Source organism: Coptis chinensis, chromosome 4 (genome assembly GCF_015680905.1).
Source record: "Coptis chinensis isolate HL-2020 chromosome 4, ASM1568090v1, whole genome shotgun sequence".
Taxonomy (NCBI): Eukaryota; Viridiplantae; Streptophyta; class Magnoliopsida; order Ranunculales; family Ranunculaceae; genus Coptis; species Coptis chinensis.
Genome location: NC_141459.1, coordinates 50,015,490 through 50,087,578, shown reverse-complemented (window position 1 = coordinate 50,087,578; position 72,089 = coordinate 50,015,490).

The following is a 72,089-nucleotide window of genomic DNA, read 5'->3' as shown; positions in this document are numbered from 1 at the left end:
GTAGTCGCGGGTGGTGCATTTGGAACTATCTCGTTGATTATTTATGGGTGGGTTGTGATAGTTAGTATTATTAACAGGAACGATACCTCTATTGGTATTATAATTATTATAATTATTTTGACCTTGTGCTTGACCTTGCCTAGGTTAAGCTTGGTTGTTATAATTATTATAATTCCCTTGACTTTGTCCTTGTCCTTGCCTAAGTGGAGCTTGGTTATAATTGTTTGCTTGCCTAACGTTTTGATTATTGTACCACGGAGGTGTTACTTGTTGATTATTTCTCAACTGAAGTTGGGATGTTGTCTCAAAGGGGCATTAGGAATAGGATAGTTATTAATAGAGTAAACATTATCACATTACGGTGGTTGTTGTTCATAAGCTAGAGGACAATAATTGTAAGGGTGATCCGGGCTCAAACAGAAATTACATGGGTTGGAGTTTACATTCATGCGGGGATAGGCTTTTGTTGAGCGAAATAGCCTCTACTTTTTAGTTAGAGATTCGATTAGATTTTTAAGTTACGGATCGGTTTTATTCTCAAACATACTGGGTGCCTTTATGTTGAAGAAGAACTAGGCGGGGGGGATATCATCACTACCCCCAATTATTATTCCGTTTAGTTTGGTCTTCTAAAAATTTGTAAGCCTCAGAGGCTCCTTTACTTAGGAAACTACCCCCATTCATTATGTCAAGGACTTCTTTATGGTGATGTTGAAGTCCTTTGAAAAAAGGAACTAACGTGTCTTTTGCTAGGTTATGGTGTGGACACTCTATAAGGAGATCGGTGAAGCGATTCCATGCCTCGAGAAAATGATTCATGAGGGTTACGCCGGAAGAAATGAATCTTGGAAAGCATCTCATCCGTCTTTAGGGGTGGTAAAAATGTTCCATAAATAGGTGAACAAGTTTAGCCCACGAGTCCTGAGAATTAAGCAGGCGGTTAACCAAAGCGCCGCCTTATCGGCTAATGTGAAAGGAAATACCCTTAGTTTAATCTGTTCAGGTACCAACCGTAGGGTGGTGGAATGTTATGAGGACTTGTTCAATCCCTACGCGTAATGCTGATAGGGGTTTTTCATGGTCTAACCCATGAAAAACGGGTAAATGCAATTAAATATATTTGGGGGATTGAAAATCCCCGTTGGGTCTGCTAGAACGATGCAAGACTTAGGGCTATCGCTCAAAGCTTTGTAGAAGTCGGAGAGAGGAGTCTCTCTTTCTTCACCCATTATGTATGGGTATGGTGTGTGTGATATTAGCTAGAGGTGTCGTGGGTGGTGTACTAGATAGACTTGTTTGTTGCCGTGTAATTACGTTTTTGTTGTTTTGTTCGACCGGACCTTAATCTCATGCAAGACTAAGTTAAAGCAACTAAACATGCAACACTCCAAACAATTCGATATACTAGTAGAAAACCTCTAACTGGAAAATGCGAGGTATGGAAGAAAGGAATACCGATAAGCGTCCTTGCCCGCTTATGAATAGCGTCTTGTGTATGCGTGTTCGGTGTATATAAGAGATTAGAACACTGAAATGCTTGACAACTCGAAGTTGAATCAAAGCTGTGGAAATCCTGAAATTTTCATTGAATTGAAGGCTTCGATTAGTAATGGCCTTCTAGGCAAAAGTCGACCTCGAGTAAGATAGCGCTGGTCGCTCTCTTTGAAGCGTGGCGCTTCGGTTATGTCGAGAATTCGATTAAGATAGCTGGGGCTCTCTTTGAAGCTGGCCTTCTCGGTGTATTTTCTCGTGAATTTTTCCAAAACTGAAGCGGCAACCACGGTATGAATCAAACAAGGGTGGGTGGGTTTAATGGGACTTAAAAATAACTACTTCTACAAAGAAAACAATGCTAAAGTGCAACTAAGATGGCAGCGGCGCCATTTGATAACTATAATATGAATAGTTTACCTACGAAATGAACTATTAATTCACAACGTAAGTAAACTAAAACTATTCTTTTATACTCAATTATCAATTCTTCTACTCTCAATGCGAATTGCACTAAATGGAGTACGAAGTTCATTCCACTCCTAGTTCCCTAGCATGGATTGTTTTCTAAGTCTAACTAGTCGCTCTTAAGTCAATGAGAGCTTTACGAGAAATATTATACTCACGATACTTAATTAAGATGATTACTAGAAATTAACTACAAATGCTATGGAAATACTATTGTTTGACTCTAGATAAAGGAATTAGAGGGGAATTGAATCCACCTCGAATCCAACTTAATGACCTAGTACAGATTGTGGTATCTCGATTCTTACGTTTTCACGGCAAGAATTCCGAGTCTAATCCCTAGTGTTCATGGCATTTCTACCAAGTACTAACTAGCATGTGAGAATTAAGCCCACCCATTCTCATGGGCGAAAACACGACCTTCTAGAGTGGAATAGATGCTACAACGTTTCTATACTAAACAACTAAGTTTTCATCAAGGCTTCATCAACCCCTCTAATGGAGGTTTAGCCTTGAATCATCAATCTAACATTTCCCATTGAATCTAAACTAAACGTAATAATAATGAAATTTAGATTTACTTAATTTGAACAATAATGAATCTAATTTAATGGCTGGAATGAAACAAGAACAAGAATTGAAATTAGATCTAGAATGGAAATGACAAATTCGAAATTGACAACTATCTATTTTATTTATCTAATCAATCAAGAACAATGATTCAGAGATTTAATCTAAAACAAGAATTTAAATGGACTAAAACTTAATTTAATTAATAAAACTAGATCTATAATTCTATATTTTAATTTAGGTCTAACTAGCTACCATTAACAAAGAGCTAAGCTTTTGTTTTTATACATCCAGATCCAAAATTCGTGCATGGGCTTGGAGCCATGGTTTGGGCGGAGAATCGGGGCCCAAAACCCAATTCTTCGATCCAAAAGGCCTCTTCAGCTGCAGTTGGCTTCCACAGACTTGTCGTCCACTTCTGCTCCTCTGATTGGGTCAAGGCTTGGACCATTGGAAATCTCTTTCCGAGCCGGTCGTTTTGACATAAGGTAGGCCTCAATCCGATGTCTGAGTCCAAAGATATGGCATTCGGAAGTTCTGCTGACTGTTGCTCCTTTATCTCGCTAAAGTGGCACATTTCTGCACATAATGGACTTTGAAGCCTGAAATGCATAGAAACACGTAATCAGTATTAACTCTTACTTATTATTCACATAATTGGTCTAACAGTATGATTATTAAGGGGTTAAAACTACAGTTTTGGGCTCTTATCATCCACCATACATCTATGCTTGTTAATACACGTGTCTTATGGATCCTCATGCTCAACAACTATAAATATGCCCTACATGAACTACGTCGGACCTGATTCAACTCTCCCCCCAGAAGTGAGAGCTTGATACGTAGGCAGTTCGTTCAGAGAGAATTTGGTCTTTCCAAATCTCTAAACCCATTCTCATTCTAATCACATTTGTAAGGTAGAACTAACTCATACATTTACATTGGCGCCGTCTGTGATCTCGATTTCTTGAGAAACCACTTCACATCAGAAAAAACCCTCAAGCCCACGAAGCATTGCAAGCCTCGAAGCTCAAATACATAGTCTAGCAAGTCAACTGGGTACAATAAACGAGCACATCACCCTGCTAAGGCAAGAAAATGTTGTTTTGCGAACACAAGTGGACGCGCAAAACCAACCTGGTGCCATCGCAAAGGACGGTATCAATGAAGTTAATCAGCAGATTAACGAGCTATCGCAAAGAATTGATCAGAGTGCAGTTAAGAAGGACGCCACCCAGATCGTTCAAAAAATGCTCAAGACGTACTGCGCGACCCCTTTCACTACCGAGGTACTCAGTAAACCTTCCCCTCCAGATTTCGTCCAACCAAGCTTTGCAATGTACGATGGTAGCACATGTCCTGGTCAACACATGGCTCGCTACATTCAGAGCCTCGCACTCTATAATGCCTAATAGTTAGATCATCTCCACTGACGTCTGTTTCCTACTAGCCTGAAAAATGGCGCTTTCGATTGGTTATTTTCACTTGAGCCAGACTCGATAAAGAACTTCGAGAATCTCATCGATCTATTCGCTAGCTAGTACGTCCATAACAGGCATAAAAAAGCAGATCTAGATTCACTTTTCCAGCTCTCGCTAGGCGAAGATGAAACCATCCGCGCCTTCTTAGGTCGGTTAAAAACCGAACTACTTTGCATGGAGAGTGGCCTCAAAGAGTCATTTGCCACATTGGCATTCACCAATGCCTTCCGTGTACGCAACACAATGCTCTCCAGATCGCTCTTGAAAGAACGTCCAGAAACTTTATCTGAGCTGTATACTCGAGTAGACAAGTATATCAAGTTGCAAGAAGGCCTGAAATGTCAAGGCTTAATAGAAGAACAAGAAGTGGCAGTGATCTCTATTGATGCCCCACCTTCCAAAAAGCAACCCAAACAACAAGGACAGAAATCTGGAAACAAAATGAACAACAGCCGCGAGTTCGCTATACTCACCCGATCTCCCAGTTATATACATGAAAAGATCAAGAAAGCTGCCAATTACCGACTTGAAGTGCGACAGCCAGAGGATCGACCAGGAAAACCCTACTGTGCCTTCCATCGGACAAAATGTCATGATACCAAGGAGTGCTGGGCGCTCAAGCACTACCTCCAAAACCTCGTCGAGTCGGGTCACATCAAACATTATACCAATATCGCTGATGGCGACCTGCGCCATAAGCTCATGGCTTGCAGAGAACACAATAGATCTCCAGCTTGACACAATTGTCAAGCTCGCTCCCATAGCAGAGGACGCCCCAGCGATCGTTCTCGTCATGACCGTCATCAACACTCATCTGACAGAGATAATGGCAAGACGATCAACATGATCATGTTCCAGGATGATTCTGTTACATCCACTAGAGGAAACAGGAGTCGCGTAGGCATTCTCCAGAAGTCTATCAGTTCTCCTCTCAGGCAGCACCTGCTCCACGCAGCTCAGGTCGCAATTTAGGCGACATAACTTTCACGGAGGCAGACCTCAACAAGGTTTGCCTCTCCCATAATGATGCCCTAGTTGTCCACGTCAAAATCAGTGACTGGATAGTCAAATGTGTCTTGGTCGACCCGGTAGTTCATGTGACATCTTGTTTTATTAGACCATCAAAGAGATGAACCTGCCCAGATCGGTCTTCATAGATCCAATCGCCCCTCTCTATGGATTCAATGGTTCTCGAGCTGACCCAATGGGAGACATCATACTTCCCATCTTTGTTGGATCTAGAGAAGATAAAGTCAGCATCAATACGCGTTTCAACGTTATGGATGTCAGCTCGTCCTATAATGCCATTCTAGGACGTTGCTGGATCCATCAAATGCAAGAAATACCATCAACACTCCACCAAGTACTCCGCTTTCCTAGCCCTAGAGGTATGATGGAGCTTCGCAGCAATCAGCTCGAGGCTTATCACTGCAATTAGATCCTTTCTGCAAGCAAATCCACTGGGCCTTCTATCTGAACCAAGAGCGAGCCCACTAGTTACACGATGGCCAGAGATTTAATTGCTGAAGTCAAGTCCAAAACGCCAAAGGAGAACGTTGGGGCCTTTATCAAAAAAGTTACTCCACCAGTCAGGACCCCAGAGGTCGCCCCAGCCCCTGTTAATCCACCAGTCAGAATCCCAGAGGTCGCATCAGCCCCTGTTGTCATGACCACAGAGGTCACATTAGCCCCTGTTGTCGTAATCACAGAGGTCGCCCCAACCCCTGTTAATCCACCAGTCAGGATCCCATAGGTCGCACTAGCCCCTATTGTCATGACCACAGAGGTCGCATCAGCCCCTGTTGTCATAAGCACAGAGGTCGCCCCAACTCCTGTTACCAAGACCACCATTCCTCATATCGACAAAGCATCACCCATGACCAGCTCCACTGAGGTCGCCTCAGCTTCAAAAGCAGCAGTTCAAACTGAAGAAAAGGAGCAAGTGAACCTAGGAACTGAAGACGATCCCAAGTTTGTCTATGTGGGGGCTAACCTTGACCCTACTCTCAAGGCATAGCTTGTAACTTTTTTATCATTAAATAAAGATGTATTCGCTTAGTTGTACATCGATGTACCTAATATTGCATGTCATAATTTAAATGTCAACCCCAATGTTAGGCCAGTCCGTCAGCGACGTAGAAAACTATCCCTGAGATTTCAAAAAGCAATTAATGATGAGGTCGATAAACTCAAAAAATTAGGCTTCATCAGAAAGGTAGACTATCCAGAATGGATCGCTAACATAGTAGCAGTCCTAAAAAAGAATGGTACAGCTCGTCTTTGCGTAGACTTCACCAATCTCAACCAAGAAACACCTAAGGATAGTTTCCCCTTGCCAAGAATCGACCGACTCATGGACCAGACCTGTGGCCACGAACTCCTGTCATTTATGGAAGCATACAACGGCTACAAACAGATCCCACTCGCAGAAGAAGACCAAGAGAAAACCTCATTCATCACAGAGCAAGGGATCTACTGCTATAACGTCCTCCCGTTCGACCTCAAGAACGCTGCGACCTACCAATGGCTCATTACTGACATGTTCTAGGACATGCTACAAGACACTATAGAAGTCTATATAGACGACATGGTGGTCAAGAGCAAGAAAGCAGTTGATCACCTCACTCACCTCGAATAGGCGTTCTCCTGATTGCGCCGAACTCAGATGAAGCTGAATCCCAAAAAAATGCCTCTTTGGAGCGTCCTCCGAGAAATTTCTTGGTTATTAGGTATCATAATGAGGAATTGAGGCTAATCCAGACCAGATCTGAGCGTTCTTGGAAATGCCTGATCTAAAGACAAAGAAGCAAATACAGAAGCTATCAGGAATGGTGGCCGCTCTCAACCGATTCATATCAAGGGCGTCAGACAAATGCCGACCTTTCCTGCAACTTCTCAAAAAAAGGGAACAATTCTCATGGAGCAACCAATGCCAGCAAGCGTTCTCTACTTTAAAAGAGTACCTGACAACACCACTTGTCCTGGCAACACCAACAGACGGTGAAACATTGGGGCTCTATCTCGTGGTTTCCGACTTTGCTATCAATTCAGTTCTCTTCAAGGAGGACAAAGGATCAGAAAAACCGATCTACTTCACAAGAAAGACGCTAACACCAACTGAAAAGAAATATTCTTACATTGAAAAAGCAGTACTAGCTTTGCTATACTCTGCAAAGAAGTTCAGGCCTTATTTTCAAGCACATCCACTCAAAGTACTCACCGACCTCCCACTGAAGAAGATCCTCCTCAAAGACAACAAGATAACTCGCATGGCGGTCTGGGCAGAGGAACTCGGGGAACATCACATCGAGTTCATTCCGTGAACTTCTCAGAAAGGACAGGTCGTTGCTGACTTCCTAGCAGACTTTCCTGTTGATGACCTAAACTAGGAGCCAGAAATAGAGATCACATCCACCAAACAGCTAGACAAGTCAGCCTGGTCACTCTTTGTGGATGGTTTTAATAATCCCGGAGGGAGCGAGATTGGAGTAGTCCTAGTGTCACCAGATGGCACTATGGTTGAGAAAGCAGTTCGCATTGATTTCTCGACCTCTAACAATGAGGCGGAGTATGAATATCTAATTATGGAACTTAGAATGGCACTACAGCTCGGTGTCCAGGAGCTAAAAGTCTTTAGTGAGTCGCAACTGGTTGTTTCCTAGATTGCTAAAGAGTACACTACCCATGAAGGTAACCTTTATAAATACCTTCAAGTTGTTAATCAGTTACTTCCTTCTTTTAAGGTAGCCACCATACACCATTTCTTGTGTGACAAGAATCGCCATGCAGACAGTTTAGCCTATCTGGCTACTCAAACACAGAATTGCGCCCCTAGACAATTGCTCATAGAAGTAACAGACCGATCTGCTTATCAAGATGAGCACGTCCTGGCAATCAACGACTTGTGCCCACTCTCTGATAGTCAGATGAGTCAAACCTCGATGTAGCCCATCATAGAATACATCCAACACGGCACAACCACAAAAGAACGTACCAAAGCTAGACAAGTTCAATACTAGGCACATCGCTACTGCCTGGTAAACAACAAACTATTTAGAAAATCTGCGGGCGGACCTCACTTGAAGTGCATTATCCCCGAACAAGGTTAGCTGATTTTTGCAGAAATCTATGAGAGAGAATGCAGGAACCATGCTGGAGGTCACTCTTTGGCTCACAAAGCGATCTCCCAAGGTTACTTCTGGACACGAATGCAGATTGACGCCAAGAAATATGTACTAAAATGCGTTAAATGCCAAACATTTGGCCACAATAGCATTCAGCCAGCTCGCGAGTTAATCAACATTGCCAGCCCTTGGCCATTTCACATGTGGGGCATGGATATCATGGGACCATTCATCTTATAGAAAAGCACCGGATTTCATATCGTCCTTGCTGCCACTGACTACTTCATTAAGTGGGTAGAAGCGGTCCCCTTAGCTCAAGTCAAAGAGTCACATGTCAGAAACTTCATTTGGACACACATCATTACCAGATTTGGCCTGCCACACACTGGTGATGGACAATGGTTCCCAGTTCAAGGGAAAAATAGTCAAGGAGTTTCTAGCAAAGTGGAAGATCGTTCATGCATTCTCCATTCCACAGTACGCCCAAAGCAATGGCCAAGCAGAGGCCAGCAACAAAGCAATCTTGGAAATTTTAAAGAAGAAGATTGAAAAGAACAAGAGCTAATGGCCAAATCAGTTAGAGAACATTCTATGGGCTCATAGAACTACAACTCGTTCTAGCACAGGCGAGTCACCGTTCTCACTATGCTATGGCACAGAGGCCGTCATTCCTATATAGCTGACAGTCACCACGACCCAGTCAGAGCTCGTCGAATCTGGGCAGAATGACTCTGTTGTATCTCGAGAGGTCGACTTACTGGAAGAATACCGCAACTTAGCAGCCATCAGAGTGGCAGATTATCGTCAGACTTTAAAGAAGTCATATAATAAGCGAGTTAATCCTCGATCTTTTCAACCTGGTGACCTAGTTCTGAAAAAGACTCAAGATGACTCTAAACTGACACTAACAAGGGAAGCTCCGTACATAGTGGAACGAGTCATCGACAATGAAGTGTACTAGATCAAGAACCAAGAGGGGAAAGCATTACCACGTCCTTGGAACATTTATTTGTTAAAGAAATTCTATAAATAAAAGTGTAATGTGTTGGAACCCATATTTTTATTTCTTGCAAATCTATTTATACTTTACTAATTATAGTTATTATTACAACCTACTCCGTTCAAGTTTACAAACGGACGTGAAACTCGCTCTAAAAGAGCCACCAACATATGTGAACCTCAAACACTCTCATGAGTTCAAACGTTCTGCAACACGCTTTCTTAAGCTAACACGCTTACTCGAGCTCATAGGCTTCGTAGCCTTTACAGTTCTTACTAGCTGATGGACCTACAACTCTAGGATCAACTCAGCGAGAATCCTCTCTACGAGCAACACACTTTCTTAAGCTAACACGCTCACTAGAGCTCATAGGCTTCTTAGCCTCTACAGTTCTTATTAGTTGATGACCTACAACTCTAGGCTCACCTCAGCGAGAACGCTCTCCATGAGCAACACGCTTTCTTAAGCTACCACGCTCACTCGAGCTCATAGGCTTCTTAGCCTCTATAGTTCTTACTAGTTGATGACCTACAACCCTAGGCTCAACTCAGAGAGAACGCTCTCCATGAGCAACATGCTTTCCTAAGCTAACATGCTCACTCGAGCTCCTAGGCTTATTAGCCCCTACATTTCGTATTTGTTGTAGAACTACAACCTTAGGCTGCAGCAACGAAATGACAAAACAATATGTACAAACACTTGGACATAAGCAAAATAAGTGCATTCCATAACATCCACAATTCGAACTGCCTGAATGTACGCTCGCAGTTCTTCGATCTCCAGGGTGCTCACTTTTATACCGTACACTTTCCTCAGATCGGCAAAAGCTTTCATTTATCTACTATCCTAGGTGGTAAACCACTAGAGGTCGATGCTGCCCCACTGTTAGAACTACTTTCTACAGCCACAACAGTATCAGGTCTAACTTCCTCTCAAACCCAACTGATTCTTCTTTTTCTTCCTTAACATCAGCATAACCCAAAGAAACCTCACGAATCTCATCAGATCGCGTGTCGTCAGAATCAGACATCTTCCTTTCACCACTCACAACTACCACAATGCTAAATTTAACGAATGACCTAACGATTCAACAGAAAAGCAAGAATAAAATAGAGAAATGGAAGAGCAACAATGATAGAAAACTAACCTGGGAAGCTCTAAACGTAGTGTTTTATGGGAATGAAGCAGAAAATGACTCTTCAGATTTTCAGGTTTGGTTTTATGTGATCGTCCTTTTAGTTCCCGATGCAAATCATGATTACACCCTAAACCCTAGCCCACACATCTACAAAAGACCTGTCTTTTTAAATCTCGAAAAAAGCAGCGATACATTTTCCCCCTCAACTGCTCAGATTCTCCCACGTGCCAGTCACGTGCCTGCTACAATCAACACCAATTCGTTATACAACACAGAATGATCTCTCCAGCACGGTGGATATTTTTATTCATGTACGTTCACCTCCTCACATATGCTAGACACGTGCCACTGTTCTTTCTCAGCATATCACTTCTCCGTATAAAGTGACCTACTGAGATGGGGCTGTGTGAGGGAGTAATGTTCACATCTAATGAACATCAGGCGCGTGTCCAGCATAAGCAGAAATATCTTACCGACCTCATGTCCTCGTCCTCCGAGATCGCTTCATAAGCAACTTGCCTCTTGTAGGTGGTCTACTTTAGCTCATACTACAAGCACCCGATCTAAGATGTTAGTCCTATTATCTCACTCCAGAAGAACGCATGATGACCTCGTGATGTTCATCCTTGTCCTACTAGCTTGCTCCCAAAGAATGACATCACACGACCTCATGATATCATCTCTTATTCAGATGCAATCATTACCAAGGCCATACTTGCACAACCCTTACCGCAATATATGAACTACTGCAACCACTCCCCATCATTATGGTATCCCTACCAACGTCAGACATACACACCTCTTCAATCTCCACCATACATCTATGCTTGTCAATACACGTGTCTTATGGATCCTCATGCTCAACAACTATAAATACCCCCTATATGAACTACGTCGGACTTGATTCAACTCTCCCCCCAGAAGTGAGAGCTTGATATGTAGGCAGTTCGCTCAGAGCGAACTCGGTCTTTCCAAATCTACAAACCCATTCTTCTTCTAATCACATTTGTGAGGTAGAACTAAATCACACCTTTACATACATACTGTATACTATTTCTTAATAATAAAATTTTAATGATCAAATATATATATGTTGTTTGATAGTTTGCGCTGTTATATGATGTGTTTTTTATATCCAATATTGGAATAGTACTGCAAAAATTGGGCATATGATGCATGCGATCATCAGATGTCTTGTGTCTTCCTCGAGGATGGGGACCCGCAGTGGCATCCCAAATCCTTAATTGTAGGATTAATACTTGAAAATTTTGAACACTCATAGCTCATTGCAAATGCTTTACTGATCCTTGTGGAAAGAAGGGAGGACCTGAATTTGGAAATTAGATTGTAAGTGGTCGCATGAACAAAACTTTAAACTTCCTAAACCAGACCCGATTCCTTAATTGGTATAGAATCAGGTTGTATTTCACTTTAGGACGTCATCTCGAGTTTTGGACCCAATTTCATAACCTACTTTGCCCTTTTCTTCTAGTGTAAAATGTCTGTCTAGTCCTTCATATTAATAACTCTAAAATATTGGTACCTGTAAAAGTAAGGTAGATGCCACATCACCTTCCATACATTTAATAGAAGACATACATACTCGTCATACTCCCAAACAATACCCATACCTTGTTCTGTTGGTTCGCATAGCCTGCCAAATTAATAACTCGTCTTCTCTTCCTAAGAACTATTTCTTCTTCTCTTCCTAAGAACTATTTCTTCCAGAATCCTTAAAGCTAGAAACGATGTTTTTTGTTTTTGTTTTGGCGTGATGAATGCGTCAGTTACTAATGATAGAGAAACCTGGGATTTAAAGAATCGAAAAGGAAGGTATGTATTTAATTTGTGTTATTGTGTTTTGTGTGTGGGGAGTAATCATTAATAAGCTTCATTGATGTTTCTGTTCTGTTCAGTAAATGCATTTGTATTGTAAAAATGGTCTATAAAAACCATTATTGTGACCCCTTACAAGCTAATTTACTTGAATCCAGGAGATTCAAGTAAATTAGCTTATAAGGGGTTGTATGGAAATTAGCTTCATTGATATTTGTGTTCCGTAAATGCATTTGTAACATTGATGTCTTTATTCAATAAATGCATTTGTCAAAATACACAACAAAAACCATTATTGTGAGCTTCATTGATGTCTCTGGTCAGTAAATGCATTTGTCAACTAACCCATCTATTTATGACTGTTTTAACTAGTAAAGTTACAAACTTTAATACTAGATTTTAACAATAACACAGAATAAAAGTAATTGGTTCAACTTTTTGTCTCGGGTTGTAGACAATTTTAATATCGTAAATGCCATTTTTAATGTCTTCATAAAAAGTAGATCGAAACTATCCCTTGTAAGAACTTTCATTACAAGTATGTTTTTCCTGAAGTTTTATAGAGAATTTTTTGAATGGAAGTGTTAGTATTTGATGAAGTAGAAAATAAGATTATCATGCTGATTGGCAATAACAGGCATTAAAATGGGAGCAGACGAGAAAGGGCATTTCATTTGTAAGTTTGGGGGTAGTGTTAGAACTCTTGACATTGGAGTTGTGACATACGTAGGTGGATCAACGAAGCTTAGGTCTTGCAGTATGAACTAATGTTTTGGAGACTTCATAGATTTTATGGAAAAAGTAACGAAGATCAAACCTTTTCGATTTAGCTACCTACTTTTCGGACACTGGCCTGACATCCGAGGCCCAACACAAAGCCCATAATAAAAAGCCTAAACCATATTCTTAAAATTCTAGCACTAATCGGGTTAAACTTTTTACAGAACTTCACAATCAACCCGTGTACTCATATAATTGTTCAAGTAACATAGACGTGCTTCAAGGTTGTTGAAGGCGCTATTTATACACATAGCAAGGACCCTCCAGGTAATACCGTACCTATTTACATCCTCGCATCCACTGTAAGAGGATTCTATTTCTAGTAATAATCAGGCTATTTTTTGCATGCTCATTAGGAATTGCCTATTAGACTTAAAACTTACATGAGATTAAGATCTGGTACGTATAAACCTACCATATTAGTTTCTTGTAGACGCAAAAATAATCACATATTTAGAAATTCACATAAAAACACACACATAACACCTACACCCACTGATAAACATAAAAATGATAGTTTACCTACGAAATGAACGATGAAACTCAAAACGTAAGTAAACTAAAACTTTAATATGAGCTTAATTTATCAAGTTTTCTACTCTCAATTCTATCGAAATAGAGTGGAGTAACAAATTCGTTCCACTCCTAGTTCTCTAGCATGGAATGTTTTCTAGTCAAATTAATCGGTCTTAAGTCTAATGAGAGGTTTACGAGGGGAATTCTATACTACGAGGTGAATTCAATTAACAAGTTACGAATAACGAAATGAGAGAATGCTAAGGGTTTGAATCTAGATAAAGAATTAAAGGGAATTGAATCTACCTTAACTCGACTTAATCCTACTAACAAAGACTTGTCGTGATCCAAATTGAATGCTTCGTGATATCAAAATAGTAATTATAATCCCTAATTATACATGGCATTTCTACCAATTCATAACTAGCATGTGAGCTGCATTAAACCCATTCTCATGGTGAATTAATCGTTTCTAGAGTGGAATAATTATCACGACGATTTCTAAGTTTAACAAAGATCAAGCGTCATCAAGGCTTCTTCAACCCCTCTAATGGAGGTTTAGCCTTGATTCATACTACTATCATTTCCCATTGATTTAAAACTAGATATCATATAAAAATTCTATTCTTATGCAATTTATCTAAACAATGATTGAAATCTCAGGTAATAACTAGGAAATGAATAACAAGTAATAAAGGAATTTAGATATAAACAATTGTAAATGACAAAAATCGAAATTGACAAACTAACTATTTTATTTATCAAACTAATGAAGAACAATGATTCTAAGAGTTTAATCTAAAACAAGAATTGAATTTAAACTAAACTTAATTTTATTTAATGAAAACTAGATCTAGAATTATCTATAGTTTTAGGTCTAACTAGATACCATTAAGAAAGAGCTAAGCTTTGGTTTTTATATGTTCAGATCCAAAAATCATGCATGGGCTTGGATCCATGTTTTGGGCCAGAGAATCAGGCCCAAAACCCAATACTTTCAGTCCAAAAAGGCCTCTTCAACTGTAGTTGGCTTCGACAGACTTTTCGTCCACTTATGCTCCTCTGATTGGGCCAAGGCTTGGACCATTAGAAAGCTCTTTCAGAGCCGGTCGTTTTGACATAAGGTAGACCCACTTCTGAGGTCTGAGTCCAAAGATACGACCTCGAAAAGTTCTCACCGACTTTGTGTGTTTGTTTTACGCCGCGTTGACTTTGACTTTTCAGCTTTGACTGGGCTTTAGAAAGGCTTTGTCTTCTTGAATCTTGGCCTTTAATCACAGAACTCCTTAGCAACCAACCATTGCTCCTTTATCTCATCGAAGTGGCACATTTCTGCACATAATTGACTTTGAAGCCTGAAATGCATAAAAACACGTAATCAGTATTAACTCTTACTTATTATTCACATAATTGGTCTAAAAGTACAATTGTTAAGGGGTTAAAACTACAGTTTTGGGCTCTTATCAAACCACCCCCAAACAGCATTTTGCTTGTCCTCAAGCAAATATGATAAATTAGAATAAGTGACCAAAAATGGAGTTCTAACTATTCTCGTTTTTCAGTGAATTGACATTGATCCATATCATATGCAACAAGGCCTTAAACCACTAGGAATTCCCTAGTGGACGAGTTATAGCCTCGTGAGAGTTTTCCAGTGAAGGTACTCACAAACTTCATCTATACTACAACGACTAAGAAATAAAACTATTGTTTTCTCATTCATGTCTCAACTATCTATACATCTCACTTAGCAAATGAATAAGAATAACCAAGTCAAAAACCTAAGCTAATATATGCATAATAATCTATCATCTATGATACAAATATATATACTATGAGTAATACTATGAAATGCCTAGCAGGTTCGTTTCTGAAAACTCGGAATAGCGTCCTTAAGTAGGTCCTCACATAAATGTCAAGATGAAAACCACTCTGATTTTTCCGCTCAAGTTTCACTACTTCAGTGTACAGTGGGCACACTTTACCTTACCATCTCAATGACAACAAGGAAGCCAGAGTCGATCAAACACATCTGCCACTTACTATCACACTAACCTATTCCTAATTGAGCTAGAGGTCTTTATTAGGTGTTGCGGGGATTAGGAGATGGTTTAAGAAGGAAGGAAATGGATATTCAAAAGGACAAGTCCGAGATAATAGAAGTCTTCATATTATATAACTTAGAGAAAACCTTGTTATTTTCTTTTGCTTCTATACTTTGTTTCCATCCTTAGCCATATTTTTCTTTTTCTTTTTCTCGGCTTTTGACTCCCTTTTATTCTATTTTTGGAGTTTTTATTTATTTCTATTTTTTTTTTCTTTTCCTTGGATGGAAACTTCTTTTCTTTTCTCAAGCAACTAACTAATTTTTGTTTTACACGGGTTTTCTCTTCTTCTTTCTTCACTCATTCTATTCTCGGACTTATTCTAGATTGGGTAAGTTGAATTTTTTATTTTGTTTTGTTTTTGTAATGTGGTAAAGGAATTATGGTTTATGGAAGGCTAAAGAAAGACTCGAGGGGCTTAACTAGCGGGAAAATAATTCATAGGTTTGAATTTCTGGCTATATCGATCCAAAGAGGGCCTAAATTCTCGCTTAGGATATGGCATAGTGATCAAGCAAGTGGACGTGTGATTTCTCTATCCGGATTTTACTTCTTCCTTGTGACATTTCTCAAATATTTCGCTTATATAAGGCTTTAGGCTATATTCTCACAGGATTTGTAGAATAAGTACTCTAGCCTAGATTTCAGAAACTTACTGCTAACAATCATAGATACTCATGTAATATATTTATAGATAGATGTAAAGATTATTACCTATATATTAACATAAGTTTCTAACAATTATTCCGATGCAAAAGCTACGTGAGACTTCTAGATTGTTAAGAGCATAGAGAAAGAAAACAATACCAATATTCCTAAGTGTATAACATAAACTTATTTATTTATATTTTTGAAATTTTTAACTTGAAAACAAATGCATATTATACATATCTATATCCTAACAGATGCCTTAATCACACGCGTGTTTCTATGCCCCCAAACAAGAAGCATGCTTTGTCCTCAAAGCATTTAAATAAAAGAGGGTAGAAAAATACCATGGAAACGCTGCGGAAATTTCGAACATCCGCAAAACAAGGTTAGAACATACTAATATAGGAAATAAAATACCGACGCAACTCTATAAGAGTTCCACCCATTATGGGGTTAACAGAATTAAATTGCTTGGGACATAAGCGCATAATAACAAAACTAAAACTTACCTTATCTCCCCGCTTTTAAGCATCCTCCTCAAAGAAAGAGATGAGGTTCCTTCTGATCCTGCTAGGCCATTATAACTTGCCAAGCTTGCCACCATTTATCATCTACTAATGCTAACCTGTTAAGTGTTATTATGTCTGATGGGATGTACGGGGCGACCAAATGAGGCTGCACCTGCCATCCCGGCCAAGTCATAATTCGCAATGAGCGAACCACCCAATTGGTGGGTCTCATGACTTCAACCCTTTTCCAATCTATGAATTGTGCACAGAATACAGGTAAACAACTATGCATGATACGGCTTACCAAAATAGGCATAAGAAGATACTTACGCCTCATGCTTTGGGCTCTTTTAAGACTAGCGACTAAAACTCGGGGAATGTCATATCAGCGACGCCCCTCACCTAAAGCGAGGAAAATGTCACCAAAGAATATCGCTTTTTAGAAATGAACTCCGCCATTCCCCAAAATATTCATCGATGAATAACATGGTGGTGCCTACGTTTAGGGGCCAGGGCTACCAAGGGCAATGCTATATCGCCCCTGGTCCATTACTCGAAATACCCCTCCCCCATAATACTCATGGAAATATGTATAATCATAAAGGTATGCATTATCGGTCATATATCCCCATGTGTGAACAGGATCAGGTATTGGTAATCCTGAAACTAAAGCGACCACATTTTTATTGAATTCTAGTGTCGTGTCATCGACTACGACGGAGAATTCTTGTTCTCCATCCTGATTACAATAGAATCTAACGTGGTCGTAGAAATAAGCAGTAAGCTGTGCTGAATATGAATCGTCATCACTTACCAGTAGATGGCGCCATCCTAATCAAGGGAGGATCCTGTTTTCGAACCAATGTCCATAGGTCTCGGTTCCCAACACGCCTTCGAAAAGACTGTTCAGGTATGACTATAGGAGATGTCATCTCAACTACTCTTTTGAACAACTCCAAAAATCTGGAACAACCCTCGAAAAATTGGAAATTTTTATGTTTACGGAGGCGGCGCAGTCGCGCTTCCACTTCAGCGCAGTGCTATTATTTTCGGGTGTTTTGAGTTACAGTTGTTTTAGCCGAAGTCGCCAACTTGGCGGGAGTTGCATTTCAGGTGTTTTAGGAGTTACAGGTGTTTGGGCGTGGGTCGCTCCGAGTAAAATTTCGGCGATTGTCTAGGGCGCGAGTGCGCTTCAGAATTCTTTAAAACGAAGTTTACAAGGAAAAAGAAGGAAAAGCTTGGAGTGAGAGTGAGGAGAGATGATGGTGGGGTGTAGTGTGGGTTGTGAGTGTAGAATGAAGGGAGTTTAAATAGGTTTTGAGCTTCCAAAACGAATCGGCAAGTTGCCAAATTGTTTAAGGCAATTTCCGGAAATAGAAAATTTCCAAACCCGAAAACGGAAACAAACCATATTTTTGATTTTATAACAACCCTGATATCTTTTATACTGGATTTAGAATAGTAACTTCTAAACTCTCCTAGGTTTTATGCTACCACCACACATAATCATAGATATGCCGATATAAGCCAAATTCTCAACCTTTACTCCAAGACAACCTTACAGAAGATGATCATATAACGAATTATGCTTGGTATAAATATTACCACCCCCAAACAATTTGGGAAGGTGGGATTAATAATAAAAACACGTACAATTCGAAAATAACCAATTATATTAAAAATTTAAATCCAAACAACATAAAACAAACACATTAATATTTAAATTTAACAACTGAATTAAAATCCAACTAATAAAACAATAAAAACAATGAAATAATAGCGAACACAAACTGAATGGTGAACACCTAGCCATGTGATGAAGATGGACCCTGAGATGGAGATTGGTCCTGGGATGAAGAATGGCTTGAGCCATCTATCCTTCGGCGACGACGCTCATGCCTCTCAGACTCGGCTGAAACAGAATCCTCCACGGGTGGCATGCGTCGTAGCATCTCTATTCGGAACAAGCGTTACCGCGGCTTCCATCTCATTCTCGAAGATCTGATAACCGGGCTTGGTGATCTTTGGTGGATAGTCTCCATGTTAGACAAGATATCTTCCTCACCCCTTTCGAGCATTTCAACTCTCGTTTGAAGGTTCGTTTGTTTATTTCAAACTACAATCTGTCTATCTCGGATATCTTCACAAATACCATAAACACAACGCAAGCCAGTTTGCAACACTTGCATGAGTTCTAAATTAGAACTACAACTATCTAATGCATCATCATCCAGACATGTCATATCCTCCCTTTCATCCTCCGACTCAACCACATTTCCTTCAGACAACGGCCAAGTCTCTTGATGCAATCCAGATATAAATACTTGCATTAGAATGCAATTTGATCTTAATAGGAGCAGATTTTTGCGGCGACTCTAAATGAGAGCATGATCTTAGTGATCAATACGGGAAGAGGCCATGCTCTTTCCCACTCCTCTAATCACATTAAAAATTAAATCGAGGATGCAGAAATTATACTTATTCGCTTGCAAAATCCGAGAACGCGGCGCATTGCGGACCGATGTAGCCGACTTTGTCTTTCCGAGGGCGTTCCTACCAATCCATCGAGCTCTGGCCCGGTTGATTGGTTCTCGTGGTCGCCGGGCTTAACGAATGAGAACTTCGATTGTATTCACCCCTCCACGACAAGATCTTTCATCAAAGCGGGAACTCCAAAGATAATCGATTCCGAATGGTCGCTTCTAGGTTGCTTTTGGTAATTCCTACTGTTACCAACAACTATCTCATTACTTCCCTCCTCGTTCCTGCTACCTTAATGAAAATCCTAGCCCCCTCCAATTCTCGCTTCTTATAAAACTGTTCTACCAAATTGTAGTGATAGAATTCCTCAGTCAAGTACCACAGTCCATTCCAATTTCTCCTAATCATCTCCGCGTCGTAAAATGGTGCGAAGCGGTCGGCCACAAACGCGTGCTCCGGCATAATTCTTCGTCGTAGCACCATTGAAGTTTTTGAAACAACCAATGGTTTTGTAGACGGTGGAGGAAGCGAGTTTGATGAAAAACAACGGTGGTGGCGATGGTGGGTACGGTGGCAGGTTGGAAGCTTGAATTGGTGGCTATTTTCGGAGTTTTAAAATTGTTGGGTGATAAGAGCCCAAAACTGTAGTTTTAACCCCTTAATAATCATACTGTTAGACCAATTATGTGAATAATAAGTAAGAGTTAATACTGATTACGCGTTTTTATGCATTTCAGGTTTCAAAGTCCATTATGTGCAGAAATGTGCCACTTTAGCGAGATAAAGGAGCAAAAGTCAGCAGAACTTCTGAATGCCATATCTTTGGACTCAGACCTCGGAATGAGGCCTACCTTATGTCAAAACGACCGGCTCGGAAAGAGCTTTGCAATGGTCCAAGCCTTGACCCAATCAAAGGAGCAGAAGTGGACGAAAAGTCTGTGGAAGCCAACTGCAGCTGAAGAGGCCTTTTTGGATCGAAGAATTGGGTTTTGGGCACGATTCTCGGCCCAAAACATGGCTCCAAGCCCATGCACGATTTTTGGATCTGAATGTATAAGAACAAAAGCTTAACTCAGTGTTCATGGCAGTTAGGTTAGGTAGATAGCTTAGAATAGAAAGTAGCCATTAAAATAGCTTCTAGATCTAGATTTAATTGTTTTATTTTATTAGTTTCAAATCCTTTATTAGATTAAACCTTTGGATCTTGTTCTTCATTTGATTAGATCAATAAAGTAGTGTCCTTTATCAATTTCGTTTTTTGTCATTTACAATTTATTAGATCTAAATTCAATTCTTGTTACCATTCAATTCTTAGTTATTAATTAGATTCCATTATTGTTTAATTAAGTAAATTTCAATGCTTTATATTATGTTTAGTTTAAATTTAAATGGAAATGATTATGAATGATTCAAGGCTAAACCTCCATTAGAGGGGTTGAGAAGCCTTGATGAAAGCTTGATTCCGTTTAACGTAGTCGCCGTGAATTTCTATTCCACGTAAATAGTTAGTTCACCATGAGAATGGGTTTAATTGTTCACATGCTAGTTATAAATTGGTAGAAATGCCATGTGTAATTAGGGATTAGGAAGAACCGATTGTTTGCGTAAAGCAGTTCAATTCGGATTACGACGACTTCGCCGCTAGTGGATTAAGTTGAGTTAAGGTGGAATCAATCCCCCTCTAACTCCTTATCATCGAATCAACGTAGCATTCCCTTAGTATTCTGATAACCGACTAGTGCATTTCGTGGTTAGTTGCATCGTAGTCTAATTCCCTTCGTAAAACTCTCATAGACTTAAAACCGACTAGTTAGATTAGAAAACATCCATGCTAGGGAACTAGGAGTGGAACGAACTTCGTACTCCATTTAGTGCAATTCGCATTGAGAGTAGAAGCTTTGATAATTGAGACTCGTAAAAGTTTAGTTCTAGTTTACTTACGTTGTGAATACATTACTCATTTCGTAGGTAGACTACTTTTATTATCATTATCAAATGGCGCCGCTGCCATCTTAGTTTCACTTTCGTATTGTTTTCGTAGTGTTAGTACTGTTTTTAAAGTCCCATTTCACCCACCCACCCTTGTTGAATCATACTGTGGTTGTCCATTTTATAGTTGAAAAATTTCGGGCAAATTTTTAATCGATGCCGCTGCCATCCTCCTTAAAGTGACCAGCCTATGTTATCGACACCGAATGGAGCGACCGCCTCTAAAAAACACTGTAATTTGAAAATTACTTTCGGAATGAAGCGCTATCTATGAAAGCCGAAATGGCCTCGCGGTTAAATTTTTGGATTTCGGCGGCTTTGATTCGAACTTTGCTCTTTCATATTTTTAGGTGTTCTAACTCGCTATATACACTGAACAAGCGTAAACAAGACGCTATTCATAAGCGAAGCAAGGACGCAATCAGGTATTCCTTTCTTCCACACCTCGCATCTCCTGTTAGAGTTTTATACTAGTATATCAGAATTGTTTGGAGTGTTGCATGTTTAGTTAAGCTCGACTTAGTCTTGCATGAGATTAAGGTCTGGTAGAACAAAAACACCAAACGTAAATACACAACAACAAACAAACAAGTCTATCTAGTATACCACACACTACACCTCTAGCTACTATTTCACACACACCACCCGATATAATGGGGAAGAAAGAGAGACTCTCTCGGACTTCTACAAAGCCTTGAGCGATAGCCCCAAATCTTGCATCGCTCTAGCAGACCCCAAATGGGATTTCAGAATCCCTCCAAATATTTTTTAATTTGTTACCCGCTTTTCATGGTTTAGACCATGAAAACCTTATATCAAACACATCGCGTAGGATTGAACAAGTCTTAACAACATTCCACCATCCTACGGTTGGTACCGGAACAAATTAAATTAAAGGGTATTCCCTTTCACCTTAGCCGATAAGGCTGCCTTGGTTAACTGCCCAAGCCTAATTCTCGTGGACTCGTGGGCTAAACTTGTTCAATTTGTTTATGGAACATTTTTACCCACCCCTAAAAGACGGATGAGATGCTTTCCAAGATTCATTTCTTTCGACAAAATCCTCATGAATCATTTTCAGAGGCTTGGAATCGCTTTCACCGACTGCTTATAGAGTGTCCACACCATAACCTAGCAAAAGACACGTTAGTTCGTGCCTTTTTAAAAGGACTTCAACATCACCATAAAGAAGTCCTTGAAATTATGAATGGGGGTAGTTTCTTAAGAAAAGGAGCCCGGAGGCTTATAAATTTTAGAAGACCAAACTGTTTAAATAATAATTGGGGGTAGTGATGATATCCCCCGCTCAGCTAGTTCTTCTTCAACAGTTAAGGCCGCCGGTATGTTTGAAATTAAACACGATTCCGAGCTTAAAACTCTAATCGAATCACTCACTAAAAAGGTAGAGGCCATTTCTGTACAACAAAAGCCTATCCCCGTCATGAATGTAAATTCAAACCCATGTAGTTTCTGTTGGAGTCCCTGAGCATCCCGACTCCCACTGTCCTATAGCCTATGAACAGGCTTGTTCCATTAATAGTGAACCTAACGCCCTTGGAGACAAAATCCCAACCCGGTTGGAGGAATAACCAACAAGTCACACCTCGGGTACAATAATCAATATGTTAGGCTAACGCACACGCCTTTAACCAAGCTCCACTACGACAAGGACAGAGTCAGGGTAATTTTAATAATTATAACAACCAAGTGCAACCTCGACAAGGTCAAGCACAAGGTCAAGGTAATTATAATAATTATAATGCTAATAGAGGTATCGTTCCGGTAAATAATAACTATCAAAATCCACTAATAAATAATTCACGGAAATAGTTCCAAAGAATAACACCCGTGAACACTACACCCACCCAACCGGATCGGCTTGACACCTTCATACAAGTGAGCCAAAAACTTTTCCAAACCATGGCTCAATCTAACCAACAGCTTCTACAATCCGTTAATAATTTAACCCAACAGTTGGCTCAAGATAAAGCCCAACCCAAAGGTGTGTTTCCAGGTAACGCAATACCTAATCCTAAAACAACAAACACAGCCTTTGAGGTAACCGATAATACTAGTAATGAATATGAAAATGTAGGTGAGATAAATGCCATCACCACTCTCCGTGCTGGCAGAGTGGTTGATAACAAGGTAACTATGCCTATAGTTATTCCCACCAAAGAGTCCCCTACACCTACTATTTTACTAGATACCGAAATAGAAACTGAAGAGCCTACCACTGTAGAGGTACCAGTTACAACACAACCTAAGAAACATAAACCCACGGTTAAACATCCAAGTGATACCATTGCTAAATATCGACAGAAACCACCGTTTCCACAAAAATTAGCCATGTTAACTAGAGATACAAATTACGAGGAGATTAGGGACGTTTTCAAGAATCTAACTATAAACCTTCCTTTCCTCGAAGCTATAAAAAAGCTACCACACCATGCTAAGTTTCTTAAGGAATTGTGTACTACTAGGCGTAAAGACAAATATACCAAAAGGCGCTTTTTTAACGTAACAATTCCCAACCTTATCCAACATAATGGAATTGTTAAGTACAAGGACCACAATTCGGTCGCCCCATCGCATAATGCACCTTAGGAGATTCCTATACGACGACGCGTTATTAGACACGGGGGCTAGTGTTAACTTACTCCCATTTTATTTGTATAGACAAATAGGTCTAGACAAGATGCAACCCACTAAAATGACGTTGCAATTAGTCGATCGGTCTATTAAGTATCCTAAGGGTGTAGTCGAAAATGTGTTGGTAAAAGTTCGGATTTCTACTATCCGGCTGATTTTGTAGTCCTCGATACGTAAGTCGGTAACGACTCGGGTTCCGATCATTCTAGGGCGCCCTTTCTTGGCAACCGCCAACGCGCTCATTAATTGCCGTGGATGGTTCAATGTCCATGTCTTTTGGCCATCTTGCTGTTGAAGTCAATGTTTTAAAACAAGGACCAGCATTACCGATTCGCCTATGGATGGAGAGGTTAGCATGATCGAGAGCTTTGCTCGAGATTATTTCAACAACACGCGTTCCCGATAGTCATATGCCAAAATTCTTTCCTTTGGAAACTCAGACTCCAACATTTTCATTCCTACACTAGTCGATACACATATTATTGATGAGGGCCGGGATAGATAACTTTCTCAAAGATGTAGAGGACTACCATAGTAATGTGGATATGACCAATCTAGATGAGGAATTTGATGAGTTTCTTCGACTAGGTGACAATTCACCCTATCAAGAACTAACTTGCACAACATCCACCTCGATCCCCCCTCCTTCCACCCTTTCAAAGGAATCTCGAAGTTTGCACTCGATCCTTTTGTTTCTCCCCAGGCTTCATAATTTTTAAATCCTCCTAGCAAGCGGATACTTCGGAAGGACAAACTACTTGACACCTTCATTTTCAGAATTGAGACAGTCCCTACACACACAATGAATGAGTTCAGTGCTAAAACCACATCCTCAGTGTGTACAGGCTGTCTTTCTACAACTTATCCATATCCACCATATTCTCCACAACCATTCATTTTTCCACACTTATCTACTAAAACACCCACTCATTCAAAAATTAAAAAGAAGGTGCATGATAGGTTACACAATAGGGTTATCCGACTTCGCTTTCATTACACTAGGTTGGGTCATAGGGAATCTTGGTGTTTCATTGTGTTTGGATATGTTTTCTGTGATATTTATTTATGGAATGATCCACAACTATTTTAGGTTGTTGATATATGATCAACCGTGCATGTTCATACATATGTTTTAGATAAAGTCTCGAGTATCGACTATAAACGACTCAATTTCTGTGTTGGTGCACTTCCTTTCACTTTAATATATTGGTGAGTGCACCATTAAGGGTAACGGGCCCTCCCTATGGAGGTGTGTGGCTGTAAGTACCGGATCCTAAGTCCACGGTTCACATAGTTCACGTTTTCCACTTTTGCATGTTTTTCTCAGATTTTTGAGTCATGTTTCTCTATGGTGTGAATTATGTCTTTATTGCTTACTGTTTTTTTCTAAAAATAAAAAAAAAAAAAAATAAAAATAAACATAGTAATCTAGGAAGTCTCGAATCGACTTTAAAAGACCCATCGCTAAAACAAATTTTCTAAGCTTCGTTGTAAAAATTTGTTTTGGGGTGGGTGTTCGTGGTTTCCGTAATAAATGTTTTATGTCCCATTAGAGTTGCTTAGGCCATTTTATTGTATTACGATTTGGATTGACATAATCTATTAATTTAGAGTTTCATTCGTTAAGATAGCTTACGTCATGCACGACTTCGAGGCGTTGTCTACTATCTCGTATGTCATCTGAAGTCGGAATAGAGTGTTTTATGGATCATTGGATAGGAAATTCTCTCCTGATCATTTCCATATCTCATTCGCATAAATCGGACCGGTAACGAAGCGGGAATTTTGATTTGAAATTCGCGAAAAAAATCGAAAAAATCAAAAATTTCGATTTTGGGCTTGGGCCCAACCCGCGCCCATGGAGAGCGCGCTCGCGCTCTTACATTCTCAGCAACAGTTCATCGTTTTTTCCACTCCATTCCGCCATTAACAAAGCTCAAAACCCTAACAAAAATAAAAATTAAAAAGAAATACCATAAACTCACGCCAACCATCAAATTTCCAAGCCAAATCTCTTCTAAAACTAAAACCAAACCACCTCCACCAATTTAACCCAACAAAAACCACCAAAAATTCAAAAATTTGGTGCTGCGCCACCACACCGCCACCACCATCTGTTCTTTCAGTCGGTCAAGCTAAACCACCACCACCACATCATATTTAAACCCTCACTCCATTCCAAACACTAGATGGCTCAACGCCGAATTATACCGGAGCAAGTTTTCACTGCAGACCATTTCGCACCGTTTTACGGTGATTGAAATGGCTAGTAGACTGGAATAGTCTTCGGTACTTTCGACCAAGCCTTCTACCACGAAGACTTGGTCCGACGTTTCTACAACACCGGGGAGTTGGAGGGAGTAGGATTTTTGTGATGGTAAGGAAGAAGAGAAGCGGAGTTGACTCATCGGGGTTGTTGGTCGAGATTCTAGGCATTCGCCTAGAATCCATCCGATGTCACTCTACAGAACCCCGGTTTGACGGGTGGAGCCATTGATGGGCGCATCGTCATCAATGGGAGCTACAATACAAACTCCCATTGTGTTCGCCAGCATCCCTCGGGACCAACCAAACGGGCCCCGGTGGATTGGTCGGAATGTCCTAGGGAAGGACAAGGTCGGCGACATCGTCCGACGACTGCCTCCACGCCCTATGGATACTCCAGAGCGAGAATCACGATTTACGTATCCCGGAGTTTTTGCCGAAAGCATGATTAGGGGGTCGGAAGGTCTTTGGCACCTCTTCCCGTGTTAATCACCAAGATCATCTTTGAAGATGAAAGCGACTCCGCCGTCTAAGAGGATTTACATTACCCCGCACCAAAAACACAGCGTATCTATAGGGAGTGTGTCCAACAAGTTTGGAGGAGGGCGGAGGATAGAGAGGAAGAAGAAGAGGATGGTGGGGCTGGGAATGAAGAGGAGGAGGATGAGGATGCCTCCGGGATGAGGAGGGCGTGACCCGCTTTGATGCAGATGCCTTCCGAGGTGTTGGTCCGATGCGTAACGCATGGCTATGCTTCATAGGGGCATCGCGTTCACTAAACACTATCTGCCTGGACCTCCGGACTCGACAGCGACTATTCATCACAACTTCGAGATCCGCACCCGAGGGAGGATGAGAGATGGGAGAGCAGAGGGTTGAGATGGAAGGAAGCGCCCCGGTTTAGAGTGGATATGCTAGACGCTTCCCCACCTCATACGGACTCGCCTCGAGGAGGACACAGCTCACGAGACATGAGCGCCGGCCGACGAAGGACGACTTCTGCTGGACCTTCTGGAGCCCAGGAGCCACCACTAGAGACTGTGCCCTCAGCCACCACTGGCGAGGTGTTTAGAGAGGATGAGGAGTGATAGTCGTAGTTATTTTTGTTTTATAAGTTGTTGTTTTATTTTATTTTTGTTGTTTTTATTGTAATGTAATTTTTATTCTCGTAATTTGAATTTTGTAAGTGAAAGGACCTCCGAATGAAAATTATAATATAAGGGGTTATTTCCAGTATGTGTGCTTGTTTCATATTGATCCCACCTTCCCAACTTGTTTGGGGTGGTTTTATCATTTCAAGTCTGTATTTTTATAAAACCCTAGTGTTAGAATTTTTTTGCGGAGTAAGGTGAAAATATGGAGTTTAGGCCTATCTATGATTGAGAATCATTGTAGGATGAAATCTAGATTAAATAGGTACATTCAATCATAAAATCCAAATAAGAGATACTGGGTTTGAATCAGAATCCAGGATATGAGTTGTTTCTTTTGAAGTTTGGAAATTTTAGGATTTCCGAAACTGCCCGTAATTAGTTTTGGCAACTTTCGATCCATTCTAGCAACTTTAAACCTATATAAACTTGATACAATCTACCCTCACAACTCACACTACACCTAAACCCCATCACTCACCCCTTCACACCCGCGATTCCCGTTTTCGTCTCCATTTTCACAAATCGCAGAACTCATCGCCGGCCTTCTAGTTAGGCTGGCTCTCTACACTTTCGTCGGAAAAATTTGCTTTCGAGCGCAGCAAGTCAAAGTCAAGCAGCGACCAGCGCTAAGTTACTGGAATTCTAAAATACAAAAAAGCCCAAGCATTTCTATTTGGCCAGCGCCGACGACTTCTCTGGACCAGAAAAATTCCGGTTTTTTTAGCGTTGTGCCGGTTGTTTTGCAACTATTCCGAACGTAGTTTTGAGATGACATCTCCCATAATAATACCGAACAGTCTTTCAAAGATTTGTTCCAAAGCACTACTTACGGTGCTTGGTTTTGAGGTGATCAAGCATACGTTGGCCGGGAACCTCTTATGGTAAGATTGGCTGAACTTTATTCTCCAGCACTTGCATCTTATTTTTATAATAACTGCATTTTCTTTGAGAGACCGGATGGAGAACAAGTGTTCTCCATCACCATTGACGATGAACCAATGGAAATTACCAGGTTCTTGCTAGCATTTGTTCTTAGACTTGCTATGCCCGCTGAGATACAAGACCCATGGTGCTATTGGGTCGATAATATGCATGTCTATACTTATGAGTCTTTGCACGAGGCTTATGGGGCAGGCATTGTCCGTATTGAGGACCAAGGGGACTATAACGTTGCCCTTGGTAGCCTGTCCATGAACATAGGAACTGTTATGTTTTGGATTATGCTAAACATTTTAGGGGAATGGCGTTTTTCTTCTGTGAATGACGCCACTTGCAGCGTTTTCCTTGCTTTAGCCAATGGATGCCGGTTCTATGACCTTCCCAGGACTTTGATGTCTAGTTTAGCACGAGCCCATACCATGAGGCATAAGTACTTTCTTATGCCTGTTCTAATTCCGCGTGATTATGCTATGTTTCTTTCCTGTTTTTTGTACACTTTTCACGGATTGGATTAAGGTAGACACGGTCGCGACCCACCAATAGTATTATTCGATCTTTCCGCAATGACTTGGCATGGGTGGCGGATACAACCTCACCAGGTTGCACCCTACACCCCATCGGACCAAGTGGCACTTAATAGGTTAGCAACCATAGATGATAAATGGGGTGAAGCCCGGCAAATTATCATAGCATGGCAGATCGCTGAAGGAACCTCACTTCTTTATAGAAGTAGAGGATGACGAAGATGACGAATAACAACGGGAGTGGAGGTAAGTTTTAGTTCTGTTAGTGTCTGCTTATGTCCCAAGCAATTTAATTATGTTAACCCCATAATGGGTGGAACTCTTATAGAGTTGCGTCAGTTTTTATTTCCTATATTAGTACGTTCTAACCTTGTTTTTGCAGATGTTTCTGAATTTCACGCTTCAATGGTATTTTTCCTATCCTCTTTATTTACAATGCTTTGAGGACAAAGCATGCTTTTTGTTTGGGGGGGGGGGGGGCATAGAAACACGGGTAATTAAGACATCTGCTAGGATATAAATATATAATATGCATTCGTTTTCTAGTTAAAATTTCAAAAATTTAAAAATATAAATAAATAAGTCATGCTATACACTTAGGAATATTGGTATTGTTTCTTTCTCCATGCTCTTAACAATCTAGAAGTCTCACATAGCTTTTGCATCAGAATAATTGTTAGAAACTTAGGTTAATACGTAGGTAATAATCTTTGCATCTATCTATAAATATATTACATGAGTATCTATGATTGTTAGCAAGAAGTTTTCAAATCTAGGCTAGAGTACTTATTCTACAAATCCCGTGAGAATATAGCCTAAAAGCCTTATATGAGCCGAAACATTTGAGAAATGACACAAGGGAGAAGTAAAATCCGGATAGAGAAATCACACGTCCACTTGCTTGATCACTAAACCATATCCTAAGTGAGAATTTAGGCTCTTTGGATCGATATAGCCAGAAATTCAAACCTATGAATTATTTTCCGCTAGTCGCCACTCGAGCCTTTCATTAGCCCTTCCATAAACCACAATTCCTTTACCCTGTTACAAAAAAAAAAAAAAAAAAATATATATATATATATATATATATATATATATATATATAATAAATCAACCTACCCAATGAAGATAAGTCCGAGAATAAAATGAGTGAAGAAAGAAGAAGAGAAAACACGGTAAACAAAAAATTAGTTAGTTGCTTCAGAAAAGAAAAGAAGTTTCTATCCAAGGAAAAAAAAAAAAAAAGAAATAAAATAAAAACTCCAAAAATAGAATAAAAGGGAGTCAAAAGCCAAAAAAAAAAAAAAAAAAAAAATATGGCTAAGGATGGAAACAAATTGTAGAAGCAAAAGTAAATAACAAGGTTTTCTCTAGTTACATAATATGAAGACTCTATTATCTCAGACTTGTCCTTTAGAATATCCATTTCCTTCCTTCTTAAACCATCTCCTAATCCCCGTAACACCTAATAAAGACCTCTAGCTCAATTAGGAATAGGTTAGTGTGATAGTAAGTGGCAGATGTGTTTGATCGACCCCGCTTCCTTGTGTTGTCATTGAGATTGTAAGGTAAAGTGTGCCCATTTGTATTAATTGGAGTAGCTAAACTTGAGTGGAAAAATCGAGTGTTGTTTCTTGACTATTATTGTGAGAACCTACTTAAGGACGCTTATTCGAAGTTCTAAACAAACCCGCTAAACATTTGATAGTACTACTCATTGTATATATGTTTATTGTAGATGATTGATTATTATGCATATATTAACTTAGGGTTTTGGTGGTTATTCTTATGTAATTGCTAGAGAGATGTATAGATAGTTGAGCATGAATAAGGAAACAATAGTTTTATTTTCTTAGTCGTTATAGTATAGATGAAGTTTGTGAGTACCTTCATGGAAAACTCTCACAAGGCTATAACTCGTCCACTAGGGAATTCCTAGTGGTTTAAGGCCTTGTTGCATATGATCAATGCAATCGCGACTCAAATAAACGAGAGTAGTTAGAACTCCATTTTTGATCACTTATTCTAATTTCTCATCTTTGCTCGAGGACCAAAAACATGGCTGTAGTTTTAACCCCTTAATAATCAAGACCAATTATGTGAATAATAAGTAAGAGTTAATACCGATTCTGGCGTTTTATGCATTTTGCTTCAAAGTCCATTATGTGCGTAAATGTTTTGAGATAAATGAGCAAAAATGTATAAGCCATAACAAAAGGCCTACCTTATGTCAAAAACGGATGGAAAGAGCTTTGCAATGGTCCAAGCCTTGACCCAATCAAAGGAGCAGAAGTAGACGAAAAGTCTTAATGCAGCTGAAGAGGCCTTTTGGATTGAAAGAATTGGGTTTTGGGCCCGATTCTCTCGGCCAAAAACATGGTTAGGTAGATGTATAAGAACAAAAGCTTAGAATAGATAGCTTAGAATAGCCATTAAAATAGCTTCTAGATCTAGATTTAATTGTTTTATTTTATTAGTTTCAAATCCTTTATTAGATTAAACCTTTGGATCTTGTTCTTCATTTGATTAGATCAATAAAGTAGTGTCCTTTATCAATTTCGTTTTTTGTCATTTTACAATTTATTAGATCTAAATTCAATTCTTGTTACCATTCAATTCTTAGTTATTAATTAGATTCCATTATTGTTTAATTAAGTAAATTTCAATGCTTTATATTATATTTAGTTTAAATTTAAATGGAAATGATTGGGAATGATTCAAGGCTAAACCTCCATTAGAGGGGGTTGAGAAGCCTTGATGAAAGCTTGATTCCGTTTAACGTAAATTCGCCGTAATTTCTATTCCCGCCCGAGGAAATAATTAGTTTACCATGAGAATGGGTTTAATTGTTCACATGCTAGTTATAAATTGGTAGAAATGCCATGTGTAATTAGGGATTAGGAAGAACCGATTGTTACGTGTAGCAGTTCAATTCGATTACTGACGACTTCGCCGCTAGTGGATTAAGTTGAGTTAAGGTGGAATCAATCCCCTCTAACTCCTTATCATCGAATCAAACGTAGCATTCCCTTAGTATTCGATAACCGACTAGTGCATTTCGTGGGTACTTGCATCGTAGTCTAATTCCCTTCGTAAAACTCTCATTGACTTTAAGTAGAGTATTGAGACTAGAAAACAAGCATACGGAAGGACTAAGAGTGGAACGAATCACTCTACTCCACTATATCGTACTATTGATCGAGAGTGGAAGCTTTGATAATTGTTAGTAAAAGTTTAGTTGTTAGTTTACTTACGTTGTGAATTCATTACTCATTTCGTAGGTAGACTACTCATTTTTATTATTATCATTGGGGTTGGTGGTGGTAATGGTTTGGAGAAGATTTCAGATTGATTTAAATGTTTGGCGTGGGTGTAGTTAGGTTTTTTTTTTTTTTTTTTAGGTTGAAAACTTTGTTAATGGCGGTGGTGCGATTAGAACGTGATACTGTTTGTTTGGGAAGGAAGGGGCGCAGGTGCGCTGCCAGTGCACGCGAGTTTGGGCCCAAGCCCAATTCAAAATTTTCGAATATTTTTCAATATTTCGCGCAATTTCAAATTCAATTTGCCGCTTCGTTACTGGTCCGATTTTGGCGAATGAGTTATGTAAATGATCAGTAGAGAATTTCCAATCCAATGATCCATAAAACACTCAATTCCAACCATGGGTGACGTATAAGAAGCTGGAAAATGCCTTGAAGTTCGTGAATGACGTAAGTTATGCGAACGAAGGAAATCTAAGTTTTAGATAACGTCAACCCCAATGAACTACAACTAATGGGCCTAAGCAACACAAATGGAAAGTTCGAGCAATCCGGATGGAAAGACCGACTGCCCACCCCCAAACAAATTTTTAAACACAAAATTTGTTTTAAACGTGGGTGGTTTAAAGTCAGATTCCCAAGACTTGTTGGATTGCTATTTCTATGATTTTAGAATTTTTATTTTTATTTTTATTTTTTATTTTTTATTTTTTATTTTTTATTTTTTTATATTTTTTTATTAGTTTATTATAAGAAACACGAAAAACAATAAATACATAATTCACCCCATAGAGGAACATGACTCAAAAACTGAAAAAACATGCAAAAGTGGAAAACGTGAATTATGTGAACCATGGACTTAGGATCCGGTACTTACAGCCACACACTCTATAGGGAGGGCCCGATTACCTGAATGGTGCACTTACCACTATATGGAAGTGAAAGGAAGTACACCAAATGACAAAGGTCAATCCTCATAGATAGGGTCCTGTAAAAGGACTTCCTCTACATCAGGGGACAGAAGTTCGTGAAAATGTTTTACTATTGTCAGTGGGATTTACTAAGGTGATTGCCCCGTAAGGGGTGACTTCAGTAACCAGAAAAAGACCAGACCAACGGGTTTTTAGTTTCCCTGGGAAAATATGTAGACGGGAGTTGTAAAGCAAGACCTTTTGACCGACCACAAACTCTTTGCGCAAGATTTTCTTATCATGAACACGTTTCATGTTAGCTTTATAATCCTTCGCGAGATCATAAGAATCGCTACGGATTTCTTCAAGCTCATTCAATTGCAACTTGCGTTTGACACCCACTTCATCAATATTGAAGTTAAGGCTTTTATAGCCCACGAGCACGCGGTGCTCTAATTCAACGGGCAAATGACATGGTTTCCCAAATACAAGTCTAAAGGGAGACACATACCTATAGGAGTTTTGAAAGCCGTCCTATATCGCCCATCCATAAGGCATCCGATAGACGCTTTCGACCCGGTCTTCCTATCGGGATTTCTGATTGTTTCTAAAATCTTTTTGATTTCCCTATTAGAAACTTCTACTTGTCCGCTAGTTTGTGGATGATAAGGAGTTGCTACTTTGTGTGTAACTCCATACTTTTTTCACTAGGGATGCAACAACTCATTGCAAAATGTGTCCCACCATCACTAATGATGGCTTTAGGAATGCCAAAACGACAGAAAATATACTCCTTAATAAAAAATACCACTGTCTTATGGTCATTGCTACGGCAAGCCATGACCTCTATCCATTTAGACACGTAGTCCACGGCAACTAGAATATAAATGAAACCGTGGGAAACAGGGAAGGGACCCATGAAATCAATACCCCAAATGTCAAAAATTTCTAGTATCAAGATTGGATTTAATGGCATCATATTACGCTTCGTGATTCGCCCAAGTTGTTGGCAACGAATACACGTCTTGTAATGCACTTGGGCATCCTTAAAAAGGGTGGGCCAATAAAATCTACATTGAAGAACTTTAGCGGCTGTTTTCATTCCACTAAAATGGCCACCACACTCTTTGTCATGGCAGAACGATAGAACTTCATTATATTCCCACTGGGGAATGTAACGACGAATAATCTGATCCGCACAATACTTAAAAAGGTAGGGCTCATCCCAGTAGTATAACTTAACTCTGGCCAAGAACTTCTTACGTTCATTTCTTGACCAATTATAAGGTATAACATCAACCGCTAAATAATTTACAATGTCGATACCATGGTCTTTGAAAAAATAGCATACAGATGCTCATCAGGAAAAGAGTCCGGTATGGATTCATAATCACTATTATCGTCGTTTGTAAGTCTAGATAAGTGGTCGGCAACTACATTTTCGACCCCTTTTTTGTCCTTTATTTCTAATGTGAACTCTTGCAGGAGAAGGATCCATCGGATTAAAATCTGCTTAGCATCCTTCTTTGCGAGAAGGTACTTAAGGGCTGCATGGTCCGTGTAAACTAAAGTTTTAGAGCCAACCAAATAAGGACGAAACTTATCTAAAGCATAAATGACAGCTAAGAATTCTTTTTCGGTAGTTGAATAATTCCGTTGAGCATCGTTGAAGGTTTTACTAGCATAATAAATAACAGTGGACTTATTATCTAGTTTCTATCCCAAGACAACACCAACTGCATAATCACTAGCATCACACATGAGTTCGAAAGGTTTAGACCAATCGGGAGGCTGTATAATTGGTGCAGAGGTTAGGGCAGCTTTTAAAGTTTCAAAAGCCTACTTACAGTTAAAATTAAAATCAAAGATTGCATCCTTTAAAAGCAAATTAGTTAAAGGCTTAGCTATTTTCGAGAAATCTTTGATAAAACGCCTATAAAAACTTGCATGGCCTAGAAAGGCTCTAATATCATGGACAGTCTGTGGTTTAGGTAGAGTCGCTATCTTCCCTAGTTTGGCCTTATCTACTTCGATGCCATCACTAGATACAATGTGACCTAGTACTATGCCCTTTTTCACCATGAAATGACACTTTTCCCAGCTTTAAAACGAGGCTCTTTTCTTCACACCGTGTCAAAACCTTAGCAGGTTTAGACAAGCGATCGTGAAGGAGTCTCCATAGATAGAAAAATCTTCCATGAAAACTTCCATAAAGCGCTCTACCATGTCACTAAATATATGAAGCATACACCTCTGGAAGGTACCAGGAGCATTACAAAGGCCAAAAGGCATTCGTTTATAGGCATACGTTCCAAAGGGACATGTGAAGGTAGTCTTTTCTTGGTCATCAATATCAATAATAATATGAAAATAGCCTAAGTAGCCATCCAGAAAACAATAAAAAGCATGACCAGCTAGGCGTTCGAGCATCTGATCTATAAAAGGTAAAGGAAAGTGATCCTTTCGTGTCATAGCATTTAAACGTCTATAATCAATATAGATTCTCCATTTTATAGGACCTTATGTGACAACATAGTCACTCTTTCCGTTACGTACCATGGTAACTCCCGATTTCTTAGGAACTACATGAATGGGGCTTACCCATTCGCTATCAGAGATTGGGTATATGATACCCGCATCGAGTAATCATAAGATTTCTTCCCTAACCACCTCTTTCATGGCAGGGTTCAAACGACGCTGAGGTTCGCGAGAAGTCTTCGCGTTATCCTCCAAATGGATGCGATGAGTGCAAACATTGGGGTCAATTCCTTTAATGTCGGCTAGGGACCAACCAATCACAGACCGATGTTCCCTAATCACCCAGATTAAACGTGTCTCTTCACCCTTAGTTAATTGAGAAGATATAATTACCGGATGACTACCATCTGGATCAAGTTGAATATATTTTAACTCCGGGGGAAGAGGTTTAAGCACTGGGGTGGAAGGAATGTCAATAGATGTTTCATGAGGGTCCCCATTTTGCATAATGAATACTTGCTTAGGTAGCAAGTCTTCATACTCAGTTTATGGAGCAACCGAAGGGTCTACAATTGATGTGGACTCAAGGATGGTGTTGACTTCCTCTAAGTAGGAGTCATTTACAAAATCTGAAGTTCCAAAAGAAAGGAATTTATACATGTGATTTTCGGGAAACGTGTTGTTAAAATAATCTTGAGCTAAGCTCTCAATCATGCTAACCTCCCCATCTATAGACGATTCTGGTAACTGTTTCATCATTTTAAAAACATTTACCTCAACAGAAAGATGGCTAAAAGATAAGGACATTTTACCATTGCGGCAATTTATAAGCGCATTGGCAGTTGCCAAGAAGGGCTTCTAAGATGATCGGTCTGAGTCGTTAGCTTACTTTCGTATCGAGGATAACAAAAATTTGCGGGATAGTAGAAATCTTGAACCTTAACAAGCACGCGTTTTCCACTACACCCTTAGGATACTTTATAGACACTGCCCGCTAACCGCGGCGCCATTTTGTAGGTTGCATTTCTTGTAGACCGATTTGTTTATACAAATAAAATGGGAGTAAGTTAACATTCACCCCTAAGTCTAATAAAGCGGTCGTCGTGTGGGATTCTCCTAAGGTGCATTTTACAGTAGGACGACCAGGGTCCTTGTACTTAACAATTCCATTATTTTCGGATAAAGTTGGGAACTGTTTAGTTAGAAAGGCGTCTTTAGGTATGTTGGTCTTGCGCCTAGTAGTGCACAACTCCTTAAGAAATTTAGCGTGGTTAGGTAGCTTTTTAATAGTTTCGAGAAAAGGAAGGTTTATCATTATATTTTTGAAAACGTTCCTAGTCTCCTCAAAGTTTGTATCCCTGGTTAGCATGGCTAATTTATGAGGGAACGGTGGTTTCGCTCTATATTTAGCGTATGGCTCGACTTGATGTGTAACCTTGGCTTTCTGTTTCTTAGTTTGTTGTTTAACTGGTAGCTCTACAGTGGTAGGCTCTTCAGTTTCTATTTCGGTATCAAGTTCGATATCCGGTAGGAGTATCTTGATGGGGTAACTATAGGCATAGTTACTTTGTTATCAACCACTCTTCCAGAACGGAGAGTGGTGATGGCATTTAGGTCACCTACGATTGTAGTTTCCGTACTAGTATTACCGTTTATCTCAAAGGCTGTGTTTGCTATTTTAGGGTTTGGTATCGCTTGTCCTGGAAACACGCCTTTTGGTTGGGATTTCTTTTGGGCTAACTGTTGTATGCCCTGATTTATGGATTGTAAGATCTGTTGGTTTGATTGAGTCATTGTTTGGAAAAGTTGTTGGGTAACCTGTATAAAGGCATCGATACGATCCGGTTGTGTAGGTGTAGTAGTCACAGGTGGTGCGACTGGAACTATCTCACGATGATTATTTATGGGTGGGTTGTGATAGTTACTATTGTTAACCGGAACGATACCTCTATTGGTATTATAACTATAATAATTACCCTGACCTTGTGCTAGACCTTGTCGTGGTTGCACTTGATCTTCTAAAAATGTGTAAGCCTCCGAGGCTCCTTTACTTAGGAAACTACCCCCATTCGTTATGTCAAGGACTTCTTTATGGTGATGTAGAAGTCCTTTGAAAAAGGCACGAACTAACGTGTTTTTTGCTAGGTTATGGTGTGGACACTCTATAAGCAGATCGGTGAAACGATTCCAAGCCTCGTAAAATGATTCATGAGGATTCGTCGAAAAAATGAATCTTGGAAAGCATCTCATCCGTGTTTAGGGGTGGGTAAAATGTTCCATAAACAGGTGAACAAGTTTAGCCCACGAAGTCCACAGAGTTAGGGCTTGGGCAGTTAACCAAGACAAGACATTTGCTTTATCGGCTAAAGTGAAGGGAAATACCCTCCAGTTTAATTTGTTCGCACCAACCGTAGGATGATGGAATGTTGTAAGGACTTGTTCAATCCTACGCATGTGTTGATAAGGTTTTTCATGGTTTAAACCATGGAAAACGGGTAACAAATTAAATATGTTTGGGGGAATTCGAAAATCCCCTACTAGGTCTGCTAGAACGATGCAAGATTTAGGGCTATCGCTCATGGCCTTGTAAAAGTCGGAGAGAGGAGTCTCTCTTTCTTCAGCCATTATGTCAGGTGTGGTGGGTGGGATAATAGCTAGAGGTGTAGTGATTGGTATACTCGATAGACTTGTTTGTTGACATTGACGGTTAATTACGTTCGGTGTTTTTCTCCGACCAGACCTTAATCTCATGCAAGTCTAAGTCTAAACACGACAACCCTCCAAACAATCTTGATATATTAGTATAAACCTCTAACTGGAGATGCGAGGTATGGAAGAAAGGAATACCGACAAGGCCCTTGCCCGCTTTTATGAATAGCGTCTTGTTTACACGTGTTCAGTATATATAACAAGTTAGAACACTGAAAAACTTAAAAACTCGAAGTTCGAGACAAACCTGTGGAAATCTGGCAAAATTTAGCTTAGGGCGCGGGTGCGCTCACTTTGGGCGCAGGTGTGTTCCATGTAACTTCAAGTTACAGTGTTTTAGGGCGGGTCGCGCACAAGGTTCCAGGCATTTGGGCGCAGGTGCGCTCCGTTTGGCAGTCGCTCGCTCGGTGTAATTTTTTATGAACTTTTCAATCTTTGAAACGGACAACCACAGTATGAATCAAACAAGGGTGGGTGGGTTTAATGGGACTTAAAAATGACTAATTATACTATAAAAACAATGCTAAAGGTAACTAAGACGGCAACAGCGCCATTTGATATGACATAAAAATGATAGTTTACCTACGAAATGAACGATGAAACTCAAAACGTAAGTAAACTAAAACTTTAATACGAGCTTAATTTATCAAGTTTTCTACTCTCAATTCTATCGAAATAGAGTGGAGTAACAAATTCGTTCCACTCCTAGTTCTCTAGCATAGAATGTTTTCTAGTCAAATTAATCGGTCTTAAGTCTAATGAGAGGTTTACGAGGGGAATTCTATACTACGAGGTGAATTCAATTAACAAGTTACGAATAATAAAATGAGAGAATGCTAAGGGTTTGAATCTAGATAAAGAATTAAAGGGAATTGAATCTACCTTAACTCGACTTAATCCTACTTAATCTACCTTAACCCTTTAATCCTACTAATTAAAGGGTTTGTTAGTAGCTCACATGCTACTAACAAAGACTCGTCGTGATCCAAATTGAATGCTTCGCATATCAAAATAGTAATTATAATCCCTAATTATACATGGCATTTCTACCAATTCATAACTAGCATGTGAGCGATTAAACCCATTCTCATGGTGAATTAATCGTTTCTAGAGTGGAATAATTATCACGACGATTTCTAAGTTTAACAAAGATCAAGCGTCATCAAGGCTTCTTTAACCCCTCTAATGGAGGTTTAGCGTTGATTCATACTACTATCATTTCCCATTGATTTAAAACTAGATATCATATAAAAATTCTATTCTTATGCAATTTATCTAAACAATGATTGAAATCTCAGGTAATAACTAGGAAATTAATAACAAGTAATAAAGGAATTTAGATCTAAACAATTGTAAATGACAAAAATCGAAATTGACAAACTAACTATTTTATTTATCAAACTAATGAAGAACAATGATTCTAAGAGTTTAATCTAAAACAAGAATTGAATTTAAACTAAACTTAATTTTATTTAATGAAAACTAGATCTAGAATTATCTATAGTTTTAGGTCTAACTAGCTACCATTAACAAAGAGCTAAGCTTTGGTTTTTATATGTTCAGATCCAAAAATCGTGCATGGGTTTGGATCCATGTTTTAGGCCAGAGAATCAGGCCCAAAACCTAATACTTTCAGTCCAAAAAGGCCTCTTCAGCTGCAGTTGGCTTCGACAGACTTTTCATCCTATTTTGCTCCTCTGATTGTGCCAAGGCTTGAACCATTTAAAAGCTCTTTCAGAGCCGGTCGTTTTGACATAAGGTAGACCCACTTCTGAGGTCTGAGTCCAAAGATAGGGCGCTCGAAGTTCTCATCGACTTTTGTGTCTTTGTTTTTACGCCCGCGTTGACTTTGACTTTTCAACTTTGACCGGGCTTTAGAAAAGCTTTGTCTTCTTGAATCTTGGCCTTTAATCACAGAACTCCTTAGCAACCAACCATTGCTCCTTTATCTCATCGAAGTGGCACATTTCTGCACATAATTGACTTTGAATCCTGAAATGCATAAAAGCACGTAATCAGTATTAACTCTTACTTATTATTCACATAATTGGTCTAAAAGTACAATTGTTAAGGGGTTAAAACTACAGTTTTGGGCTCTTATCACCCACCAATACTACATCTGTAGCAATGGGATCATAGAAACCCCTCTTTGATTTTTATAAGGCTTTAAACGATAGACCTGAGTCCTGCATAGTTCTTGCAGATGCTACGGAGATTTTAGAATCCCCCCTAATATATTTAATCTGGAACCTATTTTCCATGGCTTAGACCATGAAAAATCTTATCAACACTTACATAGGATACAACAAGTTCTTACTACATTTCATCATCCAAACGTAAGACCTGGACAAGTAAAGCTTAAGGTGTTTCCTTTCACCCCTAGCTGACAAAACGGCTGCTTAGCTAACAACATAAAAGCCGAACTTTGTTAACACATGGGAAAAACTAGTTGAATTATTTATGGAACAATTTTACCCACCACAGAAGACTGATGAGATGCTACAACATATTCACTTCTTTCACCAAAAGCCTTAAGAATCTTTTTCTGAGGTTTATAATCATTTCATTGATCTTCTAGTGGAATGTCCCCATCATAATCTTGGTAAAGACACACTAGTTCATGACTTCTTCAAAGGCCTATCCCAACACCATAAGGAGACTTTAGATATCATGAAGGGAGGTAATTTCTTAAGTAAAGGAGACACAGATGCATATAACTTCTTAGATAATCAATCCAAGAAAAAGTAATAACTGGGGAGGTAACGTTTACTCCCGCTCCATCCCTTCTTCTTCTATAGCTAAGGCAGCTAGTATGTTTGAGATAAAATTAGATCCTGAACTTAGAACTTAAATTGAATCAATCACTCATAAGGAAGATGCCCTCTCTGTATAGAAACAAGAAGTGAAACCCATTCCAGTCATGAATATAAACTCTCCTCGTTGTAATTTCTGTTTTAGTCTTGAGCATTCCGATCATTACTATCCGCTTGCTTATGAAAAAACACCACCACAACCAGAAGATGTCTGCGCTTTTAATATACCTAACGCACCTTGGAGACAAAATCCTAATTTTAGTTGGATAATAATCACCATCAAGCAGCACCTCCAGGTTTTAATAATCAAAATGTTAGGCCCACCAACAACTATAACCAATTTCAACCAAGGCAAGGACAAGGGCAAGGTAATTATAATAATAATAGAAGTCTAGTCCCAGTAAATAACAACTATCAAAATCTACCTGTTAATAATCAATGTGAGATAGTTCCTGTTACACAACCCGTGGCTGCTCCACCTTCCCTACCTAATAAATTCGATGTCTACATGCAAGCTCAACAACAGATTTTACTATCCATCCAACAATCCATTCAACAGTTAGCCCAAGAAAAGACTCAACAAAAAGACGTATTTCCAGGTCAACTTGTACCTAATCTAAATTCAACAAACACAGCCTTCGAAGTAACCGGTACTCCTAGTAATGAAATTTTAATCCAGGGAGAATTCAAAGCCGTAACTACTCTTCGTTTAGGGAGAGTGGTTGACAATAAAGTAATTGTGCCAAAAGATTCCCCAACTGAAAAAGATAATGGAACCTTACTAGATACCAGTTAAATTGCAACCTAAGGTTGAGTCCAATGGCTCCCTATCCCCTTAAAAGTAGAGCTAAAGTCAACATATTTTACTTTCTATCATTAATTCCCTCTGCATATATACAAAGGATTTTACTCTTTATCCTTATTTTCTACCAAAACCCACGATATTTACACCCCACTGACCATCCCATTTTACCTCACGCCCTGGCCCATTTCCTTCATCTTCCCAAACAAAATCAAAGATGACCTAAATCGCATAGAGCGAGACTTGCGCCTATCTAAACCTAAATCTGAGCGCGACCCGCCCCTTCATCATCACCAACCTTTTCAAGTTTTCTACAACACCTTCCCCTCATTCTCCCTTACTTATTTCTCTACTCATATTCCCATTTCATCCACACCATGGCTATATCAGTAAAAATCATGCCGGAATTTGTATTCAACGCGGAGATATTCCAGCCATTCTATGGTACTGAGATGCGTGTTAGAGGGTGGGATAGAATGTGGTACTCTATTGAGGAGTACTACCATGAGGATTTGGTTTTAAAATTTTATCGGTTTAAGAGGACAACTCCTTTAGGGAGGCTGTTTGTGACTTGGACGGAGTTGAGAAGGATGTGACACACGATTTGCTAGCATCCATCACTGGGATAGCCGCAAAACAAGTCCCCCTGACCTTACAAGGATCCCAGTTTGAAGGAGTGCATCAGTTGATGCTAGACAACAGCCGTTCCCACTATGCCAGAAAACAGTCACTGAGGAAAACCAGCTGGCTGTAACACAATGGCTAGGCAAGAACATCATGGGAAACCACTAAGCCCAGTGACATTAACTTGTCATTCCTACACGTCCTTTGGATTTTGAGGAACAGGAGGTATGGTTTTTGCCTCATTGATTTTTTGCATGAAGAGGTTATCGTTATAGGCCAGACCATTACACCCCTACCTATTTTAGTTACTAAGATTATGTTATCTTGGGGTTGCGTGTCTGAGTCACCTAGGACTCATGTTAAGATTCACTCGAATACCAAGGCATATAGTGAATGTGTCCAAAGGCATTTTACACTGCCTGAAGGGAGGGCTGATGGTGTAGATCAGGATGAAGAAAATGACTATCCTGTTTGTTTTACTGAGGATGTTGATAAGAGTCCAAAACTGTAGTTTTAACCCCTTTAACAATAATACTTTTAGACCAATTATGCGAGTAATAAATAAGAGTTAATGCTGATTGATAAGAGTCCAAAACTGTAGTTTTAACCCCTTAACCATCATACTTTTAGACCAATTATGTGAGTAATAATTAAGAGTTAATACTGATTACGTGTTTTTATGCATTTAAGGCTTCAAAGTCCATTATGTGCAGAAATGTGCCACTTTAGCGAGATAAAGGAGCAAAGGTCGGTTGATAAGGAGTTCTGTGAATAAAGGCCAAGATTCAAGGAGACAAAGCCTTTGTAAAGCCCGGTCAAAAGTTGAAAAGTCAACACGGGCAGAAACAGTACACAAGTCAGCAGAACTTCCGAAGGCCGTATCTTTGGACTCAGACCTCCGAATTGGGAGTATCTTATGTCAAAACGACCGGCTCGGAAAGGGCTTTCCAATGGTCCAAGTCTTGACCCAATCAGAGGAGCAAAAGTGGATGAAATATCTGTCGAAGCTAACTGCAGCTGAAGAGCCCATTTTGGACTAAAGAAATTGGGTTTTGGGCCCGATTTTTCGGCCCAAAACATGGCTCCAAGCCCATGCACGATTTTTGGATCTGAAAGTATAAAAGCAAAAGTTTAACTCTTTATTAAAAAAGGAGGTTAGGGAGTTAAATTAGGTTAGGTAGAAAGTAGCCATTAGAGATTAGTTTTTAGATCCAGATCTAGTTTTACATTAATTAATTAGTTTATTTCTTGAGTATTGAATCATTGTTTTTATTGTTCATTAGATTAATAAAGTTAATTACTTATTCCATAATGACATGTTCTTATTATTGTTCTTGTGTTGGGAATGGTAGTATAGAAATTTCACATCAAATCATTACTCTCACCATTGTTCCTTTTGGGTTTGATTAGTTGAATTCAATTTAAGTCTAGACAGTTAAAAGTGGAACGAATCCTTACTCATTATCTTGCATGATTATGTTTTGAGAGTAAGAAGAATTGATTTAAACGTAAGAACGGTAGGATTACATATTAGTGTTGTTAACATTAATATTTAGGATTCTACTATTTTTACGGTTATCAAATGGCGCCGCTGCCATCTTAATCTCGTTCAAGACAAGAATTCAATTGCTTGAATCCAAAGGGCAATCCCCCATTCTCTACCCACCTACCCTTTTAATTTTCTATTCTTATTTCTTGAATTTTCGGAACTGTTCACTGTTTTAGGCATAGGGGCTGCGGATTCACAGAGAAAAACACTGCGGTGAAGGTATTTATAAATTTTCAAAAATTCTGAAAATTTTCATACATAATATTTAATGTGTTGTTGATTTACTGGAATATTTTCAGATTTTTCAAATTTGGTTTACCTTATGAAAAAAATATGATCTTTACAGTGCTGCATTTCAGTTTTCACACCGTATGTTCTTGAAAAAGAGACGAGTAAGGTTACTTAAGGAGTTCTAAAAATTCTATAATGTTTACAGGAGTATCTATCCTAAGTTAGGAGTTTGTAGTAAAAATTTGATGAGTTTTTGATTTGTTTTGACCTCCTAAATAGTAGAGTGTTTCCAGTGTGTTTCTGCAGTGTTGCAAACACTTAATATCTGGAACACCAGCCGATAAGGAGAGGTTTTGGAACTCCAATTGCCCTAAAGTTTTTACAGGAACAAGTAGGATCTGTCAGGAGTCTCCAGTAAAAATTTGGAAATTTTTGGCTTTGTTTTGATGGGTTAACCATTCGGTTGTTTGTATTGTGTTCGAAAACTATTTTGTAAACTTTGTAGGGCACTATAGGGACTTTCATAGTTTCGATTGATCTGAAATTTGACAGGATGCTTGATAGACGTCTTAGCAAATTACTGTAAAAATTTCAAATTTTTTGGAGTACGATAAAAGGCCTAAAACTCAAAAACCCTGAGGCGCACCTGCGCCCAAAAGGAGCGCAGCTGCCCTCAAAACACTGGACATTCGAAAACCATGAGGCGCACCTGCCCTCAAAACACTGGACATTCACAAAACCCTGAGGCGCACCTGCGCCCAAGGAGAGAGCACCCGCGCCCTAAACTGAATTTTGCCGGATTTCCACAGGTTTGTTTCGAATGTCGATTTTTCAAGTTTTTTAGTGTAGTAGTAGTGACCTTGTTGGAGAAACAAAATCAAATTATGCAACAAAACTCCAACTTGATGAAAGATCAGCATGATCAAAACTCTAATATGATGAAACAAATGATGCAAATGATGCAGTCTTTGTGCCAAAATGTTATTGACATGTACTCTAACCAAAATAATAACCAAACCGGCATGTTTCCAAGTCAAGCAGTGCCTAATCCTAAGTCAACAAACACCGCCTTTGAAATAAACAGTATTTACTGTAATGGTAATATAAACCAAAGGGACCTACAGGTAGTCACTACCCTTCGCTCAGAGGCGCAGTAGTTGATAACCAAGTGACTATGCCTAAAGATTACCCATAAAACTAAAAATGATACCATACCAAATACTATAATAGAAACTGAAGACCCTACAACCGTAGAAGTACCCGGTTAAACCACAACCAAAAAGGGAAAACATTACAAGACCCAATAATAGAAAGTGAAGACCCTACACCTGTAGAGGTTCCAATATGGACACCTAGATGGAAAACGGCTAGAGATAAAGCAAAGACTAATAATACTTTTATCCCTTCTGCTAAAAATAGCGATAAAGCACCATATCCCCAAAGACTAGTTGTGTTTAAAAGGGCGAGAATTTTGATGAGATTAGGGAAGTGTTTAAAAATTTGACTATAAACCTACCTTTTCTAGAAGCTATAAAAAGTCTACCTGGACACGCTTAAGTTTCTAAAAGAGTTGTGCACCAAGAAGAGGAAAACCAACATACCCCACTAAGCATTCTTAATGAACAATATCCTCTTTATCTAAACATAACGGAATTCGTCCCCTATCAGACAATGCACCTTAGGTGATACCTTCATAACAACTGCTTTATTAGACACGGGAAGTGTTAACTTACTCCTCCCTTTTATTTATATAAACAACTAGGTCTAACAAAACTTCAACCAACCAAAATGACTTTGAAGTTAGCCGATCGTTTCTATTAAGTATCCCAAGGGTGTAGTTGAAAATATTCTCGTTAAAGTTCAGGATTTTTACTATCCGGCCGACTTTGTTATTCTTGACACGAAGTTGCTCATGATTCCATTCCCATCATCTTAGTATGTCCTTTCTTGGCAACCGCCAATGCCCAAATCAATTGTCGGGATGGCTCAATGACTCTTTCTTTTTTGGAAATCTTTCGTAGAAGTTAACATGTTTAGACAAAAACAGGGACAACTAGGTTTGCCTGTAGAAGGGGAAGTGAAGTCCATTGAGAGTTTTGTACCTCACATTAGTGCGGCTGACACTTTAGTCCTCACACTAGTAGATACCCCTCTTATGGAAGAAGACAAGGATCACAATTTCTACTCCCTAGACGTAGATAACATCAAGGAGGATTTCCTTCGACTCTTTTGCAACCCTTCTTTGCCGCCTCGTGAGTTCTCTCCTATTGACATCCATTCATCTCTTGACGCCATGATGGAAGAATAATTTTTCGCCCTCTATCCCAGTGATTCTTCTTACCCACCTATTGAGGAATGTCTTGCATATCTCAAGGCCTCTGATGATATAGACCTAAGAACACTAGTTGAACACCATTCACCCACCTCACATCCTCATGTCACTCATTCACTTTCCATCACGAATGTTCCTCGCCCTCTACCATTTCAAAGAACTATTGAGTTTGTACTTGACTTTGGCGTTTCTCCTATGCTTCATAACTATCTAAAACCAATTGGTGAAGAAGTAACACCCAAGGACAAGCCACCTGACACTTTTTCATTTTTTCCATTTTTTCCTTCTCAAAATTATCCATATCCTGCGTATCTTCCACAGCCATCAATTTTCTCACGTTCATTTACTTGGCATCCCCTTCGTAGGAGGACAAAGAAGAAACTATATGCTCGATTAGGTTTTAGAACTATAAGGCGTTGCTCTCATTCCATAAGCTACGTCATAGGAAATCTTTGTGCTTAATTCTGTTTGATGGTGCATTCCATGTTAATTATTTGTGGAACGACCCACAACTTTCTCGATTGTTGGTATATGGTAAACTGCATTTTAATACATATATATTAGATAAAGTCTCGAGTATCTGACTATAAAAGACTCATTGTGCTATTGAATTGTTTCATGAACCCCCTTCTCCCAAATTGTTTGGGGGTGGTATAGAAACACGATGTAAATGTTAAGCACATATTAGGTTCTATATTACGTATTATTTGTCTTAAAAATAATAAAAATAAAAATAAAAATAAAAAGTTTATGCTATACACTTAGGAATATTAATATTGTTTCTTTCTCTATGTTCTTAATAATCTAGAAGTCTCACGTAGCTTTTGCATTAGAATAGTTTTTAGAAACTTAGGTTAATATGTAGGTAATAATCTTTGCATCTATCTATAAATATATTACATGAGTATCTATGATTGTTTGGTAGTAAGTTTCTGAAATCTAGGCTAGAGTAGTTATTCTACAAATCCTGTGAGAATATAGCCTAAAGCCTTATATGAGTGAAACATTTGAGAAATGACACAAGGGAGAAGTATATTCCGAATAGAGAAATCACACGTCCACTTGCTTGACCACTATACCATGTCCTAAGAGAGAATTTAGGCCATTTTTGGATCGATATAGCTAGAAATTCTGACCTAAGTATATTTTCCGCTAGTAAGCCTAATCGAGCCTTTCATTAGCCCTTCCATAAACCACAATTCCTTTACCCCTGTTACAAAAACAAAACAAAATATATATATAAAAAAAAAATCAACCTACCCATTTTAGAATAAGTCTGAAAATAGGATGAGTGAAGAAAAGAGAAGAGAAAAACCTGTGTAAACAGAAATTAGTTAGTTGCTTTAGAAAAGAAAAAGAAAAGAAGTTTCCATCCAAAGAAAAGAAAAGAAAAAGAAAAATAGAAATAAAATAAAAACTCCAAAAATAGATAAAAAGGAGTCGAAAAGCCAAAAGAAAAAGGCTAAGGATGGAAACAAATTTAGAAGCAAAAGAACAAGGTTTTCTCTAGTTACGTAATATGAAGACCCTATTATCTCAGACTTGTCTTTTTGAATATCTGTTTCCTTCATTCTTAAACCATCTCCTAATCCCCGAAACACCTAATAAAGACCTCTAGCTTAATTAGGAATAGGTTAGTAGGATAGTAAGTGGCAGATGTGTTTGATCAACTTCGGCTTCCTTGTGTGTCATTGAGATTGTAAGGTAAAGTATGCCCACTGCACACTAGAGTAGCAAAACTTGAGTGGAAAAATTAGAGTGATTTTTGTCTTGACTTTTATGTGAGAACCTACTTAAGGACGCTATTCCAAAGTTTCAGAAACGAACCTGTTACTGCATTTCATAGCATTACTCATTGTATATATGTTTATTCGTAGATGATTGATTATTATGCATATATTAGCTTAGGTTTCGACATGATTATTCTATATTCATTGCTAGTGAGATGTATAGATAATTGAGACATAAATAAGGAAACAATAGTTTTATTTCTTAGTCGTTGTAGTATAGATGAAGTTTGTGAGTACCTTCAGTGGAAAACTCTCACGAGGCTATAACTCATCCACTAGGGAATTCCTAGTGGTTTAAGGCCTTGTTGCATATGGTCAATGCAATCGCACTCAGCGAAACGAGAGTAGATAGAACTCCATTTTTGGTCACTTATTCTAATTTCTCATCTTTGCTTGAGGACAAGCAAAATGCTGTTTGGGGGTGGTTTGATAAGATCCCAAAACTGTAGTTTTAGCCCCTTAACCATCATACTTTTAGACCAATTATGTGAGTAATAATTAAGAGTTAATACTGATTACGTGTTTTTATGCATTTCAGGCTTCAAAGTCCATTATGTTCAGAAATGTGCCACTTTAGCAAGATAAAGGAGCAAAGGTTGGTTGCTAAGGAGTTTGTGAATAAAGGCCAAGATTCAAGGAGACAAAGCCTTTGTAAAGCCCGGTCAAAAGCTGAAAAGTCAACAAGGGCAGAAACAGTGCACAAGTCAGCAGAACTTCCGAAGGCCGTATCTTTGGACTCAGACCTCGGAATTGGGAGTATCTTATGTCAAAACGACCGGCTCGAAAAGAGATTTCCAATGGTCCAAGCCTTGACCCAATTAGAGGAGCAAAAGTGGATGAAATATCTGTCGAAGCCAACTGCAGCTGAAGAGCCCATTTTGGACTGAAGAAATTGGGTTTTGGGCCCGATTTTCCAGCCCAAAACATGGCTCCAAGCCCATGCACGATTTTTGGATCTGAAAATATAAAAACAAAAGTTTGACTCTTTGTTAAAAAAGGAGGTTAGGGAGTTAAATTAGGTTAGGTAGAAAGTAGCCATTAGAGATTAGTTTTTAGATCCAGATCTAGTTTTACATTATTTAGTTTTACATTAATTAATTAGTTTATTTCTTGAGTATTGAATCATTGTTTTTATTGTTCATTAGATTATTAAAGTTAATTACTTATTCCATAATGACATGTTCTTATTATTGTTCTTGTGTTGGGAATGGTAGTATAGAAATTTCACATCAAATCATTACTCTCACCATTATTCCTTTTGGGTTTGATTAGTTGAATTCAATTTAAATCTAGACAGTTAAGAGTGGAACGAATCCTTACTCATTATATTGCATGATTATATTTTGAGAGTAAGAAGAATTGATTTAAACGTAAGAACGGTAGGATTACGTATTAGTGTTGTTAACATTAATATTTAGGATTCTACTATTTTTACGGTTATCACTGATTACGTTCTTTTATGTATTTCAGGCATTAAATTCAATTATGTGCATAAATGTGCCACTTTGGCGAGATAAAGGAACAAGGGTCGGTTGCAAAGAAGTTCTGTGATTAAATGCCAAGATTCAAGGAGAAAAAGATTTTGTAAAGCCTGGTCAAAAGCTGAAAAGTCAAAGTCAATGCGGGCAGGAACAACACACAAAAGTCAGCAGAACTTCCAAAGACCGTTTCTTTGGATTCAGGCCTCGGAATTGGGCCTACCTTATGTCAAAACGATCGGATCAGAAAGAGCTTTCCAATGGACCAAGATTTGACCCAATCAGAGGAGCATAAGTAGACGAAAAGTCTATTCAAGTCAAAGCCACCTAAAAAGGGCTCTGTGGACTGAAGAAATTGGGCTTTGGGCTCAATTTTCCGGCCCAAAACATGGCTCCTCAGCCCATGCACAAAAATGTGGATCTGGTCTCCTCCTTTTCCACACACAAGACTTAACTCTAAAGGAACAATTAGCTTAGGGTAGCAAGTAGCCATTAGAGCATTTTTTCTAGATCTAGTTTTCACTCCATTAATTAGTTTTCAATTATTGTTTTTAGATCTAGTTTTACTTTGCAATAGATTAGTTAGAACAAGTAAATGATAATTTATAATCACATTTAGTTTTATAATAAAGTATTAGTTTATTGATAAAATTCTTGTTTAGTTTTAGTATTGTTAAATTCATAAATTAGTTATCTTCAATTGCTAATTAGTTAATCATAATCTAGTTTTAATTATTAAATTATTTAGATCTAGTTTCAATTATTTAGTTATTAATCATTTCTTAGTGTTAAATTTGATTGAAATCATTACTATTGTAGTTTATATTAGTAAAGTTAGAATCTTTATATGATGTCTAGTTTAAATTCATATGAAAATGATAGTTTGATGAATCAAGGCTAAACCTCCATTAGAGGGGTTTGAGGAAGCCTTGATGAAAGCTTGATTGTTGTTAGCGTAGAGTAGTCGTAATTTCCATTCCATTCTAGAAAACAATTAGTTCACCATGAGAATGGGTTTGATTGTTTCACATACTAGATGTTAGTTGGTAGAGATTACCATGAACAACTAGGGATTAGGAAGAACCAATTGCTATGCGAAAGCATTTCAATTCGGATTATGACGATTTTTCGTTAGTAAATTAAGTCGAGTTAAGGTGGAATCAATACCCTCTAATTCCTTATCATAGTATCAATTTAGTATTTTAGTATTTTAATTATCATATCTTGCTTAGTAGTTTTTCCTTCGTAGTATAATTTATGCAATACTCTCATTGACTTTGGATAGGACTCATAGTCGTAGAAAACATTGAATGCTAAAGAACTAGGAGTGGAATGAATCTTTTACTCCATTTTATTTCGATAGATTAGAGAGTAGAGAAACTTTGATAAATATAGTCTTCGTATAGTTTTAGTTTTACTTTCGTTGGAATTTTATCATTCTATTCGTGAGTAAAACTATTCATTTTTATGTTTATCAAATGGCACCGCTGCCATCTTAGTTCCTTTTAGTATTGTTTTTTTAGTATTGTTAGTTTTCCAAAGTCTCATAACCCACCCACCCTTGTTTGATTCTAGCTGTGGTTGTCCATTTCAGCACTGAAATTTTCCTTGCAGAATTACACGGAGCGCGACCCACGCCCTAGGCAGGCTAAATTGGAGCGCCACACGTGCCCAAATGCTTGAACTCGGTTTGACTGAAGCGCAACTCGCCCTAGGTAAAGGCTAAATTGAGCCACACGCGCTACCAAACGTCACGGAACTCGGTTTGACTTGAGCATGCCCCGCGCCCTCCCAAGGCACAAACTAAGCGCGCCACGCGCCCAAACGCATGGATCTCTAGTTTGACCTGAGCGCGATCCGCGCCCTACCTAAGCCTATTCTGAGCGGGACCCGCGCCCTCTGCTGAAACTGCCCAATTTCCACAGGTTTGTTTCAAACTTCCATTATTTCAAGTTATTCAGTGTTTCTAACTCATTATACACACTGAGCACGCGTATACAAGATGCTATTCATAAGCGAAGCAAGGAGGCATTCAGGTATTTCTTTCTTCTACACTTCGCATCTCTTGTTAGAGGTTCATACTAGCATATCAGGATTGTTTGGAGTGTTGTCGTGTTTAGTTAAGATTGGTCTTAGCCTCGCATGAGATTAAGGTCAGGCCGAAGAAAAATGCCTAACGTAATCAATTGGCAACGTCAACGAACACGCCTTTCTAGTATACCACTGACTACACCTCTAGCTAGCATGCCACACACCATACCTAATATAATGGCTGAAGAAAGAGAGTCTCCTCTCTCTGAATTTTATAATACCTTGAACGATAGCCCAAAATCTTGCATCGTTCTATCAGACCCAGTGGGGGATTTCCGAATCCCCCCAAATATATTTAATTTGTTACCTATTTTTCATGGGTTAGATCATGAAAAACCTTATCAGCACATGCGTAGGATTGACCAAGTCCTTACTATATTCCACCATCCTACGGTTGATGCTGAACAAATTAAACTAAGGGTGTTTCCATTCACTTTAGCCGATAAGGCGGCGTCTTGGTTAACTACCCAAGCGCCTAATTCTGTGGACTTGTGGGCTAAACTTGTTCAACTATTTATGGAACATTTTTACCCACCACTGAAGACCGATGAAATGCTTTCCAAGATTCATTTCTTTCGACAAAATCCTCATGAATCATTTTCAGAGGCTTGGAATTGTTTCTCCGATCTTCTTATAGAGTGTCCACACCATAACCTTGCAAAAGACACGTTAGTTCGTGCCTTTTTCAAGAGACTGTTACACCACCACAAAGTGGTGCTTGACATAATGAACGGGGGTAATTTCCTCAGTAAAGGAGCTTCAGAGGCTTATAAATTTCTAAAAGATCAAACAAAGCATAATAATAACTGGGGGGGGGGGGGTAGTGACGATATCCCCCGTTCTGCTAGTTTTTTTTCAACAATTAAGGCCGCCGGGATGTTTGAGATAAAACCCGATCCTGAGCTTAAGAACTTAATCGAATCTCTCACTAAAAAGGTAGAGGCTATTGCTGTTCAACAAAAGCCTACCCCTGTCATGAATGTCAACTCTATTCCCTGTAATTTCTATTTGAGTCCTGGGCATCCCGACTCATATTGTCCTCTAGTCTATGAACATCCATCCACACAGCCGGACAATGTTTATTCCATTAATAGCGAACCTAACACACCTTGGAGACAAAACCCCAATTTCGGTTAGCGAAATAATCAACAAGTTACACCTCCAGGGTATAATAATCAAAATATTAGGCCAGCACCCAATTACAACCAAGTTCCTCAGAGATAAGGACAAGGTAATTATAATAATTATAACAATAATAATTATAATGCTAATAGAGGTATCATTCCGGTTAATAATAACTATCACAATCCACCTGTTAATAATTAACGTAAGATAGTTTCAGTCACACCACCTGTGACCACTACACCTACACAACCGGATCGTCTTGACGCCTTCATACAGGTTAGCCAACAACTTTTCCAAACTATGGCTCAATCTAACCAACAACTTTTCCAATCCATGGCTCAATCTAACTAACAGGTTTTACAATCCATTAATCATTTAACCCAACAGTTAGCCCAAGAGAAAGCCTAACCAAAAGGTATGTTTCCAGGTCAAGCGTTACCTAATCCTAAAACACCAAACACAGCCTTTGAGGTAATCGGTAATACTTGTAATGAAAATAGAAATGTAGGTGAGTTAAATGCTATCACTACTCTCCGTTCTGGCAGAGTGGTTGATAATGACGTAAGTATGCATGTGGTTACCCCACTAGTGGTCCCTACACCTGATATTCTACTAGATACCAAACTGGAAACTAAAGATCTTACCCCTATAGAGGTACCAGTTAAACAACAACCTAAGAAACAAAAAGCCAAGGTTAAACATCCTGTTGATCCTTATGCTAAATATAGAGAGAAACCACCGTTTCCCCAGAGATTAGCGATGTTAACCAAGGATACAAATTTCGATGAGATTAGGGAAGTTTTCAAAAATCTAACGATAAACCTTCTTTTTCTTGAAGCGATAAAAAAGTTACCTCATCATGCTAAGTTTCTTAAAGAGTTGTGCACTACTAGGCGCAAGACAAATATTCCTAAAGACGCCTTTTAAGCTGAAGTTTCCGACAACTCTATCGGAAAATAATGGAATCGTTAAGTATAAGGACCCTGGTCGTCTTACTGTACAATGCACCTTGGGGGATAATCACATGACAACTGCTCTATTAGAGCTGGGGGCGAATGTTAACTTACTCCCTTATTATTTATATAAACAAATCAGTCTACAAGAGATGCAACCAATGAAAATGACGTTGCAATTAGCGGATCGTTCTATTAAGTATCCTAAGGGTGTGGTTGAAAACGTGCTAGTTAAAATACAAAATTTTTACTACCCAGCCGACTTTGTTATCCTCGACACAGAAGTCGCTAACGACTCTGTTCCTATCATTTTAGGGCGTCCCTTCTTGGCTACTGCCAACGCGCTCATAAACTGCCGCGATGGTTCAATGTCCTTATCTTTTGGCCATCTTTCTGTTAAGGTAAATGTTCTTAAGACGATTCAACAGTACCCAGATACGACTGTCGATGGAGAGGTTAGCATGATCGAGAGCTTCGCTTGAGATTATTTTTACAACACATTTCCTGATAATTAGATGCCCAAATTTCTTTCCTTTGGAAGTTCAGACTCCGACGTTTTCGTCCTTACACTAGTCGATACCCATCTTATGGATGAGGACGAGATTGATGACTTTCTCAAAGATACAGAGGAATACCATAGTAATGTGGATGTGACCAAGATGGATGAGGAATTCGACGAGTTTCTTAGAGCAGGTGATGATTCACCCAATCAAGAACTACCTTACGCACCATCCGCCTCGATTCCCCTCCTTCCACCCTTTCAAAGGAACTTAGAGTTTGCACTTGATCCTCTTGTTTCTCCTATGCTTCATGATTTTCTAAACTCTCCTGTTAAGAAAATACTACCTAAAGAACCACCTGACACTTTCATTTTCAGTTGTGTGATAATACCAACCCATGCCACAAATGAGTTTTATGCTAAATCTACATTCTCATTTTTTCAATTCCTTACTTCTAAAATTCATCCATATCCACCATATCTTCCATAACCATCCATTTTTTCACACTCATTCACTTGGCCACCTTTTCGTTGGAGGAAAAAGAAGGTGCATGCTCGGTTACGTTCTAGATCTATCAGACTTTGATTTCATTTCACTAAGTTGTGTCGTAGAAAATCTTGGTGCTTGATTCTGTTTGGGGGTGCATTCCATGTTATTTATTTATGGACAGACCCACAACTCTTTAGGTTATTGATATATGGTAAACTGTATGTTCATTATATACATATATTTTAAATATAGTCTTGAGTATCTGACTATAAAAGACTCATTTTGTGTTTGGTGTACTTCTTTTCACTTCTATATATTGGAAAGTGCACCATTCAGGTAACCGGGCCCTCCCTATGGAGTGTGTGGCTGTAAGTACCGGATCCTAAGTCTACGGTTAACATAAATCACATTTTCCACTCTTACATGTTTTCTCGGTTTTTAAGTCATGTTCCTCTATGGTGTGAATTATGTCCTTATTGCTTTTTGTTTTTCCTTATATTAATCCGTATTCATAAAAAGTAAAAAAAAAATATTAAAACCATAAAAATAGTAATTTAGGAAGTCTCGGGAATCTGACTTTAAAAGACCCACGTTTAAAACAATTTTTCTAAACTCTGTTCTATAAAATTTGTTTGGGGGTGGGGTGTTCCTTGATTGCTCAACTATTTTCATCTCGAGTCTAGTTGTTTAGGAAAATTTGTGTTTTGATGTTGTTTTTATTGTTTTTAATAGTTCGGATGTTAATTTGGAATTCAGTAGTTAAATTTGTATTCGGTAGTTAATTGTATTTGAATTTCGATTGTAATATAATGTGGTACTTTTGAAATTCTACGTTGATTCTTGTGTTAATCTCACCTTCCCGAATTGTTTGGGGGTGGTATTATTTCTTTTAGCATGGTTTTTATATGATCCACAATTTATTATGTAATTTTGCGATGATTGTTGGGAATATTGCCGATATTGGCATGCCTATGATTAGATGTGTGGTAGGATGAAATCTCAATGAGTTAGGCAGTTACTATCCTAAATTCAACCTAAAAGATATTAGGTTTGTTTTAGATTAAAGAATATGGGTTGTTTCCATTTTTGGATTTGGAAAAATTTTGTTTCCGGCAATTGCCTTAAAGCATTTTGGCAACTTGCCGATTCGTTTTGGAAACTCAAACCCTATATAAACTTCCTTCATTCTCCACACCAACCCACATATCTCACTTTCATCTCTCACCTTTCACTCCCAATTTTTCCTCTTTTCTTCTTCACTTCAGCATTTAAGCTGCACGTAGTGCACCTGCGCCTCAGTTGAGTGCCACCTGTGCCTGAACAACCTATAAGTCGAAATTCACCTGAACACGACCAGCGCCCTACCCAGACCAAATCTGAGTGCGCCCCACACCCAAAATTCTGTAACTCCATTCATTCTGGCACCTCGTGCCCATCCCAGCAAAAGTGGGCACCCTCGCGCTAAGTGCACGGAACTTCGACCATACCAGAGCGAGGCGCCCAGCGCCGGCCTCTTTAGGCACGATATTTTTTTTTAGTGGGTTGTTCCAGGATCGTTTGCAGCTGTTCTGGAGAGTAGTTTTGTGATGACAGCCCCTCGTATCATACCGGAATAGTCTTTTGAAGACTTGTTCCAAAGTGACACCTACAGTGCGTGGTTTCGCGAAGTGATCATTCTAGCAGGCTGGGAGCTGCTATTGCCTGGCAAATCATCATGGCGTGGTAGGATGCGAAGGAACCTCATTTCTTTATAGAAGAGGAGGATGACTTTTAAAAGCGGGAGATAAGGTAAGTTGTAGTTTTAGTTAGGGTCTGCTTATGTCCCAAGCAAATTGATTCTTATTAACCCCGTAACGGGTGGAACTCATATAGAGTTGCGTATGTTTTTCTTTTTCTATATTAGTATGTTTAACCTTGTTTTGCAGATGTTCCAGAATTTCACGCATTTCCATGGTATTTTTCTACCCTTTTTATTTAAATACTTTGAGGACAAAGCATGCTTCTTGTTTGGGGGTGGCATAAAAACACGTGTAATTAAGGCATCTGTTAGGATATAGATATGTATAATATGCACTTGTTTTCTAGTAAATTTTCAAAAAATTTAAAAAAATATGAATAAAATGTTTATGTTATACACTTAGGAATATTGGTATTGTTTTCTTTCTCTATGCTCTCAATAATCTAGAAGTCTCACGTAGCTTTTGCATGAGAATAGTTTTTAGAAACTTAGGTTAATATGTACGTAATAATCTCTGCATCTATCTATAACTATAGTACATGAGTATCTATGATTGTTTGGCAGTAAGTTTCTGAAATCTAGGCTAGAGTACTTATTTTACAAATCCTGTAAGAATATAGCCTAAAGCCTTATATGAGTGAAACATTTGGGAAATGACACAAGGGAGAAGTAAAATCCGGATAGATAAATCACACGTCCACTTACTTGATCACTATACCATATCGTAAGCGAGAATTTAGGCCCTCTTTGGATCGATATAGCCAAAAATTCAAACCTATGAATTATTTTCCGCTAGTCGCCCCTTTGAGCCTTTCTTTAGCCTTTCATAAACCGCAAATCCTTTACCCTGTTACAAAAACAAAACAAAATAAAAAAATGAACCTACGTACTATATAATGAGTCTGAGAATAGGATGAGTGAAGAAAAGAGAAAGGAAAAACCTGTGTAAACAAAAATTAGTTAGTTGCTTCAGAAAAGAAAAAGAAAAGAAATTTTCATTTAAAGAAAAGAAAAAAAAAAATAGAAAAAAAAAAGAAAACTCCAAAAATAGAATAAAAGGAGTCAAAAAGCCAAAATAAAAAGGCTAAGGATGGAAACAAAGTGTAGAAGCAAAAGAACAAGGGTTTCTCTAGTTACGTAATATGAAGACCCTATTATCTCAGACTTGTCCTTTTTGAATATCCATTTCCTTCCATCTTAAACCATATCCTAATCCCCGCAACACCTAATAAAGACCTCTAACTCAATTAGGAATAGGTTAGTGTGATAGTAAGTGGCAGATGTGTTTGATTGACTCCGGCTTCCTTGTGTGTCATTGAGATTGTAAGGTAAAGTGTGCCCATCTGCAAGACTTTGGAGTATAAACTTGAAAGCGAGAAAAATCAGAGTGGTTTTTGCCTTGACATTTATGTGAGAACCTACTTAAGGACGCTATTCCGAGTTTTCAGAAACGGACTTGCTAGTGCATTTCATAGTATTACTCATTGTATATATGTTTATTCATAGAGGATTGATTATTATGCATATATTAGTTTAGGTTTCGACTTGATTATTCTGTATTCATTGCTAGTGAGATGTATAGATAATTTAGACATAAATAAGGAAACAATAGTTTTATTTCTTAGTCGTTGTAGTATAGATGAAGTTTCTGAGTAACTTCACTGGAAAACTCTTACGAGGCTATAACTCGTCCACTAGGGAATTCCTAGTGGTTTAAGGCTTTGTTGTATTTTGTCAATGCAATCGCACTCGGCGAAACGAGAGTAGTTAGCATTCTATTCTTGGTCACTTATTCTAATTTCTCATATTTGCTTGAAGACAAGAAAAATGTTGTTTGGGGGTGGTTTGATAAGAGCCAAAAACTGTAGTTTTAAACCCTTTAACAATAATACTTTTAGACCAATTATGCGAGTAATAAATAAGAGTTAATGCTGATTATGTGTTTTTATGTAGTTCAGGCATTGAAGTTAATTATGTGCAGAAATGTACCACTTTGGCGAGATAAAGGAACAAAGGTCGGTTAATAAGAAGTTCTGTTATTAAAGGCCAAGATTCAAGGAGAAAAAGCCTTTGTAAAGCCAGGTCAAAAGCTGAAAAGTCAAAGTCAACGCGGGCAGGAACAACACACAAAAGTCAGCAGAACTTCCGAAGACCGTATCTTTGGACTAAGGCCTCAAAATTGGGCATACTTTATGTCAAAACGACCGTCTCGGAAAGAGCTTACCAATGGACTAAGCCTTGACCCAATCAGAGGAGGAAAGGTGGACGAAAAGTTTGTTCAAGTTAAAGCCAGCTGAAAAGGGCTCTGTGGACTGAAGAAATTGGGCTTTAGGCTCGATTTTCTGGCCCAAAACATGGCTCCTCAGCCCATGCACGAAAATGTGGATCTGGTCCCCTCCTTTTCCACACACAAGACTTAACTCTGAAGGAACAATTAGCTTAGGGTAGCAAGTAGCCATTAGAGCATTTTTTCTAGATCTAGTTTTCACTCCATTAATTAGTTTTCAATTATTGTTTTTAGATCTAGTTTTAATTTGCAATAGATTAGTTAGAACAAGTAAATGATAATTTAGAATCACATTTAGTTTTATAATAAAGTATTAGTTTTTAATTCCGATTTAGTTTATTGATAATAAATTAGTTATATTCAATTGCTAATTAGTTAATCATAATCTAGTTTTAATTATTAAATTATTTAGATCTAGTTTCGATTATTTAGTTATTAATCATTTCTTAGTGTTAAATTTGATTGAAATCATTACTATTGTAGTTTATATTAGTAAAGTTAGAATCTTTATATGATGTCTAGTTTAAATTCATATGGAAATGATAGTTTGATGAATCAAGGCTAAACCTCCATTAGAGGGGTTTGAGGAAGCCTTGATGAAAGCTTGATTTTTGTTAGCGTAGAGTAGTCGTAATTTCCATTCCATTCTAGAAAGCGATTAGTTCACCATGAGAATGGGTTTGATTATTTCACATGCTAGATGTTAGTTGGTAGAGATTGCCATGAACAACTAGAGATTAGGAAGAACCAATTGCTATGCGAAAGCATTTCAATTCGGATTACGACGATTATTCGTTAGTAAATTAAGTCGAGTTAAGGTGGAATCAATCCCCCCTAATTCCTTATCATAGTATCAATTTAGTATTTCCATATTTTAATTATCGTATCTTTCTTAGTAGTGTTTCCTTCGTAGTATAATTTCTGTAATACTCTCATTGACTTTGGATAGGACTCATAGTCGTAGAAAACATTGAATGCTAAAGAACTAGGAGTGGAACGAATCTTTTACTCCACTCTATTTCGATAGATTGGAGAGTAGAGAAACTTTGATAAATATAGTCTTCGTATAGTTTTAGTTTTACTTTCGTTGGAATTTTATCATTCTATTCGTGAGTAAAACTATTTATTTTTATGTTTATCAAATGTTATGGATCGTGCTCCTACTGACTTTGCACGTTTTTCACTACTCCATAGTGGGATGTGTACCCTTTATGATAACCAGAGATCCCTAATTGCACTCTGTGAATCGATCTAGAGGCGTCTGGGTTCCATTCAACGTCATCACCAAACCTTAGAATAGAACATCTGTACTCTGGATGACAACCAGGGTAACATGCTTAATTATATGGAGACTATGGCTCAGGCTCAGTTTCAGGCCGAGGTCTTGATTGAATGCTAAAGAACTAGGAGTGGAACGAATCTTTTACTCCACTCTATTTCGATAGATTGGAGAGTAGAGAAACTTTGATAAATATAGTCTTCGTATAGTTTTAGTTTTACTTTCGTTGGAATTTTATCATTCTATTCGTGAGTAAAACTATTTATTTTTATGTTTATCAAATGTTATGGATCGTGCTCCTACTGACTTTGCACGTTTTTCACTACTCCATAGTGGGATGCGTACCCTTTATGATAACCAGAGATCCCTAATTGCACTCTGTGAATCGATCTAGAGGCGTCTGGGTTCCATTCAATGTCATCACCAAACCTTAGAATAGAACATCCGTACTCTGGATGACAACCAGGGTAACATGCTTAATTATATGGAGACTATGGCTCAGGCTCAGTTTCAGGCCGAGGTCTTGAGACGTTTGCCCTAGCCCAGAGGTTCGTCTTCTTCTCCTAACTCTAGGTGTGAGCGTCGTTGTCACCGTCCACATGATGGTTGTGGGCCATCTATGTCTCAGGGATAGATCATTACTTCTTGTTTTGTTGTGATGCATTTGATTTAGATTTATTTTTGTTTTGTAATAACTATTTAATTTTCGTACTTGTTTTAATTTCAATACCTTAGTTTAATTATTTGTTAATTGCATTTTCTTTAGTGAAGTAGTTAGTATTTGTTTATGTGATTGCACTACTATGCACATATCATTAAATTTAATGCATGATTAATCACATATTCTTTACCATATAGTTTCTTCTGCGTATCGTCATGTTTAGGTATTTTACTGAACTATTTCATGAGCCCCCCTTTAAAATTGTTTGGGGGTGGTATTTAAATTTAGTGCACATATGAAATTGCATGTTTAAATCACATTTTTAGAAGTCTTTGTGCCAAAATATAAGACTCATTGGGCCTTGATTTATTTACATGGGATCCATAATGTAATTAGGTACTGATATTTCGAGGAATTTCAAAATTTTGCTGAATTTCAGAAGCTAATATTATATAGAAATCCCACAATATATAAATATATAACCCATGGGCCTTGTTTGATTAAATTGGGATCCATAACGTAATTAGGAACTTTATATTTTGTGGAATTTCAGAAGTTAATTATATATAGAAATTTCAAAAACTGAAATAAAATTCATGTGTAGGAAACTATTCCTAAAAATATGTTTTTGCACATCTTTTTATTTAGCAACCATCCGGCCTTAGACTTAGCAACCAAACACTATAAATACAAGACCTAAGCAAGTAGTTTTATAACTAAAAACCCTAAACACATAGCTGCATATTAGAGCGCGCCACGCCCTCCCCAAGAACACTTAGAGCGCGACCCACCCTTATATAATTCATATCAGTTTTTGCTTAAACAACCTGTGCCCTACAAAGGCATATTCAGAGAGCGCCCGTGCCCTCACTGCAAGCTTCCAAGCTCGGACTTCTAGGTACTTTTTCTAACACATCTAGTAGTTCTTATATTTACTTGGTTGCTATGACTACTCCAAAAATTATACCAGAACAGTCTTTTGAGGATCTATTCCTTAATGACAATTATGGGTTCCACTTTAACGAGATGATGATGGAGCACAAATGGTTCACCCTACTGGTAAGACCTGATCAAACTTATTCTCCTGCACTTACTACATATTTTTATGAGCATGTTACTTTCTTTGAAAACTCCAATGGCGAACAAGCAATAAGAGTGATGTTAGATAACAAACCCTTTGAATTGACTAAGTACTTAATAACTTTTTCATTAGGAATTCCTATCCCTGCACAACACACCCATGTTAAATATATTGATGATAATGTAAACCATTATGATTGGGTACACTTACATAAGACCTATGGTACAAGTATTTTTCAAGTTGAAGAACAAGGCCAACGTAACGTAGCCCTAGGAAGCATGGCCCTTAATACGGGCCTTGCAATGCTTTTCCTTAAGCTAAATGTCCTAGGAGATTGGCACTTCACTTTTGTGGATCCTACTGGATGCAATGCTTTCCTTACTTTAGCTGAAGGACGTTGGTTTTACGACATATCCAAAATAATGGTAACTAGTCTAGCTAGAGCACAGACTGTAAGGCATAGGTTCCTTCTTATGCACGTAACAGTCACTTGTATTATGACTTTTTTCTTTCCAGAATTCTGTGCCCATTTCACTCATTGGGTTAAGGTTGACACAATGCACACGACTAATGCTATAGTATGTTCTTTACGTGTTATGGTTTGGCCTGGCTGGCGCATCCAACCTCACCTAGTAGCCCCATATACCCCATCCGACCAAATTGCACTAAATAGGTTGGCTAGGGTAGATGATAACAGAAGGAAGGCATGGAAGATAGTCATAGATTGCCAAGACTTGAAGGAGCTTCGTTTCACAAGTGAGGAGCAAAGGGAGGATAATGCTTGATTAGCGCAACTATGTAAGGTAATATTTATAATTTCTTGTTAGAGTCCACTTATGTCCCAAGCAATTTTTAATTAATGTTATCTCCATAATGGATGGAACTCATATAGGAGTTGCGTCTGCATTTTATTTCTTTATATTTGTATCGTTTAACTTTCTTTTATAGGTGTTCACATTTACAAGCACGTTTCTATGATACTTTCTATCTTTCCTTTTCATTCTATAGTTTGGGGACAAAGCATGATTCTATTTGGGGGTTCTATAGAAACACGTTGTAAATATTTAAGAATATGTTAGGTTGTATATTACATATTATTTGTCGTATAAAAAGTAGAAAAGTATAAAAAGCATCAATATAGTGTATACTATGCACTTAGGATAATGATATTATTTCCTTTTCTATGATGATATTAGTCTAGAAATCTCAAGTAGCAATAGAATTAAGCGCAGTTCTTAGAAACTTAGGTTAATATGTAGGTAATAGTCATTGCATCTTTTCATTAACATCTTGCATGAGCATGTATGAGTGTACTTGGCAATATTTTTCTGAGACCTAGGTTAGACTACTTAATTCTACATATCCTATGAGAATCTAGCCTTAAAGCCTCATATGAGTGAATATATGAGTGATAAAACAAGGAAGAAGTAAAATCCGAATAGAGAAATCACACATCCACTTGCTTGATCACCATACCATATTATAAGCGGGAATTTAGGCCCTCTTTGGATCGATATAGCTAAAAATTCGTACCTATAAGTAAGTATTCGCTAGTCGCTCCACTGAGTCTTTTCATTAGTCTTTTCACAACCACAAATCCTTTACCTATCTTTAAAACCAATAAAAATAATAAAAATAAGCCTACCCATCTTGAATGAGTTTGAGAAATAGGATGAAGTAAGGAAAATAAAGAGAAAGACTTGTGGAAAACCAAAATTAGTTAGTTGCTACAGAAAAGAAAAAGAAAAGAAGGTTCCTGATAAGAGCCCAAAACTGTAGTTTTAATCCTTTAACAATATTATTTTTTAACCAATTATGTGATTAATAAGTAAGATTTAGTACTATTGTCGTGCTTTTGTGTATTTCAGGCATTGGAGTCGAATATGTGAAGAAAATCGTCCCTTTTGCGAGATAAAGGAGCAAAGGTTGGTTGCTAAGAAGTTCTATGATTAAAAGCCAAGATTCAAGGAGAAAAAGCCTTTTTAAAGCCCGGTCAAAGCTGAAAAGTCAAAGTCAACACGGGCAGAAATAGTGCATAAAAGTCAACAGAACTTCCATAGGTCGTATCTTTGGACTCAGATCTTGGAATTGGACCTACCATACGTCAAAATGACCAGCTCAGAACGTGCTTTCTAATGGTCCAATACTTGACCCAATCAGAGGAACAGAAGTGGATGAAAAGGCTATTGAAGTCATTTCCAACTGAAAACGGAAAGTAATGAGGTTTTGGGCTCAATTTTGCGGCCCAAAACATGGCTCCTAAGCCCATGCACGAAATTTTGCATCTAGCCTCTTCTATATAAAGAGGACTAAGACTTAGCTCTTAAGATACTTAGTTACTTAGTTAGATAATTGATAAAATTAGTTTTACATTCCAATAATTAGTTTTTAGAACAAGGAATGAGTTTTTAGAATCAAATTTAGTTTATAATAAAGAATTAGCTTTACATTTCAACTTAGTTTTATAATTCAATACTTATTTAGCTTTAGTTTGTCTTAATTTCATAATTAGTTAGTCATAAACTCAAGTTCTAAATTAGTTTTAATTCAGTTTTAATTCATTTTGAATCATTAGACTATTGTTCATTAGATTAATAAAGTAATTGTTATTCATTAAATAATGTCTTGTTCTTATTGTTCTCGTTTTAGAAATGATAGTTTAATGACTCAAGGCTAAAACCTCCATTAGAGGGGATTGAGGAAGCCTTGATGAAAACTTGATTGTATTAGCGTAGAAATGATTATAAGAATCTATTCCATTCTAGAAAGTAATTAGTTCACCATGAGAATGAGTTTGATTGCTTCACATGCTGATTGTTAGTTGGTAGAGATTACCATGAACAATTAGGGATTAGAAATACCCAATTGTTATGTGAAAACATTGCAATTTGGATTACAAATTTTTTTTTTTTTTTTTTTTTGCTAAAAGGTAATTGATTAAAAGAATAAAAATAAAGTTACAAAGGAAAAGAATAAGAAGATTAAAAGTTGCCTAGTGTGAGTAACATCAGATGTGTACCCACCTATTACAGCCCAAAATTAATTAGAAAAACGAAAGTAAGTAGTGAACTGGTTCTCCAGGTTTCTCATGAAAGGAGGCCTTGTGCCCCACCATTTACTTTCCCCCCTTTGTAATGCTGCGCCATGCCTCGAACAACTGTCCGCTCCTAAGTTAGTTTCTAGCCATGTTGCAGTTACATTAATCCATTTGGCTTTCTCCTTCAGCTGCCTCCATTTAGCTCTAACTTTCCAATGTACTGTGTCCTCTTGAAAGGCTTTAACCACTGAGGAAGAATCTGATTCAACCCAAATGTATTTCCAGTCCAAGTCCAAAGCTCTCTGAATTCCTTCAACAACAGCCACAGTTTCTGCCATATAGTTAGTTGCAATACCTAAACCTCCTGCTGCTGCCCCCAAGAATTCTCCTTTGTAGTCCCTTAGTACTATGCCCCAACCTGCCATACCTGGGTTTCCCCTTGAGCTCCCGTCTACGTTCACTTTAAGAATCCCCAGGGTTGGGGGAAGCCAGTAGCATTCAATAATTTGGGGGGCTCTTCTCGCTTTGTGTGGAAGATTGAAGCTGTGCAGAGCTTTCATGTCCGTCATGCAATTATTCATAGTACATGATGAACATTGGTAGGCTCTGATGATGGCTCTCCTGGTGAGAAAGCAAATATCCAAAAAACTGGATTTCTTCTGTTCATAAAGCAAATAATTCAGATTACAATTATTTCTATGCTAGTTTATTAAGTCGAATCAAGGTGAAATCAAATTCCCCTAATTCTTTTTCATATTGTCATCTTAGTATTGAATTGCCGTCATTTCATTTATTACATCTTGATTAGTTAATTCACCCTCGTAGTTAAATTCAAATCCATTACTCTCACGATTTTGTTAGAATACATAAACTAGGAAGTGTTCACATCTAAACGAGCTAGGAGTGGAACGAATTCTCTACTTTAATTATATTGAACGATAACGAGAGTAGATAACTTTGATATCAAGCACGAATTAATTCTAGTTTTACTTACATTTGAGTTTAATTACTTATTCGTAGGTAAAACTATCGGTTTACATAATATCAAATGGCGCCGCAGCCATCTTAGTTGTGTTTAGTTTCATTTCCTTTAGTAGTGTTAATCCTACCAAAATCCCATTCAACCTACCCACCCTTGTTTGGTTCTAACTGTGGTTGTTTGCTTCAGAACTGATTTTTTCTCGCAGAAATACACTGAGCGCTCCTCCGCGCCTCATCGGCCTATTTTCCAAGCAGGACACGCGCCAAAGTGCCTGCACATCGTCCAAGGCAAGAGTGCGATACGCGCTCTTGTGAGACAAATTTGAAGCGCACCCTGCGCTAAAGTGCCTGGACTTTGAGTCAGGCAAGAGCGTGACCTGCGCCCTTGAAAGGCAAAATCTGAGCGCACCACGCACCCTCTTCTGAACATCCCTATTTTCACAGGTTAGTACAAACTTCCATTTTTTCAAGTTATTCAGTGTTTCTAATTTGTTAAATACACTGAGCAAACGTATACATGATGCTATTCATAAGCGAAGCAAGGAGCATTCAGGTACTTCTTTCTTCCACTCCTCGCATCTCCTGTTAGAGGATTTATACTAGCATATCAGGATTGTTTTGACTGTTGTCGTGTTTCTTTAATATTGGACTTAGCCTTGCATGATATTAAGGTCAGGTAGAGAAAAAACGACTAATGTAATTTATCGTGAACGTCAACACACACACCTATCTAGTATACCACACACTACACCTAAAATAATGGCTGAAGAAAGAGAGGCTCCTCTCTCTGACTTTTACAAAGCCCTAAATGATAGCCCGAATCTTGCATCGTTCTTGCAGACCCAGTGGGGGATTTCCGAATCCCCCCAAATATATTTAATTTGTTACCAGTTTTTCATGGGTTAGACCATGAAAAACCTTATAAGCATATGCGTAGGATTGAACAAGTTCTTACCACATTCCATCATCCTACGGTAGGTATGGAACAAATTAAACTGAGGGTGTTTCCTTTCACCCTAGCCGATAAGGCGGCATCTTGGTTAACTGCCTAAGCCCCGAATTCTGTGGACTCATGGGCCAAACTAGTTCAATTGTTTATGTAAAATTTTTACCCACCACTGAAGACAGATGAAATGCTTTCCAAGATTCATTTTTTCTGCCAGAATCCTCATGAATCCTTTTCAGAAGTCTGGAATCGTTTCACTGATCTTCTTATAGAGTGTCCACATCATAACCTTGCGAAAGACACATTAGTTCGTGCCTTTTTCAAGGGGCTTTTACACCATCACAAAAAGGTCCTTGATATAATGAATGAGGGTAGTTTCCTTAGTAAAGGAGCCTCAGAAGCTTGTAGGTATTTAAAAGATCAAACAAAGCGTAATAATAATTGGGGGTAGTGACGATATCCCCCACTCCACTAGTTCTTCCTCAGAGGCTACCGTTATATTTGAGGTTAAATCCGATCCTGAGCTTAAAACTTTAATCGAATCTCTCACTAGAAAAGTAGAAGCTATTTCTGTTCAACAAAAGCCTATCCCTGTCATGAATGTCAACTCTATTCCATGTAATTTTTTGTTTGAGTCCTGAGTATCTTGACTCCTATTGTCCTCTCGCCTATGAACAACAACCATCACAACCAGATAATGTTTGCTCCATCAATAGCTATCCTATTCCTAACGCCCCTTGGAGACAAAATCCCAATTTTAGTTGGAGAAATAATCAACAAGTTACACCTCCAGGGTATAAGAATCAAAATGTTAGGCCAACAAACAATTACAACCAAGCTCCACCGCGACAAGAACAAGGACAAGGGAATTATAATAATTATAACAATAATAATTATAATGCTAATAGAAGTATCGTTCTGGTAAATAATAACTATCATAACCCACCCATTATTAATCAACGTGACATAGTTCCTGTCACACAACCTATAACAAACACTCCTCCACAACCGGATCGTTTCGATGCCTTTATGCAAACCCAACAACAGATTTTATAGTCCATCGAACTTTCCTTACAGCAGTTAACACGAGAAAGTACAACTAAAAGGTGTGTTTGCAGGTCAAGCGATACCTAACCCTAAAACACCAAACACAGCCTTTGAGGTAAACGGTAATACTAGTAATGAAAATAGAAATGTAGGTTAGCTAAATGCCATCACCACTCTCCGTTCTGGCAGAGTGGTTGATAACGTCGTGACTATGCCTGTAGTTACCCCACCAGTAGTCCCTACACCTGATATTTTACTAGATACCGAAGTAGCAACTGAAGATCCTACCCCGGTAGTCCCTACACCTGATATTTGCTTGGGACATAAGTAAACACTAACAGAAACTAAAAACTTACCGTAACTCCCGTTTAAACGTCATCCTCCTCCTCTTCCTCTCCAAAGAGATGAGGTTCCTTTGCATCCTGCCAAGCCCGTCGCCATGTGTTATCAGCTTGTGCTAACCTGTCAAGTGTTACTATGTCTGATGGGGTGTAAGGAGCAATCAAATGAGGTTGCACCTGCCATCCCGGCCAAGTCATTACTCGAAATGGGTGAACCACCCAATATGTGGGTCTCATGACTTCAACCCTTTTCCAATCGTGAACCAGGTACAGAATTCAGGTAGACAACTGAGCATGATGCGACATACCAAAAAAGGCATAAGAAGATACTTATGCCTCATGCTTTGGGCTCTCTTAAGACTAGCCACTCATACTTGGGGAATGTCATATCGGCGACGTCCCTAAGCTAAAGCAAGGAAAACGTCACCAGTGGTACTATTTGCAGAAGTAAACTGCCAATCCCCTAAAATATTCATCAGGATGAATAACATTGTGGTGCCTACATTGAGGGACAGGCTACCAAGGGCTATGTTATAACTCCCTTGGTCCATTAAACGAAACACCCCTCCCCCATAATACTCATGGAAATATGTATAGTCATAGAGGTATGCATTATCGGTCATATATCCCCACGTGTGAATAGGATCAGGTATTGGTATTCCTGAAACTAACGCTACCACATACTTATTGAATTCTAGTAGCGTGTCATCAACCATGACGGAGAATTGTTGTTCTCTATCCTGGTTGCAATAGAACCTAACATTATTGTAAAAATATTCAGTAAGCTTAGGTGAATACGAGTTGTCTTCACTTACCAGAAGATGCCTCCATCCTAACTGCAAGATCCTTTCGGGGAACCAATTTCCATAAGTCTCGCTTCCCAACAAGTGTTCGAAAGACTGCTCCCGTATGACTATAGGTGATGTCATCACAAAACTACTCTCTAGAACAGCTGGAACAATCGTATAACAACCCACAAAAAATCGGAATTTTTCATGCCCATGGGGGTCAGGGCGAGGGGTGCGCTCAACCTATGCCTGGGTAGGGCGCGGGATGCGCCTTGGTGAATTTCGAGTTCCAGGCACTTAGGCGTAGGGCACGTTCACTTGTAGTCTTGGTAAGGCGTGGGTCGCGCTCAGGGTGAAAACTGGAATTCCAGGGTTTTGGGCGCGGGTCGAGCTCAAGTTTGGGCTTGGTAGGGCGCGGGTCGTGCTCTGAAGAAATTTTGATTGACAGTGCCTAGGGCACAGCTGGTGCTCCACTGGGGCGCAGGTGCACTCCGAGGTGCTGAAATGCGGAAGTGAGAAGGAAAAAGAAGGAAAACGTGGGAGTGAAAGGTGAGAGATGAAAGTGGGATGTAGTGTGGGTTGTGAGTGAAGAATGAAAGAAGTTTATATAGGTTGTGAGCTACCAAAACGAATCGGCAAGTTGCCAAAAAGTTTTAAGGCAATTGCCAGAAACAAAATATTTTAGAAATCGAAAACGGAAACAACCCATATTCTCTATTCCAAAACAAACCCAATATCTTTTAGGTTGAATTTAGGATAGTAACTGCCTAACTCATTGAGATTTCATCCTACCACCACATCTAATCCTAGGCATGCCAATATCGGCAATATTCTCAACCATCACTCCAAAACAACTTCTAAAATGGAGGATCATATAACAAATCATGCTATAGTAAATAATACCACCCCCAAACAATTCGGAAAGGTGGGATTAACAATAAAAACAATGCACAATTTGAAAAGAACCACATTATATTAAAATTGAAATTCAAACAACATTTAACTACCAAATTCAAATTTAACTATGGGATTCAAAATTAACATCCGAACTAAATAAAAAGAAATACAAAATGACATCAACTCAAAATATTCCTAACAACGTGCTGCTGGTAGTGGATGACACATGAGAAGGAGATGACTCCTGAGTTCCTGATGGCCTTGAGCCATCCGTCCTGCGGCGACGATGCTCGTGCCTCACAAACGCCTCCTCAGAAGAAGAACCACCCTGGGGTGGGAAGCGTTCAAGCATATCTTCTCAGAACTTGCGCTGTGCATCCATCTCTGTCTTCATCTGTTCCCAACGCTCATCCTCGCGCTGGGCTCGAGTCTCAAAGTTATGATGCATGGTAGCCTGCCGAGTCTGGAGATCTTAACAAATAGCATAAATGCAATGCACGCCAGTATGCAACACTGACGTGCATTCTGAATCAGGCGTACACCTCTCCAAGGCATCTTCATCCAAACATGTCATGTCCTCCATTTCGTCATCCGAATCAATGATCCGAATCAACCACCCTATCCTCCGGCAACATCCAAGTCTTTTGGATAAACTTCGTATAAATAATTTCATTTGAATTCAATTTCAACATAGTCCGCTCAGTTCTTGGTTTCCCCCCCTAAGACAACATTCTCTTCGTAATTAAAGAAGGAAATGGTGCAATACTCTTCCCAACTCCTCTAATCATATTTATCAAAAACTCAAGGATACAGAATTCATACCTCTTCTCTTGCAATATCCAGATAACGTGCAGACATGTCAAACCGATGTCACTCACTTTCTCCTTCCCAATGACGTTCTTACCAATCCACTGAGCTACAACCAGTTGGTTGGTTCGCAGAGATGACTGTCGAGCACAATGAGAATTCGGATTGTATTAACCCTCCATGAGAGTGTCTTTCATCAATGCAGGAACTCCAGTATACTGGGATTCCTGCATGGTGTCTTCGAGGTGGCGTTCAGGCGTAATGCCTACAATCTCAGCCAACTTCTTTCTCGATAATGCTCTCCTAGTCCCAGCCACCTTCATGAAAATTTTCGGACCATCTAACTCTCTCTTCTTATAGAATTGTTTGACCAAATCGGAGTGGTAGAAATCATATGTTGAGTAGCACAACCTATTCCAATTTCTCCTAATCATCTCATCACGAAAAAACGGCGTAAAGCGGGTGGCAGTAAAAGCTTGTTCTGGCAAAATTCTTCATCTTAGAGCAATTGAAGTTTTGAGTGGATTTGTGGGTTTGAATAAGGTAGGGAATGGAGTTAAAATCAAACTCACTTAAAAGAATGGGAGGAAGCGCGGTGGTGTTGGTGGCAGTTCAAAATTCTTGGTTTTTTGGATCTTTTCGGTGGTTGAAATTGTTTGAAATTGGTGTGGGAGAGGTTTGGAGAAGATTTGAGATGTTTTAAACTTTAGGCGTGGGTTTAGTTATTTTATTATTTTTTTTTTATTCTATTTTTTTTATTTGGTTTCTAGGGTTTGAAGCTTGTTAATGGTGGTGGTGAAAACAAACTCGCGACTGTTGGTTTGAAGATGGAGACGCACGTGCGCGCGAGATTGGGCCAAGCCCAATTTGGTTTTTCGATTTTTCGCGCAACTTCAAACTAAAATTGCCGCTTCGTTACCGGTCCGATTTTTGCAAATGAGATACGGAAATGATCAGAAGAGAATTTCTAATCCAATGATCCATAAAACACTCTATTCCGACCATGGGTGACATATGAGAAGATGGAAAATACTTCAAAGTGCGTGCATAACGTAAGTTATGCGAACGAATGAAATCTAAATTCATAGATAATGTCAATCCGAATTGAAATATGATTAAACGACCTAAGCAACACAAATGGAAAGTTGATCAATCCAGTACGGACAAACGAACACCCCACCCGCAAACAAATTTTTGGCAATGAAGTTTGAAAACTTGTTTTAACGTAGGACTTTTAAGGTCAGATTCCCGAGACTTCCTAGATTACTATTTTTATGGTGTTGATATTTTTTACTTTTTATGAATAATATTTAATATAAGAAAAACAAAAAACAATTAATACATAATTCACACCATAGAAGAACATGACTCAAAAACCGAGAAAACATGCA